The sequence below is a fragment of the Bos indicus x Bos taurus genome, chromosome 3, assembly GCF_003369695.1.
Source record: "Bos indicus x Bos taurus breed Angus x Brahman F1 hybrid chromosome 3, Bos_hybrid_MaternalHap_v2.0, whole genome shotgun sequence".
Lineage (NCBI taxonomy): Eukaryota > Metazoa > Chordata > Mammalia > Artiodactyla > Bovidae > Bos > Bos indicus x Bos taurus.
In genome coordinates, this window is record NC_040078.1 from 22,564,477 (window position 1) to 22,635,968 (window position 71,492).

Genomic DNA, 71,492 nt, shown 5'->3' on the forward strand with positions numbered 1-71,492 from the left:
GTGGTCTGGTATTCCCATCTCTTTCAGAATTTTCCACAGTTTATTGTGGTCCTCACACACAAAGCACTTTGAGATGTAACCCTAAATCTGTATGTTTATACACATGAAATATACATATGCTTTTGTCTCTGTACTATTTCTATTCACTGTTTTACAACTTATTTATTCCTTAAAAACTTGTGCATCAGCATAACACACGATCCCTAAATTTCTCTCCTCGGTGTGCAATCCAGCACGAAAGGTCAGACTCTGAAGAGGCTGGCAAATCCGTCTGTATCTCCATGTACATGTATGGCTGAGTCCCTTCGCTATTCACCTGGAACTACCACAACATTGTTAACTGGCTATACCCAAAGAAAAAGTAAAAATTTTAAAGTGAAAAGAAATAAAACCCGTCTATGTCAAGGCTGTATATTGTCACCCTGCTTATTTAACTTCTATGCAGAGTACATCATGAGAAACACTGGACTGGAAGAAACACAAGCTGGAATCAAGATTGCGGGGAGAAATATCAATAACCTCAGATATGCAGATGACACCACCATTATGGCAGAAAGTGAAGAGGAACTCAAAAGCCTCTTGATGAAGGTGAAAGTGGAGAGTGAAAAAGTTGGCTTAAAGCTCAACATTGAGAAAACGAAGATCATGGCATCTGGTCCCATCACTTCATGGGAAATAGATGGGGAAACAGTGGAAACAGTGTCAGACTTTATTTTTCTGGGCTCCAAAATCACTACAGATGGTGACCGCAGCCAGAAATTAAAAGACTCTTACTCATCGAAAGGAAAGTTATGACCAACCTAGATAGCATATTCAAAAGCAGAGACATGACTTTGCCAACGAAGGTCCATCTAGTCAAGGCTATGGTTTTTCCTGTGGTCATGTATGGATGTGAGAGTTGGACTGTGAAGAAGGCTGAGCACCAAAGAATTGATGCTTTTGATCTGTGGTGTTGGAGAAGACTCTTGAGAGTCCCTTGGACTGCAAGGAGATCCAACCAGTCCATTCTGAAGGAGATCAGCCCTGGGATTTCTTTGGAAGGAATGATGCTAAAGCTGAAACTCCAGTACTTTGGCCACCTCATGAGAAGAGTTGACTCATTGGAAAAGACTCTGATGCTGGGAGGGATTGGGAGCAGGAGGAGAAGGGGAAGACAGAGGATGAGATGGCTGGATGGCATCACTGACTCGATGGATGTGAGTCTGAGTGAACTCCGGGAGTTGGTGATGGACAGGGAGGCCTGGCGTGCTGCGATTCATGGGGTCGCCAAGAGTAGGACACGACTGAGAAACTGATCTGATGTGATCTGATGTCTCACTTAAAGGGTGAAAGTTATATCGCTCAGTCGTACCCGACTCTTTGCAACCCCATGGACTGTAGCCTACCAGGATCCTCCCTATATTGGATTTTCCAGGCAACGCGTGAGTCTGAGTGAACTCGGGGAGCTGGTGATGGACAGGGAGACCTATCGTGCTGCGGTTCATGGGGTCGCAAAGAGTCGGACACGACTGAGTGACTGAACTGAACTGGAGTCGGTTTCCAATTCCTCTTCCAGGGGATCCTCCGGACCTAGGAATCGAACCCGGGTTTCCTGTATTGTAGGCAGATGCTTTACCGTCTGAGCCACCAAGGAAGTCCAAGGTCTCTTCTATGGTTGTAAGTAGGTCGATTACCAAGGTTGATGAAATCATGACGTCACTTCCTCGTCACAGGGGACTGGCCATTGGTCCTGTGGACAGGGGTGGGGCGGGGCTTGGGTTGAAGGAGAGGCGCCGCCTTAGAGGTCTTCAATGGGGTTGGCTTATGTAAATTTTGCAGCGAAGTGGTACTGTTCCCGGCGAGTCACTTCCCTCGTTATGGAAATTTTCCTGAGATTTTGTTTGATTTTTTTTAGAAGAGTTATTTGGAGGGCCTGAGGCATGGAAAAAGAGAGAGTTCAGAGGACAGTGGAAGAGTCGCGGGGAAACGGCAAAGTCAGCGTGTGTGCACAGTGAACGTGTCTAAAGGTGTGCGGGGGACCAGGGGGAAGGTCATCTCATACTTACCTGGCAGAGGAGATACCATGATCAAGAAGGTGGTTCTCCCAGGGCGAGGCTCACCTATTGCACTGCGGGTGTGCTGACCTCTGCAGTTTCCTCAAATAGAGGAAACTTGACTGTGTAATTTATGGTAGTGGGGGACTGCGTGCATGCTTTCCCCTGATAGCTAAGTAAAAACTGCAGACTTTATCTATGTTTCCTTGGTGGTAGTTAGTCACTAAGTCATATCCGCCTCTTTGACCTCATGGAGTGTAGGCTGTTAGTAGGCTCCTATGTCTATGAAATCTTTCAAGGCAAGAATACTGGGTTTCTTCTCCAAGGAATCTTAAGCCAGAAATCACACTTGGGTCTCCTCAGTATATGCCCAAGCCAGAAATCACACTTGGGTCTCCTCAGTATATGCCCAAGCTCAAGTTATTTTTCTAAGTGGGAGAGTTGGAAAAGACAGATATGCTGGGGGCAAAGTAAAAATCAGATACACATGTACAACCAAGAATGTCTTTTTTTTTTTTTTTAGGTTCTTTGTTGTAGTAGGTATGGGTTTGCAACTATTTTCTCCCCATTTACTTGGTGCCAAAAGTTGTAAGTTATCTTTAAGAAACTGAATGAAGGGGTGTGATTACTTTTGAGACACCTCAGGCAAAACTTCTATTGAGATACTTGCAGTTATTGTTCACTCACTCAATGATGTCCGATTGCTTTGCAAGATGTTTGCTAGTCGTGATACTTCGTGTGAAGTCTTTTGTTGTTGTCTGACAAATGCAGACCTCAAAAGATTTTAGTGGGAACATGTGTTCTGTCCATACCATTTCTGTCCTTTATCGAGCCCATCTTTGCATGAAATGTTCCTTTGGTATCTCTGATTTTCTCGAAGAGATCCCTAGTCTTTCCCATCCTGTTGTTTTCCTCTATTTCTTTGCATTGATCGCTGAAGAAGGCTTTCTTAGCTCTTCTTGCTATTCTTTGGAACTCTGCATTCAGATGTTTATATCTTTCCTTTTATCCTTTGGTTTTCGCTTCTCTTCTTTTCTAAGCTATTTGTAAGGCCTCCCCAGACAGCCATTTTGCTTTTTTTGCATTTCTTTTCCATGGGGATGGTCTTGATCCCTGTCTCCTGTACAATGTCACGAACCTCAGTCCATAGCTCATCAGGCACTCTATCTATCAGATCTAGGCCCTTAAATCTATTTCTCACTTCCTCTGTATAATCATAAGGGATTTGATTTAGGTCATACCTGAATGGTCTAGTGGTTTTCCCTACTTTCTTCAATTTAAGTCTGAATTTGGCAATAAGGAGTTCATGGTCTGAGCCACAGTCAGCTCCTGGTCTTGTTTTTGATGACTGTATAGAGCTTCACCATCTTTGGCTGCAAAGAATATAATCAATCTGATTTTGGTGTTGACCATCTGGTGATGTCCATGTATAGAGCCTTCTCTTGTGTTGTTGGAAGAGGGTATTTGTTATGACCAGTGCATTTTCTTGGCAAAACTCTATTAGTCTTTGCCCTGCTTCATTCCGTATTCCAAGGCCAAATTTGCCTGTTACTCCAGGTGTTTCTTGACTGCCTACTTTTGCATTCCAGTCCCCTATAATGAAAAGGACATCTTTTTGGGGTGTTAGTTCTAAAAGGTCTTGTAGGTCTTCATAGAACCGTTCAACTTCAGCTTCTTCAGCGTTACTGGTTGGGGCATAGACTTGGATTACTGTGATATTGAATGGTTTGCCTTGGAAAGGAACAGAGATCATTCTGTCGTTTTTGAGATTGTACCCAAGTACTGCATTTCGGACTCTTTTGTTGATCATGATAGCCACTCCATTTCTTCTGAGGGATTCCTGCCCGCAGTAATAGATATAATGGTCCTCTGAGTTAAATTCACCCATTCCTGTCCATTTCTGTTTGCTGTTTCCTAGAATGTCAACATTCACTCTTGCCATCTCTTGTTTGACCACTTCCAATTTGCCTTGATTCATGGACCTGACATTCCAGGTTCCTATGCAACATTGCTCTTTATAGCATCGGACCTTGCTTCTATCACCAGTCACATCCACAGCTGGGTATTGTTTTTGCGTTGGCTCCATCCCTTCATTCTTTCTGGAGTTATTTCTCCACTGATCTCCAGTAGCATATTGGGCACCTACTGACCTGGGGAGTTTCGCTTTCAGTATCCTATCATTTTGCCTTTTCATACTGTTCATGGGGTTCTCAAGGCAAGAATACTGAAGTGGTTTGTCATTCTCTTCTCCAGTGGACCACATTCTGTCAGATCTCTCCACCATGACCCATCCATCTAGGGTTGCCCCACGGGCATGGCTTGGTTTCATTGAGTTAGACAAGGCTGTGGTCCTAGTGTGATTAGATTGACTAGTCCAGAAATGGTATGGACCTAACAGAAGCAGAAGATATTAAGAAGAGGTGGCAAGAATACACAGAAGAACTGTACAAAAAAGATCTTCATGACCCAGATAATCACGATGGTGTGATCACTCACCTAGAGCCAGACATCCTGGAATGTGAAGGCAAGTGGGCCTTAGAAAGCATCACTACGAACAAAGCTATTGGAGGTGATAGAATTCCAGTTGAGCTATTCCAAATCCTGAAAGATGATGCTGTGAAAGTGCTGCACTCAATATGCCAGCACATTTGGAAAACTCAGCAGTGGCCACAGGACTGGAAAAGGTCAGTTTTCATTCCAATCCCAAAGAAAGACAATGCCAAAGAACCCTCAAACTACCTCACAACTGCACTCATCTCACACGCTAGTAAAGTAATGCTCAAAATTCTCCAAGCCAGGCTTCAGCAATATGTGAGCTATGAACTTCCTGATGTTCAAGCTGGTTTTAGAAAAGGCAGAGGAACCAGAGATCAAATTGCCAACATCCGCTGGATCATGGAAAAAGCAAGAGTTCCAGAAAAACATCTATTTTTGCTTTATTGACTATGCCAAAGCCTTTGACTGTGTGGATCACAATAAACTGTGGAAAATTCTGAAAGAGATGGGAATACCAGACCACCTGATCTGCCTCTTGAGAAATTTGTATGCTGGTCAGGAAGCAACAGTTAGAACTGGACATGGAACAACAGACTGGTTCCAAATAGGAAAAGGAGTACGTCAAGGCTGTATATTGTCACCCTGCTTATTTAACTTCTATGCAGAGTACATCATGAGAAATGCTGGACTGGAAGAAACACAAGCTGGAATCAAGATTGCCGGGAGAAATATCAATAACCTCAGACATGTAGATGACACCACCCTTATGGCAGAAAGTGAAGAGGAACTCAAAAGCCTCTTGATGAAGGTGAAAGTGGAGAGTGAAAAAGTTGGCTTAAAACTCAACATTGAGAAAACGAAGATCATGGCATCCGGTCCCATCACTTCATGGGAAATAGATGGGGAAACAGTGGAAACAGTGTCAGACTTTATTTTTCTGAGCTCCAAAGTCACTACAGATGGTGACTGCAGCCATGAAATTAAAAGACTCTTACTCATCGAAAGGAAAGTTATGACCAACCTAGATAGCATATTCAAAAGCAGAGACATTACTTTGCCAACAAAGGTCCATCTAGTCAAGGCTATGGTTTTTCCTGTGGTCATGTATGGATGTGAGAGTTGGACTGTGAAGAAGGCTGAGCACCGAAGAATTGATGCTTTTGATCTGTGGTGTTGGAGAAGACTCTTGAGAGTCCCTTGGACTGCAAGGAGATCCAACCAGTCCATTCTGAAGGAGATCAGCCCTGGGATTTCTTTGGAAGGAATGATGCTAAAGCTGAAACTCCAGTACTTTGGCCACCTCATGCAAAGAGTTGACTCATTAGAAAGGACTCTGATGCTGGGAGGGATTGGGGGCAGGAGGAGAAGGGGACGACAGAGGATGAGATGGGTGGATGGCATCACTGACTCGATGGACATGAGTCTGAGTGAACTCCGGGAGTTGGTGATGGACAGGGAGGCCTGGCGTGCTGGGATTCATGGGGTTGCAAAGGGTCGGACATGACTGAGCAACTGATCTGATCTGATCCGATCTGATTCTTGCACTTCATATGAATGAATGATGCAGTATGTTGGCTTTTTTCTCTGTTCTTTCATTCAGTTTCGAGGTTCAATCTTAACTGGTCACGTCAATAATTTGGCTTTATTTTTATGCTAAGAAATACCCGGTTTTATGGTTATAGCACAACTGGATTTTCCATTTTTCTCATGATGAACAGATCTCTTTTTGTTTATTAGGCACAAAGTAAGTATGAATAATTGTACACAAGTTATTTGGTCTAGATATCCATTTGGGTACATATACCTACGTTGAGAAGTGCTTGATCAATGAGTAGAAACTGACCCAGACTTTGCAAAGTAGTTGTGTCATTTTACATTTCCTCTCAAATATAAGCTTGATCCAGTTTCTGTACATTCCCACAAACTTAGTATTTTCAATCTTTTAAATTTTAGCCATTCTGATGTCTGTAGCAGTTTCTAATTTTGGTTTCCAAAAGTTGATTTGTCATTTGGTTATCTTCTACTATAAAGTGCCACTTCAAATATTCAGCTCATTAATAAACTATATTATTTGTAATTTTCTTTGTGATTTGTTTAATTTCTTTATATATTTTGAGAAGTCTCTTGTCAGATATACATACTGCAAGTAATACATATGGTCTATGACTTGCCTTTTCACTTTTTGGAATATGATTGCTTTACCATGTTGTATTAGATTCTGCTGTACAATGAAGGGAATTGGCTAAATGCTTCTATATACATCCTCTACCTCTTGGACTTCCCTTCAACCCCCACCCCCATCCCACCCATCTAGGTCCTCACAGAGCACAGAGCTGAGCCACTTGTGCTATACAGCAGCTTCCCACTACACTCTATTTTACACATGGTAGTGTATAGAAATAGCAAATTATGTTAAGTTTAAAGATTTAATATTTCATGAAATTCAGTTTAATTTTTTCAATCTATGGCAAGTGCCTCGGCATTAAGTAGAAGTACTTTTTGTTTTTGCCTTAGTCAAGAAAGGGCTTCCCTGATAGCTCAGCTGGTAAAGAATCCGCCTGCAATGTGGGAGACCCTGGTTCAATCCCTGGGTCAGGAAGATCCACTGGAGAAGGGACAGGCTACCCACTCCAGTATTCTTGAGCTTCCCTTGTGGCTTAGCTGGTAAAGAATCTGCCTGCAATGCGGGAGACCTGGGTTTGATCCCTGGGTCAGAAAGATCCCCTGGAGAAGGGAAAGCCTACCCACTCCAGTATTCTGGCCTGTAGAAGTCCATGGACTAGTCCATGGGGTCACAAAGAGTTGGACATGACTGAGCAACTCTCACTTTCACTTTAGTCAAGAAAACATTTCTACTATCCTTTTAAAAGCACTGTAATTTAAAAATAATGTTTCTAATTAACTTTATTAGAGAAGTGGTTTTAATATTAAATTATTTATAAATGAATAGTCATTTGTTGTAGCATATTTTGCAGAAAAATAATTCATTATTCCACTACACATATTGGTGACTTTATTTTAAAAAATCAAATAATTGGATATGTGTAAACTTTTTACTCTGTACTCTTTCACATTCATATATTTGTGTTTATTTACACTAGTATTATAGTGTTTTAATTGTTGTTCAGTCACTAAGTTGTCAGACTCTTTGCAACCTCATGTACTACAATGTGCCAGGCTTCCCTGTCCCTCACTGTCTTCTGGAGTTTGCTCATGTCTATTGAGCTGGTGATGCTATCCAACCATCTCATCCTCTGTTGCCCCCTTCTCCTCCTGCCCTCAATCTTTCCCAGAATCAGGATCTTTTCCAGTGAGTCAGCTCTTCGAATCAGTATCAGCAAAGTATTGGAGTTTCACTTTTGCATCAGTCCTTCCAATAAATATTCAAGGTTGATTTCCTTTAGGATTGATTGGTTTGATCTCCTTGCAGTCCAAGAGACTCTCACGAGTCTTCTCCAGCACCACAATTCAAAAGCATCAATTCTTTGGCACTCAACCTTCTTTATGGACCAACTCTCACATCCGTACATAAATGCTGGAAAAAACATAGCTTTGACTATACAGACCTTTGTCAGAAAAGTGGTGTCTCCACTTTTTAATACACTGTAAGGTTTGTCAAAGCTCTTCTTCCAAGAAGCAAGTGACTTTTAACTTCATGGATACAATCACCAGAGTCCCCTGTGAAGGAATCGGCAACCCACTCCAGTATTCTTGCCTGGAGAACCCCACTGACAGTATGAAAAGAGCAGCCTATTGTCTCAATGTAAACTAGGGATTTGCTTTCCCCCTTTTTTACTTTAGTTACTTGTTCCAAAATTAGGAATAAAACACCAAGTTCTGTAATTCTGAGAATAAGATCGGTATATAAATTATTTTTGATATGGAGAAAGTCTGGAAAGTAGCTTGTAAGAGAGGAAACCATTAATCATGAATCATTATGACAAGCACGAACCTGTAAGACAAATGAAACTTGCCTCCTTATCTCTCCAGCTGCCAAGACAGCATCAGTAGCTACTGATACTAGCAGTTTTCTCTAGAGACTGTGGCGGAGCTGACTGCTTTGAGCCAACACGGAGCCCAGGTGCTAGCTGTATCCTGAAAGGCTCAAATCTGGCTGAGAACCAGGATTTGGGGGCCAGGAAAGACATACCATTGTTGGGAAAATGAGAAGGGGGACCAGACCACCCACGAGGTCATGGTAGCCAGCACTGACCATCTCTTCCAGTGAACCCACCATCCACTACGCTTCTCATGATTTTGTTGTTATTAGATGGAGAACTCCATGAGATTGGGAATAATATTTCATCCATCACTGTGTGCATGACTCCTGGCATTGATTCAAACACTGATGAGGCTCTCGGAAACATTTGTTCACTGACTGGATAAACATGGTTACAAGTCTTCACTCATCTGTTACGCTCCTGTACAAGTGTGCAGTCAGGGATGCTCTGCTTTCTCCCAGGATGTAGCAATCCCCTTCCTTAGACAGAAGCCTGCCTACACTATCCTTGCCCTAGGACACTCGCCCGAGCTGACTATGAAAACGCGACTGTCCTGGGGGATTCCTCTCAACGGTTCACACTGTCATTGGGAAGAGATGTCCTTGGTGTATCCTCCCATCCTCTGGTGGCCACGATATCCCACCTGAGGAGAGCCACCACATTTGGTGGACACTATGCACTTGTATTTGTCCTCTCACTGTTTAAATTCCTCATGGATATATTATTGATATCTGAACTCCAAGTTGTTAACACAGCATAAGGCAAATTAAACATTCAACATATAGTGAACAGATGCTGTGTGTAAAGCCCCCAAACTATAAATCCAGAAGAATATTATTACCATTTTTGCTTCAGAAACAGGGTCCCATTAATCTGGCCCCTGCTGTGAATACATATCTCTAATTCTTCTCCAAACACTATTTATCCACCTTATTGCACGCTTACTTGGAGGACATCCACTGTGTGGCCACTTCCAACTTTGAGGCTAAGGGTCTAGGGCAGAGCCTCAAGGTCCCATTGTCCTCCTCCTGGAACTGGTGCTCCCAGCAGGATGAACCAACACTGACCCAGCGTGTGGATCTCCTTGGCAGATGCACAAGTTCACAGTGGACTAAGTTACTCTCCCGGTCCTTCCTGCTCAGCTCAGCCTGTTCCTTGAGGACTTGGATGGTACTGTGCATTCCTCACTTCCTCTTGAATTTTCAAAGCTCAACTTGTCCTTATCCTCACCTCCCTTGGCAAACAGCTCCTCGATCATTACCTTGCTTTTCTTTGGGGTTTCTCATCTTCCAAGACCGTTGATTTCCTTCCTTCCATCTCCTGAGTTCTGTGTTTTCAGTGTGTGGGCTCAGTTGAGGCTCCTGCAGGAGACACACAGAGAAGGGACCAAGGTCAGGTCCTGGCTGCAGGTTCCAACACACACTTAACATGCATCTCAGTCTCTCATGCACTCAGAAAAAAATCTCAGAAGGAAGGGAATTTGGAGAATTTGAATAACCTCATCTTACAGATGAAGAAACTGAGGCCCAGAGATACATGGAGATTTCCCCTAAATTCCACCACCACTTGCCACTGTAGAGCCACCACGCAAACCCTGGGCACCAGTTTTTCTGTCCAAAAGCACTAGGAATCCAAGGTTGAATTTCAGGGAGCATTAGATAGAGCATACGTACTTCCACTCTTAAAAATAGCTGAAGGATATTTTCCGAAAAAAAAAATGTTGATCTCTGTTCAATAGTCCTGTATTTATACTGTTTTCCATCTTGGCTGACACAATAGGACCAAGGAATATATGATTATTAAATACATCGCTGTCATTTGGGCTTCCCTGGGAGCTCAGCTGGTAAAGAGTCTGCCTGCAATGCAGGAGACCTCAGTTCAATTCCTGGGTCGGCAAGATCCCGTGGAGAAGGGATAGACTACCCACTCCAGTATTTATGGGCTTCCCTGGTGACTCACACCCCTGGAGAAGGGATAGGTGACCCACTCCAGTATTCATGGGCTTCTCTGGTGACTTACATGGTAAAGAACCCGCCTGCCATGGGGGAGACCTGGTTTTGATCCCTGTGCTGGGATCATATATTTAATAATATATGATTATTAAATACATCACAGTCATTATTGAAAATCCATATGTGGAGATTCCCTGGTGGCTGAGTGGTAAAGAATTCGCCTGCCAATGCAGGAGACGTGGGTTCCCCCCTGATCCGGGAAGATCCCACCTGCCACAGAGCAGCTAAGCCCGTGTGACACAACTATCAAGCCTGTGCTCTAGGGCCTGGGAGCCACGACTCCTGAGCCCACGTGCTGGGCTCGCGAGCTGCAACAAGGAAGCCACGGCAGCAAGAAGCCCCCGCACCACAACTAGAGAGTAGCCCCAGGCCTCCAAACCAGAGAAAAGCCCACAGAGCAGCAGTGACCAGCACGGCCAAAAATAAGAAATTAATAACAATAATAGATATGTGATTCACTGTGAAAGAACCGACTCCTGTGCTCAAGGCCATCTTCCTGAGAGCAGGTGCTCTGTGTACCGTGTTCACCGAGGGCCTCCTCAAGAGCCTGCCTGATACAAGAGTCAGCAAACACTTGCCAAGCAGATCAATACAAATTATCAGGGATCACTGACTCTAACTGATGTCTTCTCTTCCCTACCCTGTTTCCATCAGATCCTACCCTAGGTCTGTGCCAAAGCAATGAAAGTACAGCCCTAGGAACAGCAGTCCAAGATGCAAACACCAATTCCATCATGTACCAAGTTTGTTTCACACGGTGATTTCATTACCCTCTTTGAGCATATGGATCTCGTACATGATAGAAAAGAGTGTATCGTGTAAAATAAAGGAAGTGGTACTAACCTTGGATGATTAACTATGATATCATACAGGAGGCAGGCCCTAATCCTCAGGCACTGGCTGCACAGTATAGAAAATCTACACCAGAGACACCACAGGGCCTGTTATAAACTTGGGGGTGAGGCTTGAGAAACTGCATTTCAGACAAAAACTCCAGGGAGATTCTCATGCAACGAAAAAGCCCCAACATTAAACAAATGGCCTTGAATTGAGACACCCCCAAAACCTAGCGGCTACAAGAAAGACTCGGCTTAAGTACAGCAAGTCCCTTATCAAGAGGGACTCTCCAGGGGAAATGTCTCCCTGTCCAGGATGGGTGCATAACTCTGCCCAGCCCCACTCTCCTCCAGGACAGAACTGAGCAGCAGTGGCCAGTGGTACGTGACGAGACCTCAGGAAGGGAGCATAACTGGGGACCCATCCTCAGGCTCCTCCATGTACCAGCTTCACCCCAAACCCTCAGGTAAACACAAACCCAAGTAGGTCAGCCTGTGAAATGAAGTTTCATTTAGGACCCACCCCTTTCCTACCAGGGCAGCATTTTCCATGTCTCCTCTAGTGCCTGCTCACAGAGTGGGGATAAAGGAAACGGCCCTGGGAGTGCTGAGTCCTTCCAAGCACATCCTTCGTTCTCCCCGCCCTGGGCCTCAGGGTGGAGCAGGGGTGTGAGAGAGCAGGGCCCTCTGTGCTCTCACATTCGTGTCCTTCTCAGTCCCTGCTCCCTGGTCCCCTCACAGCCCACTCTCAGACCCTTCCAGAATACCCGGCGCCAACATTCACAGAACATCTTCCATTAGCAGGAGTTATTCCAGAAAGGCGGGTTGTTTCTACACAGATCCTCACCCCATAAACGTATCCTCTGTACAAACCCAATTCAGACTCTCCTCTGACTCCTAGCTCCCTGGTCTCCACCTGGTGGAGAGGTGCAGCCACACAGGTGAATGCTGGGATGCAGCCCAGTTCCAACAGGAGAGAACTGGGGTTCTCAGAAAAAGGCTGCGTTCAAGGCAAAATGCGGGTTTTTATGGAGTTGGTCATTAGCAACCCCCCACTTCTCTTTTGTACATCTTTTTCTTTTCTTGGAGGTGTTTTTTTCCAACTCTCTAATCAGCTGTCAGATCCCTCATTAGTGCCATACTGACAAGAATCAAGTCATACAAGAAATACTATGCAAACACAGATGCAGCCATTCATGTAGGAGATAATAGTGCTGAGATTTAAGTGGCATTTCCAAATCAGGGTTAGCTGCCATGCTGGAGGAAGAAGAGCCGGAGAAAACACGTAAATGCTGCTCGCGAATTAGCAGGAAACAGAACCACCCATGACACCCTCTGAGATGGGATGTTCACTTGAGTTACCAGCTTGAAGGGTCAAAACCGACAAGTATTCAAAACTTTAGCAACCAAAGGCAATGGCCCTTATGAGGCAATGGAACGGGTAGTTGAGACTTTAACAAGCAGACAGTAACACCATCACGTCTTCTCTGAAAGAAGACCATACCCCAGATCCCTCTGAAAACAGGGGCGCTTTCTTCCTTTCCTATTAAAAGTGATTTAAGGGAAGCACTGAATACCAGTCACTAACCACTTAGGATGAATTCACCTGATGTATGCACTTTTACCTCAGGCCTTCACACCAAGTGTGGAGGAAGGGCTTTGTCCCTTGCTAAGGAAAGTTCAGCCAAGCCTTAGCAAGAGGAAAAGTGTTAGGTCAGAGTGAGATCTTCCCTGTGACACTCAAAGTCAATGTAGGAAATAGCCACACCTGTCTAGGTGTTAAGCCAAAGACCACAGACTTCAGTTATTTTTCTAAGCCATGTAAAATCTTTTACACTTACTAGTTGCCATGGTAACTGTATATATATATATATATATATATATATATATATATATATATATTTACAACTATTTATATATTTACAACTATATATATATGTTTTTTTACAAATATATATATATTTTTACAACTATATATATATATTTACAACTGCCTTACACATACCCCAGTATGGCAGGAGGACACTGGGGCTTGCTTAGCATCACCTGTCCTGTTTTTGAAGCCAATTCACTCTTCAAACAAGTTCACCTAAACTCCTGATGCCTATGTGAGAGATGACAGTGATATTTAGGGATCTTGCTGGCCAAGCCACACCCCCAACCCACGTGGGCCCCACTAGTGACCTAGACGTTCCATCTCCACCTCCTGCTCTCCTGCTTGGTGGCTGCAGGGGCTGACCTGCTAGAGGAGCATTTTGGTGAAATCTAGAACCTGCACCATCGCCTAGAGGAGTCAGTCTGCATTAACAACCGCCTACAGGGGGATCTGGAACACAGGCTCAGCTCCACTGCCCGTGGAAGCAGTAGGAGAGGCCCAGGGCCTCCTATTTCTGGTCCATTTAGGGAGAATCTGAAGGTTGCCCTTGAGAAGAGCTTCACAGATTTCAGAGCACAGTAGTCTGCTTTCCTCCACTGCTCCTTACAGTCAGCAAGGCTGCAGGGGGGGTGACGGGGGTAGTGGTTGGCGGGGGTGGCGGGACAGCGTGGGCAAGTCCCATTCCTTGCTCTTTGTTGCTGTATCTGAGCTCAGAGAGTAACTCTCCTCACTGCAGATCTAACCAGGTCTGGTCCCCAGAATCCTGATTTCTCATCCATCTTAAACTGCTCATTTGCTGCCTGCTGACTTCTGTGCCCTGGTCCTGTGATTGGCAAGTGGTGGAGCCAGGTCTGCAGGGCCTCCACCAGCCCTCACGAAGGCTTACCACACTCCTCCAGACTGCTGACACTGAGAAGCCGGCCCTTCCACATGTCCTTGTCCTACCCACACAGGAGCAGCAGCAGCTACTTAGGAGAAAGAGCCTCCTGAATAGCTCACTCAGGGCATATGAAATGCACACAAAGAACCCACACAGAGGAGCCACAGGAAAGCCAGGCATTCTACCCACCAGGCCTTATGCCCAGGACATGAGTCCTCAGGGTTTTCTGCTGGGTTGGGACAGTGTCTTTGGAGACAGAGAAAGAGTAACACAGAGAGCCTCTGTTACTCAAAGGTGTAACTTACCTGCTTGCACTTCCCAGGACAGGCTCCACCTCGAACTTCTATAGTCCAGGCCCGGAGTCCACACCTCAGCTCTGCACTGAGAACAGAGTCCGTAGGGAAGAAAACCAGAGGCTTCAGGCTAAGCTCAGTTACGCTTCCAGGGGTGATAAGTCACTCATAGGCCCCTTTTTTCCCTAGCCACACCAATCTCCAATTTTAGAAGCAAAGAAAGAAGGTGGAGAGAACAGATCTATACAGACCCACAGACCCAAACTTCTGTAGCTATTCTCAGTCTGGAAAACATCCTCTCCTTCCTACAGAAGACCATGTCTGTATGCACATGTTTCATACTAAGCACTTCTTTTCCTAAGAAATCACAAAAGCCATCCTTTTGCTCCCAAGTGAATTGGAGAGTGAACTGACCCTTGAAGGGGAAGTGGTAGGTCTGGCTACCTGGTGTGCAGTGGCTAAAAATTGTGGTTCTTAAATTGAGAGTGCCTTAGAATCAGCTGTGGAGATAGAAGCTACTTCCTGGGTTTCAGTTCCCAGAGATTTAGTTGGTATGGAGTCCTAGAGTCTGAATTTTTCACACAAGCATAACCATATGTTTCTGAAGCAGGTGAGCTGCATATCACAGCATAAAACCTATTGCTCTCTAACACTAATTCAACCCTATAAATAAGTTTGTTTTCCTTTGAGAATCTTTAATTGAAAAGTGGATAAGTCACACCACAAATTAACATAAAGACCTTAAATCATTCCCTAGAAAAAGTTCCTAGTTACATTCTCTCATCTTCCAGAATTAAAATCAAGCACTCAATCCACAATTACTTCCTAGTAACAGCTGAAAAAGTAAAACAACCAACAAACAAAAATTCTACCACCACCATCAATAACAAAAAGTTCCATCAAAACACTCATGCCTGAGACTCCCCTGTGGTCCAGTGGCTCAGACTCTGCGCTCCCGATGCAGGGGGCCTGGGTTCCATCCCTGGTCAGGAAACTAGACCCCACATGTCACAACTAAGACCCAGCACAGCCAAATAAATAAATAAATATTTTTTAAAAAGACTCATGCATGAGGTAGACCATGCCCCAGGTTTATAGTGGATGAAGTGATATCAACTTCTGTTACACTTGTTCAAGTATTTTCCATAAGTGCTTTTGGCCATCACCACTGAGGAACTCATCGGCAGAAGCAGCAAAATGGGTGAGAAGGCAGCTAAACTATGAAGGAATTAGTTAAAGACAAAGTAGGAAAATTTGAGGATCTCTATCCCTGTGGTGATTCAACCATCCCAGCAATTCTTCCTTCATCCCTGTGCTGCCACGGCTGCTAGGAATTGATAATATAATCAGTAATCAATGGCGAACTCAAGTAACACTTTTAAGAACTTCATTTGATGGACATAACGTTTATGAAAACAACAGCATATGAATCAAGTAAATCTCAGACTGGTCGAAATCCAGTCACAAATTACTTTTAGGGAAAGTTCCTAAAAGCTTTTTTTGTGTTTCACACTTTGAAAAGTAGTTTTTCGCTGTAAGAAATGCCAAAAAAAAAAAAAAAGTATCTTTGGAATGGAGGATTCTGCAATATTTAACTTTTCATGAAGTATATTCTTTCCTTCTACGTGTTGGAATCCATTCTTAAAGGCGAATGAGATCAATATGTGTCACCATCACTGTCTTCCAGTTTGCTGTAATTCAAATGAGAAACCTGCTGCGTATACTAGGGAAAAAAATGAAAAGTAAAAAGACACCTAATGTAATGCTTCAAACATGGAACAATATCTCTTGACCTTCAACCCAAGACAGATAGAGAACCTAAAGATTCATACAGGGTTCATTATATCCCCCATCTTATTACTGCTAAAGTGAATATGCTAGACACATCGAATTGGGGCTCTATGTCTGTTGTAACAAGTGACCATGAGTTTAGCATCTTAAAAGAACACACCTTTATTATCTTACAGTTCTGTAGGTTAGGGGTCCAACAAAGATCTCACTGGACTAAAATCAAAATGTTGACAGGACTGCCTTATCTTCTGGAGGCTCCAAGAGATAATCTGTTAACTTGCCTTGTCTAAAAAGATTTTAGAGCCCTCCCGCATTCCTTGGCTCCTGCCCTCTTCATCCATCTTCTAAACTAGGTGCTCAAAGTGAGGTAGAGTCCTCACTTTGCATCGTTCTGACCTGAAGGCCCTGTGTAATTACTGGGTATCCATCTGAATGGTCCAGGGTCATCTCCTCGTCTCAAAGTCTGTGTCCTAAACACAAGTGCAAAGTTTCTTTTTCTAATATATTCACAGGTTTTGAGAATTTCAGCAGGGACAACCTAGGGGGGCAGTATTCTGCCACTGACAATGGTAGTAACTAAGGTGCTAGTGAAGTGAGTAAAGTCGCTCGGTCGTGTCCGACTCTTTGTGACCCATGGACTGTAGCCTACCAGGCTCCTGCAGCCGTGGGATTCTCCAGGCGAGAGTACTGGAGTGGGTTGCTGTTTCCTTCTCCAGGAGATCTTCCCAACCCAGGGATCGAACCCGGGTCTCCCGCATTGCGGGCAGATGCTTTACCATCTAAGTCAAGGTGCTAACTAGTATTGAAACTAAGAATAAAAATTGTTTACTTTCGACAAAGTTTAGTAAAATTAAGACGATATATGAAGGTGCAATGCCGAACAGCAAAGCAAGACAAAGTCAAATCAGAACCCTAGAAGTGCTCCACTGATGACCATTATATTACACAAGGACTAGCCAGTTTAGGTTCCTTTTCTCAGATGTTGATTACCCCGCCTCCCAGATTGAGTTTGAGGATAGAAATTTCATCTGAGCCTAAGAGCCTGTGATGGAGAAAGTGAAGGTGGTGATGGAGTCGCTGAACCTAGAACCCTGTCTCCAAGGAACAGATGGGACCATTTTCTCAGACTTACCCTTGTATGAACAAGGGGTCCTTGTGCACCTTCACCAGGAGGAGGCGCCATGGACCCTCCCTTGGAACTTGGCCTCATGAAGAAGCGGGCACCAAGAAGCTAACCTGTCTGGGACTTTAGGAACAAGATGTTCAGGGTCCCAGTGGAGAGGTTCCTGACTTTTAGTCACGCAACTGGGGGGTGGGCCTAAGGCCCGTGCGTCCTCGGTTGACTGGGGAGGGGGAGCTCCTCAGGCTGAGCCATCTTGTGCTGTCTCCTCCAAACCAATTTCTGACCAGAGACAAATGTAGCCATGCTTCTTAGGCTGGTGGAAAACACTCCCTCATTTTCCTCTCAGACTAGGGCAGCGCCTTCATATGTTGGCCTGCTTTGTGGTGTGGGGGAGGGGTGGGGAGGATGGGAGCAGGAGGAGCAGGGACAAGGAGGAGTGGGAACGAAAAAAGCCTGGGAAGATACAGGGCAGGAGGAGAAGGAAGCAGAGACAGAAGCTGAGGAAGAATGAGGAGGAGGATGACCAGAGCCTGAATGGCAAGAAGGTCCTAGTCTCTGGTCCCAGAATGGCAGCTGCCTTCTCTTGAACTTCCCCTGACCTCATGTTGGACACACACCCTAGCCTCCTCTCTCATCCACCAACTTCATTTAGTCCCACAAGAGCAGACTCCCATTGCCCCCACCCCCAACCTCCTTACATGCCTTGATTCTGGGGATTTTTTTTCTCCTTTTCCCTTAGGTCTCTCCAGAGCTACCACAGTTTCCTCCTCACCAGCAAACAAACCCTTGTCTGTGGTTCTGGAGAGTCCAAACCACAGAAATCTCCCAGGAAATGCAAGTCACATGGGCTCATGGCTTCACCCTGAAGAATCTCAATTCAGCCATCCAAGACATGCTAGGTTGATATTTGGGAAGATGCCAAACTTTTCTTGGCTTCCTCGATGGTTCAGAGGTAAAGAACCCAACAACAATGCAGGAGACTCTGGTCGATCCGTGGGTTAGCATGACCCCCTAGAGGAGGAAATGGCAACTCTTTCCAGTATTCTTGCCTGAAAAATCCCGTGGACAGAGGAGCCTGGCGAGTTGCAGTCCAAAGGGTCGCAAAGAGTTGGACATGACAGAGCACACACCCACAAACTTGGTTTTAAAAAGGAAAGCAAACTCTAAGAGACCCTTGGTGCAAGTCACTGTTACATGGAATAACTTACACTATGAAATCCTAAACCAGGTGATCAAACATCATTCTAAAGTCACAGATCATCCTTAGCAAGAGAAAGCGGGCTATAAGTACTCTGTACAGGAACAAAACTGGGACAGATCCCACCAAGGCCCAGGTAGGAGAATATGCTTAGGCCAATGGCTAAGTAACCTCCTGTATTAGTCAGCTTGGGCAGCCATACAAAATTACCGTCGATTGGCTGGCTTAACCATCAACCTGTTTTCACACATTCTGGAGGCTGGATGTGCAAATCAAGATTGATGTTTGTGCCAATTCAGTTTCTGGTGCAAGCACTCTTCCTGGCTCGCAGATAGCAGATGCCTCGATGGGTCCTCACTAGGCCTTTTCTTATTGCTTGAGCTGGGGTAGGGCACCTCTTGATAAAGGTGAAAGAGGAGAGTGTAAAAGCTGGCTTAAAACTCAACATTCAGAAAACTAAGATCACGGTCCCATCACTTCATGGTAAATAGATGGGGAAACAATGGAAACAGTGACAGACTTTATTTTCTTGGTCTCCAAAATCACTGCAGATGGTGACTGCAGCAATGAAATTCGAAGATGCTTGCTCCTTGGAAGAAAAGCAATGGACAAACCTAGACAGCGTATTGAAAAGCAGACATTACTTTGCTGACAAAGGTCTGTCTAGTCAAAGCTGTGGTTTTTCAAGTAGTCATGTATGGATATGAGAGCTGGACAATAAAAAAGGCTGAGTGTCGAAGGACTGATGCCTTCAAACTGTGGTTCTGGAGAGACTCTTGAGAGTCTCTTGGACTGCAAGGAGATCAAACCAGTCAATCCTAAAGGAAATCAGTCCTGAATATTCATTGGAAGGACTGATGCTGAAGTTGAAGCTCCAATAATTTGGCCACCTGATGTGAAGAGCTGACTCATTGGAAAAGACCCTGATGCTGGGAAAGATTGAAGGCGGGAGGAGAAAGGGATGACAGAGGATGAGACGGTTGGATGGCATCACCGACTGTATGGAGATGAGTTTGAGTAAACTCTGGGAGATGGTGATGGCCAGGGAAGCCTGACATGCTGCTGCAATCCATGGGGTCGCAAAGAGTCAGACGCGACTGAGTGACTGAACAACACCAACAAGGGCAGGAGCCTAAGCTCTCTGGTATCTTTTCTCATAAGGACACTAATCCTATCAGATCAGGGCCCCAAGACTATGGTCTCATTTAATCTTAATTACTTCCTTAAAATGCCTTCTCCAAATACAGCCCCACAGGGATTAGGGTTCAAGATATGAATTAGGTGTGTGTGTGGGGGTGGAGGGGCACATCCATTCAGTTCCTAACACCCTCCCCAGCCTCCTCCCCGCATGAAGGCATTTGCAGCTCTGGTCCCTGGGAACTGCCCAGGCTCTGGGTCCTCAGATTCCTCTCCCCACAGACTTTCTCCCCTCTCTGTGACTCCAGTGCCTCAACACGGGGCCCAGCTGTTGCCTGGCTGACACTCAGAAGCAGTGGACTGACTTGCTTTCACCTGGATCACGTTCAGAAGAGAGCAGCCACCCTTGACTGTTATGCCTGCACAAATGTGTTCACTGAGGAGACTGGCTGTGGTGGCAGAATAATGTTTCCCCGAAGACGTTCACATCCTGATCCCTGGAGTTTGTGATTATGTTACTTGACATAGCAGAAGAAACTTTGCTGGTGTGATTAAATTAAGGACCTTGAGATGGGGGGCTCATGAAATCACAAAGGTCCATGTAGATGGAGGAAGGACAGTTGGTATCAGAATAATGTGTTGTGAGAATAGCTTGATCAGCTGTGACTGGTTTGAAGATGGAAGGGAGCCATGAGAGTGAAATGTGGGCATCTTCTAGAGGCTGGACAAAGCAAAGAAATAGATTCTCCCCTAGAGCTTCCAGGAAGAAACTCAACCCAATTGTCACATTGATTTTAGCCCAGGGAATGCATCTTGGATTTCTGATCTCCAGAACCATAAAATCATAAATGTGTGATAAGCCACTAAGTGTGTGGTAATGTGTTACAGTAGCAATAGGAAACTCCTATAGCGGACATTGGTGGATAAAGAATATTTAAACCCAGTTCTGGTGGGAATTTGTTACCATGTCTTTAGACTAATTACTCTATCCCCAGAAATTCGAACTTTCTAACTGTTCAGTTCTCAGTGTAGATAATGTAAATAATACTGGATGAAGTACCAGCCATCCCCATATAAAAGGTTGAAACCCTCACTTGCACTCAGGGATAAACATCTAATAAGCTCCAAGACAGGGTTGTGCACACCTGGTCTATTTGAGATAGGGTTGCAGGGACTGGGGCACTGGATTTATAATGTTCTCCACTGGGCTAGCTGCAGAGGGCTGGGCTCAGGGGATTCTTCTGTCATATCCAGGTAGTCTGGTATCTGAATGCCCTTCCCTTCAATGATGAACTTCCCACATCTGCAACTGTTAAGGATCACATTCTTGCTTTCTTAGTTTCCCTAGGGGCTAAGTTGTGGGTCTGTTATCAACAACTGTCCAATCTTTAGCAGTAACAACTCCTCCAGAATTTGACAGGAGTTGAGAGACACAAGAATGTTTCCATGGTGACTCAGTAATAAAGAATCTGCCTGCAATGCAGGAGACACGAGCTAGAGAATCAGTTTCAACCTCTGGGTTGGGAAGATCCCCTGGAGGAGGAAATGGCAACCTACTCCATGGATTTCCCTACTCTTGCCTGGAAAAACCATGGACAGAGGAGCCTGATGGGCTACAGTCCATGGGGTTGCAAAAGAGTTGGCCTCAACTGAGTGACTGAGTACACATGCAGGAGACACAAGGAGTAGGCTCCGGGGAATTTCTTTTTGTCCCCTGCAGTGGAAGAATCCCCTCATCTCAAGCTCCTTAGTTTAACACAGACCAGGTGCAGCAGAAGTCATGGAGCCTCGGCTGGTGTCTAGTGTCCAGGGCCAGTAGTGTCACTCGTGGAAAGCGACAGCGTTTGCCACTCATCAAGGGGCACCAGTGCCCTTCCCATCTGGCCTGTGTGCTCATTTCCATTGGCCTTTCTTATTCCTCCCAGTTTGTACAGCCTGGTTCTCCAGTTTGCCGGACATTCTCTGAGCTATTAGTTTGGGGTGGCCTAAAATTTCCTTCAATTTTTTAAGTAAAAAATAAAAGATATATTTTTTATTTTCACAGAGAACTTAATTAAACCACATATGCACCATTTCGTTTCACAACCTTCTGTCATTCTTCAGGCAACCTCACAATTCCATCTTCCCCAGATATTTTTATCTTTTTGGCAAAGAACTGTTTCAGGTGCCTTTTATAGCCTCCCAAGAAATTGAAATTTTTTCCATTAAGAGAATTTTGTAAAGACCAAAATAAATAAAAATCCAAAGTCTGGTGAATAAGGCAGTTGAATCAGAACTCCCAGCCAAGCTGTAACCATTTTTGCCTGGTCATCAGAGAACATGTACTCTTGTGTTATCCTGATGGAACAGTATGTACTTTCTGTTGACTAATTCTGGCCACTTTTTGTTGAGTCTGACTTCCAGTTGGTCTTATTGGAAGCAGTGAAGTGAAGTGAAAGTCACTCAGTCGTGTCCAACTCTTTGCAATCCCACGGAATTCTCTAGGCCACAGTAATGGAGTGGGTAGTCTTTCCCTTCTCCAGGGGATCTTCCCAACCCACAGATCGAACCCAGGTCTTCCACATTGCAGGAGGATTGTTTACCAGCTGAGCCACAAGGGAAGCCCAATGGGAAGCAGTACCTTTGGGAATTAATCATTTGATTTTCCAGAGGGGCTCATAATAGAGGACTCCATTCTAATCCCACCCCATATACACAAAGGCACCTTTTGTAGATTAAGACAGCCTTTGGTGTGGTTGGTAGTGGTTCATTTTGCTTGGCCCACCATCCCTTCGATTCCACATTATTGTCCAGTTTACACTTTTCATCGCCCATCACCATTTGTTTTAAAAACAGAAAATTTCTGTTACATTTAAGTAGAGAATCACATGCAGAAATATGGTCAGGAAAGTTTTTTTCCACTTATGTGGAGGGGCTTCCCTGGTGGCTCAGACAGTAAAGAATCTGCCCACAATGCAGGAGACCCAGGTTCGATCCCTGAGTCAGAAAGATCCCCTGAAGAAGGAAATGGCAACACACTCCAGTATTCTTGCCTGGAAAATCCCATGGACAGAGTAGCCTGTAGGGCTACAGTCCGGGGGGGGGTGGGGTGGGGGGTGGGGTCACAAAGAGTCAGACACACCTGAGCGACTAATACTTTCCATTCCTTTTAAGTGGTCTACCTGACTGGGGAGCATCCTCCAGTGAGAAATCTCTGGCACAAAAGTTTGCAAACCACTTTGGACGTGTTCTGTGAGTCACAGCACCTTCTCCATACAATGCACAAATCTTTGTGTGTGTGTGTTTCAGTTGCATTTTGACCTTACTTAACATAATAAAGCATAATATGCTGAAAATGTTGCTTTTTTCCCTTCCATCTTCAATATTAAAATGGCTACACAAAAATTATCAACTTTGATCGCATTTTTAACTGCATGCTGATATGACAGTGTGTGACAGCTGTCACATAATAATCTAACAAACTAGTTTTGAATGATGTTAAAGACACTAAGTGCTACTAGAGCCACCTTATGGCAAAAACCAAATGAACCATTTGGCCAACCCAATAGCTCTTGAATAAAGCATATTTCAGATAAAATTAGCCACAATCTATTTCTGATGGCTGCAGAGGAAATAAAGAAAAAGGGGAAAGAAGGGAGGAAGGAAGGAAGGAAAGTTCTTTCTAGAAGTTAGCTAGCTGCTGAGTTTCTTTGTGTTTAACTCCAGGATTCTCTTCCTCCAAGCTAGTCACCTTCCCCCTTAAGCCAAAGTCACCCTCAAGGATCAAGTTACTCCATTCCTTTCTCTCTAGTCTGAAACCACAAGTTGGCTGTCTTCTCCCTCCTCCCATCTCCAGGCCCTGGAGTCTAACCGAATCATATCCAGTGAGAAAACAAACCAACTAACAAATTATCTTGAGATTGGCACCCCATGAAATCACAAAGGTCCATATAGAGGGAGGAAAGAGAGTTGGTGTCAGAATAATGTGTTGTGAGAATTACTTGATCAGTTGTAACTAGCTTTGAAGGTGAAAGTGGCCTGCTGCTGCTGCTAAGTCACTTCAGTCGTGTCTGACTCTGTGCGACCCCATAGACGGCAGCCCACCAGGCTCCCCCGTCCCTGGGATTCTCCAGGCAAGAACACTGGAATGGGTTGCCATTTCCTTCTCCAACGCATGAAAGTGAAAAGTGAAAGTGAAGTCGCTCAGTCGCGTCCGACTATGAGAGTAGAATGTGGGCATCTTCTAGAGGCTGGAGAAGGCAAACAGATTCTCCCCTAGCATCTCCAAGAAAAACCACTACAATCCAACTGTCACATTGATTTTAGCCCAGGGAGATGCATCTTGAACTTCTGATCTCCAGAATCATAAGAAATGTGTGTTGTTTTAAGCCACTAAATATGTAGGAACATGTAACAGTAGTAATAGGAAACTCCTACAGTGGACCTCGGTGAATAAAGAATGTTTAAAACCAGTTATGGTGGGAATTTGTTACCATAGCTTTAGACCAATTACTCTATCCCCAGAAATGCAAACTTTCAAACTGTTTAATTCTCAGTGTAGAAAATGTAAATAACACTGGATGAGGTACCAACCATCCCCATATAAGAGGTTGAAACCTTGCTTGCACTCAAACATCTAGTATGCTCCAAGGCAGGACTGTGCATGCCTGGTCTATTTGACACAGGGTTGCAGGGGCTGGGGCCCTGAATTTATAATGTTCTTCACTGGGCTAGCTACAGGGCAGTCCTTTGTTATATCTTGAGCAACTACTATCTGAACCCCCTCTTTCCCTTGATGAGGAATTTTCCATATTTTGCAACTTTTGAGGATCACACACTTACTTTTCCGAGGGGCTAAGATGTGGATCTATTACCAGGAACTTGCCACTCCCTATAAGTAACAACTACTCCAGCATTTAATAGGTGAGAGACACGAGGAGTAGGCCCTGGGAAAATTCTTTCTGGCCATGGCAACAGAAGAATCCCCCCACCACAAAATCTTCAGTTTAACAGCAGCCAGGTGCAGCAGAAGGCATGGACCCACGGGTGGTGTCTATGCCCAGGCCCAACAGGGTCAGCGCTGCAAAGCCATAGGGTTTGCCACTAAGCGGAAGGCACCAGTGTCCTTGCCATTTGGTTTCTGGGCTCACTTTCATCAGCCTTTTTCTTTCCTCCCACTTTGTATAAATTCATTCTCCACTTTTCTGGAGATTCTCTAAGGTATTACTAGTCCTGGATTAAAGTTTATATCAGATGAAAAGAGCCAGAGTCTATTTCTGATGACTGCAGAGAGAGAAATAGGGGGTGGGGGTGGGGAAGGGAGGAAGAAAGCAAGATTATTCCTGGAAGCTAACTGCGTGCTTAGTTCCTTTGCTGTTCGCTCCAAGATTTTCCAGAAGTCACCTTCCCCCTTAAGCCAAAGGCACCTCAAGGATCAAGTTACTCCATTTCCCCTTGCTCTCTGGTCAGAAAACACAAGCTGGCTGTCTTCTCCAGCCTCCCACTTCTCCACCCTCAGGTCTAACCCAGTCTTAAGCAGTAAGAGAAAACAAATAAACAAACCTCACTCTCCAAGCAAACAGGTCATCTTTCTTGCCCTTGTTTTAGTCATCAGTTTCTAGTTCAGAATCCTCATTTCTTGTATTCTGTATGTGGTAAGCAAAGGAAAAGCGTCGTCCTTGGGATATCGTGAGAATGAAACAGGAAGAATCTGCACAGAAAATAAGTCCACCGAGTAGCACTTTGAGAGGTAGCCCTAAATCCGTATGTTTATACACATGAAATATACACATGCTTTTATTTTGTCTCTATACTATTTCTATTCACTGTTTTACAACTTATTTATTCCTTAAAAACTTTTGCATCAGCGTAACACACGATCCCTAAATTTCTCTCCTCGGCGTGCAATCCAGCACGAAAAGTCAGACTCCGAGGAGGCTGGCAAAATCCGTCTGTATCTCCATGTATATGTATGGCTGAGTCCCTTCGCTATTCACCTGAAACTTCCACAACATTGTTAACTGGCTATACCCAAATAAAAAATAAAACTTTTTAAGTGAAAAAGAAATAAAACCCGTCTATGTCTCACTTAAAGGGTGAAAGTTACATCGCTCAGTCGTGCCCGACTCTTTGCAACCCCATGGACTGTAGCCTACCAGGATCCTCCGTATATGGGATTTTCCAGGCAAGCGTACTGGAGTGGGTTACCAATTCCTCCTCCAGGGGATCCTCCCGACCTAGGAATTGAACCCGGGTTTCTCGTATTGTAGGCAGAAGCTTTACCGTCTGCGCCACCAAGGAAGTCCAAAGTCTCTTCTATCATAAGTAGGTCGATTGCTAAGGTTGATGAAATCATGACGTCACTTTCTCGTCACAGGGGACTGGCCATTGGTCATGTCGACAGGGATGGGGCGGGGCTTGGGTTGAACGAGAGGCGCCGTCTTAGAGGTCCTGAATGGGGTTGGCTTATGTAAATTTTGCAGCGAAGTGGTACTGTTCCCGGCGAGCCCCTTCCCTCGCTACGGAAATTTTCCTAAGATTTTGTTGATTTTTTTTAGAAGAGTTATTTGGAGGGCCTGAGAGGCGTGGAAAAGGAGAGAGTGCGGTGGAGAGTGGAAGAGTTGCAGGGAAACGGCAAAGTCAGTGTGTGTACAGTGAACCTGTCTAAAGCTGTGCGGGGGGCAGGAAGAAGGTCAACTCATACTTACCTGGCAGAGGAGATACCATGATCAAGAAGGTGGTTCTCCCAGGGCGAGGCTCACCCATTGCACTCCGGGTGTGTTGACCTCTGCGATTTCCTCAAATAGGGGAAACTCGACTGCGTAATTTGTGGTAGTGGGGGACTGCGTGCGCGCTTTCCCCTGATAACTGAGTAAAAACTGCAGACTTAATCTGTGTTTTCTTGGTGGTGGTTTAGTCACTAAGTCATATCTGACTCCTTGACCACAGGAAGTAGTCTGTTCGTAGGCTCTTATGTCTATGAAATCTTTCAAGGCAAGAATACTGGATTTTTTCTTCTCCAAGGAATCTTCTTGAGCCAGAAATCACACTCGGGTCTCCTAAGTTTATGCCAAAGCTCAAGTTTGTTTTTCCAAGGTGATAGAGTTGGAAAAGACAGATAGGCTGGGGGCAAAGTAAAACTCAGACATACATATGCAACGAAGAATGTCTTTTTTCATTTTTTTTAGGTTTTTTGTTGTAGTAGGTATGGATTTGCAACTATTTTCTTCCCATTTGGTCGGTGCCAAAAAGTTGCAAGTTATCTTTAAGAAATTGAATGAAGGGGTGTGATTACTTTTGAGACACCTCAGGCAAAACTTCTATTGACATACTTGCAGTTGTTGTTCACTCACTCAATGATGTCCGATTGCTTTGCAAGATGTTTGCTAGTCATGATACTTTGTGTGAAGTCTTGTTGTCTTGACAAATGCAGACCTCAAGAGATTTTAGTGGGAACCTGTGTTCTGTACCACATATAACTCTTTAGAGTCTTAATGGTTTTCCCACAACTTGAGTTCATAGGGTCCCCACACCCATATACAATTAATAGAAACTAAATCACTGCAGTTGGTGACTGCACCCATGAAATTAAAAGACGCTTACTCCTTGGAAGGAAAGTTATGACCAACCTAGATAGCATATTAAAAAGCAGAGACATTACTTTGCCAACAAAGGTTCGTCTAGTCAAGGCTATGGTTTTTCCAGTGGTCATGTATGGATGTGAGAGTTGGACTGTGAAGAAGGCTGAGTGCCAAAGAATTGATGCTTTTGAACTGTGGTGTTGGAGAAGACTCTTGAGAGTCCCTTGGACTGCAAGGAGATGCAACCAGTCCATTCTGAAGGAGATCAGCCCTGGGATTTCTTTGGAAGGAATGACGCTAAAGCTGAAACTCCAGTACTTTGGCCACCTCATGTGAAAAGTTGACTCATTGGAAAAGAATCTGATGCTGGGAGGGACTGGGGGCAGGAGGAGAAGGGGACGACAGACGATGAGATGGCTGGATGGCATCACTGACTTGACGGACGTGAGTCTGAGTAAACTCCAGGAGTTGGTGATGGACAGGGAGGCCTGGTGTGCTGTGATTCATGGGGTCATAAAGAGTCGGACACGACTGAGCAACTGAACTGAATTGAACTGAACTTGGTGTGGTTGGTAATGGTTCATTTTGCTTACCCCACCATCCCTTCGATTCCACATTATTGTCCAGTTTACACTTTTCATCGCCCATCACCATTTGTTTTAAAAACAGAAAATTTCTGTTACATTTAAGTAGAGAATCACATGCAGAAATATGGTCAGGAAAGTTTTTTTCCACTTAAGTGGAGGGGCTTCCCTGGTGGCTCAGACAGTGAAGAATCTGCCCACAATGCAGGAGACCCAGGTTCAATCCCTGAGTCAGAAAGATCCCCTGAAGAAGGAAATGGCAACACACTCCAGTATTCTTGCCTGGAAAATCCCATGGACAGAGTAGCCTGTAGGGCTACAGTCCGGGGGGGGGGGGGTGGGGTCACAAAGAGTCAGACACACCTGAGCGACTAATACTTTCCATTCCTTTTAAGTGGTCTACCTGACTGGGGAGCATCCTCCAGTGAGAAATCTCTGGCACAAAAGTTTGCAAACCACTTTGGACGTGTTCTGTGAGTCACAGCACCTTCTCCATACAATGCACAAATCTTTGTGTGTGTGTGTTTCAGTTGCATTTTGACCTTAACATAATAAAGCATAATATACTGAAAATGTTGCTTTTTTCCCTTCCATCTTCAATATTAAAATGGCTACACAAAAATTATCAACTTTGATCACATTTTTAACTGCATGCTGATATGACAGTGTGTGACAGCTGTCACATAATAACCTAACAAACTAGTTTTGAATGATGTTAAAGACACTAAGTGCTACTAGAGCTACCTTATGGCAAAAACCAAATGAACCATTTGGCCAACCCAGTAGCTCTGGAATAAAGCATATTTCAGATAAAATTAGCCACAATCTATTTCTGATGGCTGCAGAGGAAATAAAGCAAAAGAGGAAAGAAGGGAGGAAGGAAGGGAGGAAGGAAGGAAGGAAAGTTCTTTCTAGAAGTTAGCTAGCTGCTGTGCCGGTGCCAGCCGGCAAAGTCGATCAGGTCCCGAGAACGTGCACAACGCGGCTGAGAAACAAAACTATAGCAAAAGAATTCTACAACAAAGATGGGGTCGAGAGGTTCAGACATGTCTCCACAAAGGGAAGCGGTCTGACCACGACTTTATTCAGCATCTTATATTTATACAGGAGAGCATGAGAAAAACAAGACAGTTAACTTTTTTCTTGGTTGACCTATACATCTTACAAAAAGTCACAAGAAATCTTGAGAGCATGGGAATGGCACCCTGTTATTATTTCTTACACCAGATAACATTTCCCTGTTCGTGAGAAGTTTGTCCAGAACTCCAGGTGTCTGCAGTAAATAATCGCCTAATCTCTGTGGTGGCGGGACAGAGAGCTATGTTTGCAAGCAAACCCTCAAGGACTGAGGCAGCTCCCAGAGCTGTGTCCTTCAGACAAAGGACCCCGTTCTCAGGGTGAGCTCCCCGCACTGCTGAATTTCTTTGTGTTTAACTCCAGGATTCTCTTCCTCCAAGCTAATCACCTTCCCCCTTAAGCCAAAGTCACCCTCAAAGATCAAGTTACTCCATTCCTTTCTCTCTAGTCTGAAACCACAAGTTGGCTGTCTTCTCCCTGCTCCCCTCTCCGGGCCCTGGAGTCTAACCGAATCATATCCAGTGAGAAAACAAACCAACCAACAAGTTAACCATACTCTTCAAGCAAACATGTCATCTTTCTAGCCCTTATTTTAGTCATTAACTTCTTTTTCAGAATCTTCATTTCTTGTATTCTATATGGTGAGTGAAGGAAAAGCTTGGTCCCTGGGATATCATGAGAATGAAGTAGGAAGAACCTGCGCAGTGAATACGCACACTGAGTATCACTTTGAGATGTAACTCTGAATCTGGCTGGAGAATACTTGAGAGTCCCTTGGACAGCAAGGAAATCAAATCAGTCAATCCTAAAGGAAATCAACCCTGAATATTCATTGGAAGGACTGATGCTGAAGCTGAAGTTCCAACACTTTGGCCACCTGATGTGAAGAGCTGACTCACTGGAAAAGGCCACCATGCTGGTAAAGACTGGGGGCAGGAGGAGAAGGAGACCGCACAGGTTGCCATGGTTGGATGGCATCAATGGACATGAGTTTGAGAAAACTCTGGGAGATAGTGAAGGACTGGGAAGTCTGGCCTGTTGCAGTCAATGAGGTCGCAAAGCCTCGGACACGACTGAGCAACTGAACAACAAATACACATGACACATACATATGCTTTTACTTTATACATGGTGGTGATTTGGTCACCAAGTCGTGTCTGACTTTTGCGAGTCCATGGACTGTAGCCTGCTTGGCTCCTCCGACAATGAAATTCTCCAGGCAAGAATACTGGAGTGGGTTGCCATTTCCTTCTCCAGGGGATCTTCCTGACCCAGGAATGGAACCCAGGTCTCCTGCATTGAAGCACTGAAGGCAGATTTTTTTACCGACTGAGCTACGAGGGAAGTTTTTTTTTTTTTTTTTTGAATACTTGTATATATATACGTGGATACACTGTTTTACAGCTTCTTTATTACTTAAAGTCTTTTTGCATCACCATAACACACAATCTCAGAATTCCTGTTCTCCGCGTGTGAACCAGGACAAAAAGTTAGAATTTGAAGAGACTGGCAAAATTCGCGGTATCTCACCTAAGTGACAAGATGTTTCTTAGCATGGGATTGGTAGGGTCCACAAGGCGGCGGAAATAATGATATCACTTCCCCTTCATTAGCCGACCCTCCATTGGTCATATTGGCAGTGGTGGGAGGGGAGATGAGGGCTGGGCGTGGGTTGGAGGGGAGGCGTGGCCTTAGAGGTCGTGAATGGGTTTGGATTATGTAAATCTTGCAGCGAAGTGGTACAGTGCCAGGCGAGCCACTTCCCAGTTATGGAAGTTTTTCTGTGATTTTGTTGGATTTTTTAGAAGAATTGTTTGGAGGGCCTCAGAGGCATGGAAAAGAGGTGGTGAGGAGGGTAGCGGAAGGGATGTGGGGAAATGGCAAAATGAGCATGTGTACACAGTGAACGTGTCTAAGGCTGTGTGGGGGCGGGGGTGGGGAGGCAGGCGAAAGATCAACTCATACTTATCTGGCAGAGGGGATACTATAATCCTGAAAGTGGGTCTCCCAGAGCAAGGCATATCCTTTGCACTTTGGGATTATTGACCTCTATGATTTCCTCAAATGTGGAAAACCACACTGTAGTAACTTGTGGTAGTAGGGGGCAGCATGTGCGTTCTGCTTCCGTAACTAGTGATAAAAATGCAGTTTGTGACATGATGGTAAAAACTTACTTGGCCTCTCTATTTTCCCAATTATTAACTGGTTCTTTTTCTATTTTTGGCATTCTTTGACAGTGCCAGGCCTCTGTCAGTTCAGATCAGTCGCTCAGTTGTACCGGATTCTTTGAATTAGGCCTTATCCTGCTCAATTTATCCTTCTACATACCTTCTATCAGTTCAGTTAAGTCGCTCGGTTGTGTCTGAATCTTTGCGACCCGGTGGACTGCAGCACCGTCTGCAGGATGGCTTTCCTGTCCATCACCAATTTCTGGAGCTTGCTCAAACTCATGCCCATCAAGTTGGTGATGCCATCCAACCATCTCATGCTCTGTCATCCCTTTCTCCTCCTGTCTTCAATCTTTCCCAGCGTCAGGGTCTTTCCATTGAGTCAGTTCTCTGCATCAGGTGGCCAAAGCATTGGAGCATCAGCTTCAACATCGGTCCTTCCAATGAATATTCAGGACTGATTTTCTTTAGGATGGACTGGTTTGATCTCCTTGAAGTCCCAGTGAAGTTGCTCAGTTCTCCCGCGTGGTAGGCAGAGGCTTTACTGTCTGAGCCACCAGGGAAGATCCAAAATCTAGGCCTTAGAGGGGGCACCCGGATTTGAACCAGGGACCTCTTGATCTGCAGTCAAATGCTCTACCACTGAGCTGTACCCCCGTACAGTCCAGTGAACTCTCAAAAGTCTTCTCCAGCACCAGAGTTCAAAAGCATCAATTCTTTGGTGCTCAGCTCTCTTTATAGTTCAAATGTCACATCCATACCTGACTACTGGAAAAACCATAGAGGGGCTTTTGACTAGATGGACCTTTGTTGGCAAAGTAATGTCTCTGCCTTTTATATGCTGTCTAGATTTGTTATAGTTTTTCTTCCAAGGATCATGCATCTTTGAATTTCATGGCTGCAGACACCATCTGAAGTGATTTTGGAGACCTAAAAATAAAGTCTGTCACAGTTTCCATTGTTTCTCCATCTATTTGCCATGAAGTGATGGGACCAAGTGCCATGAGCTTAGTTTTCTGAATGTTGAGTTTTAGGCCAAATTTTTCACTTTCATCAAGAGGCTCTTTAGTTCCTCTTTGCTATCTGCCCTAAGGGTGGTGTCATCTGCCTATCTGAAGTTATTGATATTTCTCCCAGCAATCTTGATTCCAGCTTGTGCTTCATCCAGCCTGTCATTTAGCACGATGTACTCTGCATATAAGTTAAATAAGCAGGGTGACAATCAGCCTTGATGTACTCCTTTCACAATTTGGAACAAGTCTGTTGTTTCAGGCACAGTTCTAACTGTTGCTTACTGACCTGCCTATAGATTTCTCAGGAGGGAGGTCAGGTTGTCTGGTATTCCCATCTCCTGAAGAATTTTCCACAGTTTGTTGTGATCCACACAGTCAAAGACTTTGGTGTAGTCAATAAAGCAGAAGTAGATGTTTTTCTGGAACTCTCTTGCTTTTTTGATGATCCAATGGATGTTGGCAATTTGATCTCTGGTTTCTCCACTTTTCTAAATCCAGCTTGAACATCTGGAATTTCACGGTTCACATTCTGTTGAAGCCTGGCTTGGAGAATTTTGAGCCTTACTTTGCTATCATGTGACATAAGTGCAATTGTGCAACAGACCAATCTAGAGAGCATATTAAAAAGCAGAGATACTACTTTGCCAACAAAGGTCTGTCTAGTCAAAGCTATGGCTTTTCCAGTAGTCATGTATGGATGTGACCATAAAGAAAGCTGAGTGCCGAAGAATTGATGCTTTTGAACTGTGGTGTTGGAGAAGACTCTTGAGAGTCCCTTGGGCTGCAAAAAGATCAAACCAGTCAATCCTAAAGGAAATCAGTCCTGAATATTCATCAGAAGGACTGATGCTGAAGCTGATGCTCCAATACTGTGGCCACCTGATGCGAAGAACTGACTCATTTGAAAAGAACCTGATGCTGGGAAAGATTGAAGGCGGAAGAAGGGGACGATAGAGGGTGAGATGGCTGGATGACATCACCGACTCTATGGATCTGAGTTTGTGCAATCTCCGGGAGTTGGTGATGGACAGGGAAGCCTTGCATGCTACAGTCCATGGGGTCGAAAAGAGTTGGACTCGAATTGACTGTACCCTGCCATTATACAGCATTCGGTTGTTGACTCTGGTAGTTATTGGAAATTTTTCTATGTATAGGAGCGCAAAGAGTGTGGAAAGTGGAGAACGTGAGCCCAAGAGAAGCTGGAGTTGTCTTGTGTAGAAGGTCAGGAGAAGGCTTGAAGGGTCGTGGGCTCCGCGTTGTTTCGTCGGACCCCAAGCTCACTAGGGCTTGGTGTCCACAGCCTGGCGTGCCCGACAACAAGACTCAATGTCTCTGGTGCCGGCGAGGCTGGACCAAGATAGAGACATTTGAATCACTTTTCCACAGCAGTTGGAAGGGACGGGGAAATACATTCGGATTCCAGGACATTACAATAAAACCTTGCAGCAGCTGGTCTCTGTGGTGCAATTGGTTAGCACGTTCAGCTGTTAACTGAAAGGTTGGTGGTTCGAGCCCACCCAGGGACGGATTGGCTTGGACTCCAGCGATGTTATTAACTATTGTTTTTATGCATCTGCAGCGCCTGAAATCTCCACCTACTTCACCTCAGCATGTTCTTTCCTCCCTTCCGGTTTTTATCTGGTGTCCCTGGTCTCTCTGGACGCCTGCCCACACGAGTTCATCTGCCTTGTACATTCCAGGGCAGCTGCCAAAGGATGAAGGCACACGCACACAGGTGGGAATTGGGCGGAATCCCTTACTCAAGATGGGACATCGCAAATTAGGCTCTATGTCACCACCTGGGCTGGCACCCCACTGCCATGGGATCTCACCGACACCTCCACCCTTTCATTTGGGACTGTCACTTTCTTTTTTCTCTTTCTTTTTTTGTTTTCTTTTCTTCCCCACCACAAGTACCATCATCCAGTTTCAGAGCACTCCTTTCATCTTCATTTCCCTTCAGTTCAGCTGTAGATAATCCCCTTTCTTTGCTCTAGCCCCAATTAATGTTAATCTGCCTTCAGCCTCCATGAATGTCTTTTCGATACTTCAGATAAATCGAATAAATCAATATATAGTGCTTTCTGACAGGTTTCTTTCACTTAGTGCAATGTTTTTGAGGTTTATCCAGGCTCTGGCTTAAGTTTGCTTCTTATTACTGAGAATTTCATTGTGTAAATATACCACATTTCATGTACCAGCTGATGGGCATTTGAACTGTTTCCACTGTTTTTTTTTTTTTTTTTTGCTATTATAAATGCTGCTACAAATATTTGTATAATCTCATCTGCACCTATTTCATTTTTTTTTCATTTCTCTTGAATAGATTTATAGAAGTGAAATTGCTGAGTTTATAGTAAGCTTGTTTGTAGTAATACTTCCTAAGGCCAACTTGACTTCACACTCCAGGATGTCTGGCTGTGGGTGAGTGAGCACACTACTGTCGTTATCTGGGTCATTAAGACATTTTTCATATAGTTCTTCTGTGAATTCTTGCCACCTTTTCTTAATCTCTTCTGCTTCTGTTAGGTTCAGGCTGTCTCTCTACTTTATTGTGCCCATCTTTGCATGAAATATTCTCTTGGTAGCTCTAATTTTCTTGAAGAGATCTCTAGTCTTTCTGATTCTATCGTTTTACTCTATTTCTTTGCACTGTTCACTTAATCATAATATTGCCTGAATTGCCTGGCCCAGTATCAATGAAGTGTAACTGTTATTATGACATTTTTAATGAAGGAATGTGATACGTATTTCTTTCTCCCACAAAATGTCAGGGCACACAGACACCAAAAATCAAATTTCTTAAATATCTTTGTTGGATCTCACATACCAGTATCATTAAGAAGGGGAGGAGGAAGATGGTGTGGGGTAAGGGGGAAGATTAACTTTTAAAAATGTTTATCTCCATTTCAAGTGGATGTGCTCTTATGCCATTCACAGACCTTTTTAAATATCAGTTTTAACTTTTTCAAAAGTCACTGTTGGTCAAAGTCAAACCAGGCTAATCAGTGTACAAATTGATTGGCAGAACATCGATTAAATATTCAATAGCCTTTATAACCACATATATGCTAATGTGTCTTCTAAAGTCACTGTTGCAGGTATCATTATCAACTCCAAAAGCCCAAAGCCATATTTCCCTGATACCTTGTGGTCACTGTCATCACCTTTAGTCAGTGTATCCTATAAACTGAAGGTCTCTGTATTATTACATGATCTTAGAGGCAGAGATGTATGTCCAATTGGTTTCAGTGCAGGAAGAGACCCTGTTTTTCTGTGAAACAATGGAGCTGAAGAGCACTCTATGTTCCCAATAAGCCATATCAAATTTTTTTTTCCTCAAGAATTGCTGATTATTCTATTGTGGTAACATTTTTATACAGACTATATACTACTTTGTGTGCATGGTAAGTCGCTTCAGTCACGTCCAACTCTTTTGATGCTATGGACTGTAGCCCACCAGGCTTCTCTGTCCATAGGATTCTCCAGTCAAGAATACTGGAATGGGTTGCCATATCCTTCTCCAGGGGATCTTCCTGACCCAGGGATTGAACCCATGTCTCCTGCATTGGCAGGTGGTTTCTTTACCACCAGTGCCACCTGGGACTATATACTACTTTGAGTCCTAGTAAGAGAATGGTTTCCATGATACAAGAAACTAGAAGCTAAAACATCACTCTGAAAACTAGCTTTTCCCCACTGAGCAAGTTCTCCCTAGGACTCCAGAAGTTTTTAATAAGCTTGGTGCTTAGTTGCTTACTGTATGGTGTATGGGATTAAGGCTATTTTTTCACAGCATTTCAGATAAATTATTGCAATGTGACTTTAAGTCACATAAACCTAACTTTTATTAGGTTTCAATTTTTGAAGTTTAGGAAGAAGTTGGATGACAATTGCTTTTCTGATGTATTCTCGAGTTTCCTCACATAGCAGTGTCATCCCTCAGTTTGTATGGGGGGTTGTGAGGGAGGTGGAGCCCCAGTGTTGAAAAGCAACCTGCACATTCCTTCCTTCACTTAGTCATGAATGCTTAGTGGAGCACTTGGTCATTGTGGCCATTTTCAACCTTGTGAAACCACCAGCCTAGCCAATCCCAGCAGAGTTATAGTGGCACACATATCAGGGGAATTTCCTATGGTTTGAACTTACAAACTGATAGGGTAGGATGTAGGTTAGAAGAAGACTGTCTTTCCCAGAGTAATCCATAAGCTCATTCACCTGTTACTTGAATCGTTGGTGGTCCGAGCCCCAAAATGATACTATCCTTGTGAGTTTTTGTTTTTTGACAGATCTCAGGTATTTTCATGTTATGTTTGTGATGCACAGTCTCTGTTAACTACTTCTCTGATCCTCAACCTCTCTCTTTCAATCAGATATGGAAAAATCTTGCTTATACTCCTAAAGGCTCATATTAATTACTAAAGGGTTTGGTGGAAAGAATTATTTTTTAGAAGGGTAAAAATAAGTTCTGGAGTTCCAAGCTCACTGACAATATAACCTTTCTGCCTGAGGCTGAGTCTCTGCAGCTGCTCATTCCTGGAAAGCTGGCGTCAATTCCCTGAAGCCAAATACCAGGGACACATCTCTCATTGAACAGCTTAGGTGTTTTGTTTTTTTTTTTTTTAATTCCTTGAAGCCAGAAGAACACACTTCATGGTCTAAGTAAGACAGTGGTAACAAGGCTCTATTATAAGATTTGGGCTTTGGCTGGGTGATAGGGGGAGGATGGGAGGAAGCAGGGTGTGTTCCATATTGAGGACTGTTAGCTCCAGCAACTCTATGATTGAACTAAAGAAGTAACATCATTTTGTTATGACGAGGATGTTTGGGATTTTGTAGTGCAAACATATCACAGTTGCTTGATGGATGCTGTTTCCTGCTGGGTTCATACATTGTTTAGGATTTTGAGAGTGAGGGATTGATTCATGGAAAAGATTTGATGTTGGGTTAATTTGACTTCCCTTGGCAAGACAGCCAGGCTGCTGCCAACTGGGAACTCACTCATCCTGAAGAGTGAGTCTCCATGATTGAGCTTGAACAAAATAAAAATTCGAAAACTGATACTTAAGTTTAAATGTTCATTCAGTTCAGTTCAGTCACTCAGTCATGTCCGACTCTTTGGAACCCTATAGAGTGCAGCACGCCATTCTTCCCTGTCCATCAACAACTCCCAGAGTTTGCTCAAACTCATGTCCATTGAGTCAGCAATGCCACCCAACCATCTAATTCTCTGTCATCCCCTTCTCCTCCTGCCTTCAATCTTTCCCAGCATCAGGGTCTTTTCCTATGAGTCAGTTCTTCACATCAGGTGGCCGAAGTATTGGAGCTTCAGCTTCAGCATCAGTCCTTCCAATGAATATTCAGGACTGATTTCCTTTAGGATTGACTGGTTTGATCTCCTTGCAGTTCATGGGACTCTCAAGAGTCTTGTCTAACACCACAGTTCAAAAGCATCAATTCTTCGGCACTCAGCTTTCTTTATGGTCCAACACTCACATCCATACATGACTACTGGAAAAGCCATAGCTTTGACTAGACAGACCTTTGTTGGCAAAGTAATATCTCTGCTTTTTAATATGCTGTCTGGGTTTGTTATAGCTTTTCTTCAAGGAGCAAGTGTCTTTTAATTTCATGGCTGCAGTCACCATCTGCAGTGATTTTGGAGCCCAAGAAAATAAAGTCTGTCACTGTTTCCATTGTTTCCCCATCTATTTGCCATCAAGTGATGGGACTGGATGCCATGATCTTTGTTTTTTTAATGTTGAGTTTTAAGTCAGCTTTTTCACTCTCCTCTTTCACTTTCATCAAGAGGTTTTTTAGTTCCTCTTCACTTTCTGCCATAAGGCCACGTGGTGTCATCTGCATATCTGAGGTTATTGATATTTTTCCTAGCAATCTTGATTCCAGCTTGTGCTTCATCCAGCCCATCATTTAGCATGATGTACTCTGCATGTAAGTTAAATAAGCAGGGTGACAATATACAGCCTTGACATACTCCTTTCCCAATTTGGAACCAGTCCTTTGTTCCATTTCCAGTTCTAACTGTTGCTTCTTGACCTGCATACAGATTTCTCAAGAGGCAGGTCAGGTGGTCTGGTATTCCCATCTCTTTCAGAATTTCCACAGTTTGTTGTGATCCACACAAAGGCTTTAGCATAGTCCATGAAGCAGAAGTAGATAATTTTCTAGAATCTCTGGCTTTTTCTATGATCCAACAGATGTTGGCTAATTGATATCTGGTTCCTCTGCCTTTTCTAAATCCAGCTTGAACAAATGGAAGTTCTCGGTTCGCGTACTGTTGAAGCCTGGCTTGGAGAGTTTTGAGCATTACTTTACTAGCGTGTGAGATGAGTGCAATTGTGCGGTAGTTTGAGCATTCTTTGGCATTGCCTTTCTTAGGGATTGGGATGAAAACTGACCTTTTCCAGTCCTGTGGCCACTGCTGAGTTTTCCAAATTTGCTGGCATATTGAATGCAGCACTTTCACAGCATCAACTTTTCAGATATGAAATAGCTCAGCTGGAATTCCATCACTTCCACCAGCTTTGTTTTTAATGATGCTTCTCAAGGCCCACTTGACTTTGCACTCCAGGATGTCTGGCTCTAGGTGAGTGATCACACTATCGTGGTTATCTAGGTCATTAAGATCTTTTTTTTGTATAGTTCTTCTGTGTATTCTTAGGACTTTAAATATTAGATTTTTTCTTCATTTGCAGTCAAAATAAAAGGAGAGGCTGTATTCAAAGGACTTAGTGACTTAGTTTGAGGAACTTAATAACACTAGCTGATCTACTGGTCTCCTCAAATTGCTTCACCGATGCTGGTAGAGGTTGTTTGGTAATATTAAAGACACATTCCTCCACACCAGAAATGCCCTTCATAGTGTCCTTCATGTTGTGTGTATTAGTGGCTCAGTCATGTCTGACTCTTTGCAATTCCATGGACTGTAACTTGCCAGGCTCCTCTGTCCATGGGATCCTCCAGGCAATAATACTGGAGTGGGTTGCCATTCCCTTCTCCAGAGGATCTTCCTTATCCAGGAATCAAACCTGGGTCTCCCACATTGCAGGCAGATTCTTTACTGACTAAGCTACCAGGGAAGTCCTCAACTGGTACTTTGCATAAACCTTGTCTGGAGAGCCCAGGAGAACAAGGATTTAAAAACAGATCTGCCACAGGAAACAGATATATGATAAATTCATGGATAAAATTATGTGCAGTTAAGTATTGTTCCCTCTTTATTCTTTTAGAGGTTGTTTGGTAACAGAGACATACCTCCACACGAGAATGCTCTTCATAGTGTCCTTCATGTTATAAGAGCTTAAAAACAGTAACATGAAGGTGAGCCCCAAATTTTTACTGTGACTCTTTTATTTTTTTGCATACAACATTAGTGTATCTTTTTTCTGAAAAGTCAGAAAATCAGGTGAGTAGAAATAAGCATCTGAATTAGTTCCCTATTACTTCCTATTAACAGGTTACAAAAACAATAGTTTTAAACCACCAGGCTCCTCTGTCCATGAAATTCTCCAGGCAAGGATACTGGAGTGGATAGAGATTCCCTTCTCTTGGGGAACTTCCCGACCCAGGGATCAAACCCTGGTCTCCTGCATTGCAGATGGATCCCTTACCATCTGAGCTACCAGTGAAGCCCAATATATTCATTATCAGAGTTTTGCTGATCAGAAGTTTGGAAAGATGTGACTGGCTTCTCTGCTCACAAAAGTGATCAGCATGTCCTCCCCACCTGAATAGGGTGATATTAACCACGTTGTGCTTCTGACCATTTCTGATGATGTGCTGCCCTCATGGTCTCATGCTCCTCTGGGATCATATTTATTGACCTGAATTCTATAACTCCTGATTTCTTTCAGCCCACCTGAAAGAAAGTAGCTTAGGATAAAGTCTAGAACTGTGGAGCCCTTGAACTGATCTCTGCCATATCTTTCTCCAAGAGGAGAATAGAATAGCAGAGGTCTTCATAAAGATATGACCCACATAAGGGCTGAGATGCTCCAGTGATTGGAGAAGAGGAGAAAACTTAAAAGACAATGGAGGCACTAAAAGCCCAGACTGGGAAAGCAAGGTCCTCTTTGTGTCCCACCTCAGGTGGGTACTTTTCTGGAAAAGAGGCATTTCCCCTGGCACAGCACCATGGACAACAAACTTGATCTAATACACTGACTTGTTCTTGTTTCTGCTAGGCTTTGGGGGTCTCCATTCTAGGGTGTTTGTTTAAAGGTAGGGCTTTTTCCTTGCATGAGAATCTTCTTGGAATTTTTATGAAATGCAGTTTCTTGGGCCTTCTCTCCAGATGTTTTTAACAAGCAGCACAATGACCGTAATGTAGGCATTCTTTAGCTGTGCAGCTAGTGCCCAGGGAATGGAACCCTATCTGCTGCATAGTATCTATCACACTTACTCATCCAAGTTTAATGCTGCCGTATCTGTTTTACATGATACATTCTTCTCTATTATACATAAGATCCATATGCTCAAAGAAGGTAATGAGATCACCATGTAAAGCAACTTGGTACACAGTGGAATGGGTATTTGCATCTCTGACGGCTGTTCCTAGGGCTGTGCTTTCATTGCGTTAGCACAGACCTAGGGTAGGATTTGATGGAAACACGGTAGGGAGTAGAGGACATCGGCAAGAGTTAGTGATTCCTGGTAACTAGTATTGATCTATTCGACAAGTATTTACTGAATGTTGTATCTGTCAGGCTCTTGAAGAGCCACTGGGTGAACGAGGCACACAGAGCACCTGCTCTCAGGAAGATGACCTCTAGCACAAGAGCCAGAAGTCTTACAGAGAATCACATATATTTTTTAATGATGACTGTGATGTATTTAATACATCTATGTTCCTTGCTCCCATTTTGTCAGCAGGGATTGAAAACTGAGTGTATATAAATAATCATACTCTGGAACTCTGATAAAAGAATTGTCACAGAAAAGGTATTCTAGATATTTTTAATAGTAGAAATACTGGTGTTGGATGTAATGTCCTCTGAAATTCAGCTGTAGTTGAAACTCAGCTGGACAGTGTATTTCATGCTTTGAACAGAGCAGCTTGTGTCGAAAACATGTGTGGTAGCTCCACAGTCAGTAAGTGACTCCTGAATTTTTAAAAATTTCCTATGCTCTTTGGGAGTCAGTTTCCTCATCAGTAAGGAATTGTTGTTATTCAAATTCTCCAAAGTCCCTTCCTGTTGAGATTTCTCTGAATGCATGAGAGACTGAGATGCATATTAAGTATGACCTGAGAACTACAGCCAAGACCAGGTCTTGTATCTTCTCTGTGTGTCTCCTGTAGGAGCCTAAGTTGAGCCCAAACACTGAAAACACATAAATGAGAGGGGAGATGGAAGAAAGGAAAGCAACAGGTTGGAAGAATGAGAATAACACAAAGAAGGGTATGGAAATGGTGGAGCAGTTGGATGCCAGGAGAGATGAAAAGAAGTACAAGTTGAGTTGAGAAAAATCAAGGGAAAGTGAACAATGTACACAGCATTATCCAAGTCCTCAAGGAGAATCCTGAGCTGAGCAGGGAGGACCGGGAGAGTAACTTCCTCCACAGTGAACTTGTGCACCTAGCGAGGAGATCCACAGATGGATCAGGATTCACTTACACTACTAGGAAGCACCGATTGCAAGAGAAGGAGGCATAGACCTTGAGGCTCTGTCCTGAACCCTGCTGCTTACACCTGGAACTGCCCCCACACTGGATGCCCAGGTAAGTGTGAGCTTAAATGGATAAAGAATATTTGGAAAAGGGCTGGAGATGCCCATTCTTTTCTTAACCAGTTCTTCCCTGAGGTATGGAGGGGCCAGGATAAGGAGACCCTTCCATCTGAAGCATGCTGCTGCTGCTGCTAAGTCACTTCAGTCGTGTCCGACTCTGTGTGAACCCATAGACGGCAGCCTACCAGGCTCCCCCATCCCTGGGATTCTCCAGGCAAGAACATGGAGTGGGTTGCCATTTCCTTCTCCAGTGCATGAAAGTGAAAAGTGAAAGTGAAGTCGCTTAGTCGTGTCCGACTCTTCGAAACCCCTTGGACTGTAGCCCACCAGGCTCCTCCGCCCATGGGATTTTCCAGGTAAGAGTACTGGAGTGGGGTGCCATTGCCTTCTCCGCATCTGAAGCATAGATACTAATAATATTCTGCATGCATACTTTGAAAGGTTTTACACACAATATTTCTTAAATATTTATAAGAACCTATTTTTCCTTACGCTTTGTTAACAACTTGGAGTTCAGATTATCAATAAGGTTTATCTGAAGATATCAAAGTAGTGGGAAGAAGAATACAAGTGGAGCATTTCCACGTAATGTGGGGCTCTTCTCAATTATGGTGTTGAGGCAGCCCACAGGGTAGGAGGGTAAGCTAAGGACATCTCTTCCTAATGGCCTACTTATGACCTTCCTAATGAACCACTGAGAGGAATCACTGAGGAGAGCAGGGTCTTCATCAGAGTCATCAAAGTTCAGTGTCAAAAGGGAGCAGATGATGTAGGGTAGGCACCTCTTTAAGGAAGAAAATTTGCTGCATCCTGGGAGAAAACAGAGCATCTCTGATAGGATATTTGGATAAGTACGTAGCTGAAATGACTAAAGATTCTAAAGACCTATATACAGAAATACAACCACTTTTATTCAGTTAGTGAACAACCACCACTGAGACCCCCTCAGCGCTTGATTAAGTGCCTGGAGTCATGAATACAGAGATGATTAATAATAGTATTTCAACTTTCCTGGAGCTCTCAGTCCAGTAACCAAGAAGTCATGAGAAGTGTAATGGTGGTGGATTCACTGGGGGAAGTGGTCAGGGCTGCCTAGGGATGACGTCAGTGTTTGTCCAGTTCACCCTTCTTTCTTTTCCAACAACTGGTGACCTACCGTGGCTCAACAACCCTGGTTCTCACCCAGGTTTCAGCCTCAGGATAACTAACACCTGGGATCCATGTTGGTTCAAAGTAGTCAGTCTTGCCAAGGTCTCCAGAGAAAATGCTGACATCTGTCTCTACTGTCTGTGTCTTGGTCAGCAAGAGAAATTAAGAGGCAACTTTAATAAGTCTTATAGATTTATCATTGTCATAACAATCAGGAACAATTTGTCTTCTCTCTGAAAAGGTAATGCCTTTTGGACTTAAAATTCTCACCCCGTTTCAAAGACAATGTAAATATCAGTCATAGTCCTAGAATTGTAGGACTTGGTATTTTATCCTTAAATTTTAGATCAAATAAGTAAAGTTAAAAAAGAGTAAAGCAACTTCACGTTTTTCAGTAAGAATGTATGGAGGTCTGGCACTTTGGTTGATATGTCTTTAGTGTTGTTAGAAACAGAATAGCCTAATGCTCCTTGATTCCCTCCTCTATCCCATCATGTTCTATAAAATATAATATCTCTGCTCATCTAGACAATATGAATCCTAAATTAGCTGAGTTCCATGAAGGCATTTATGGAACCCTGTGGGTAAAGCGTTCTGCAGTTTCCATGGCGGGATACAGAATGAGGATACACATTCCTTACTGAAGGCAGTTCAAGGAGGACTGTTCCCAGTTCAGCCTGGATATCTGTCTGTAGATAGAAAGGGAAGATAAGGATGGGGAACAATAACTTAGCTCAGTGTCCTCAACTCAACGAGGCCCACTGGGCTTCTTTTCAGTTGCCTCTCCCCAGCCACGCTTAGAAACTCTCCAAGTGGTGAACTGGAGCAACTGCAGGGCTTATCTGCTTGTTTTTCATTTCTCAGGTCTCACTCCCTGACCTTTACTGCCTGATGCCCAGTCTCTTGAAAATCTTTGTCTCATCTATTTTGTTCAGTTTGTTGCTGTTTTTTTGTTTTGCTGTTTCAGGTGGGAGAGTCAATCCAGTTTCTGTTAGTTTGTGTTTGTGTGGCATCCCTTTTATAAAATCAGTTGGAAAATATCTATCAAGATCCTGAAAAGACACTTTTACAAAATAAAGAACACAGTCACAAACATGGTGAAACTGTGAACTAAGGACCCTTAGTTCCTTAAGGAACTGTGAACCCTTAACACTTGACCAATAGGGTGTTAATATACAAATATATAAGCAGTTCATACAACTCAACATCAAAAACCCCCAAGCAACCCAATTTAAAAATGGGCAAAAGAACTGAACAGACATTTTCCCAAAGAGAACATGCAGATGGCCAATGGAAAGGAAGCTCAACATCATCTATCATCAGGGAAATGCTAATCAAAACCACAATGAGATATCACCTCATGCTACAGAATGGTTATCATCAAAAAGAACACAAATTACAAATGCTGGTGAGGATGTGGAGAAAAGGGAACCATGGTCACTGTTAGTGGGAACTACCATGCTGCTGCTGCTGCTGCTGCTGCTGCTGCTGCGTCGCTTGAGTCATGTCCGACTCTGTGCGACCTGAGACAGCAGCCCACCAGGCTCCCCCGTCCTTGGGATTCTTAGGCAAGAACACTGGAGTGGGTTGCCATTTCCTTCTCCAATGCATGAAAGTGAAAAGTGAAAGTGAAGTCGCTCAGTCGTGTCCGACTCTTAGCGACCCCATGGCTCCTCAGTCCATGGGATTTTCCAGGCAAGAGTACTGGAGTGGAGTGCCATTGCCTTCTCCAGGGAACTACCATATAACTCAACAATCCCACTGCTGGGTATGTATTTGGAAAAAAAGTCAAAAAACCAAACAGAAACACTAATTTTAAAAGATACATGCAACCCAATGTTCATAGCAACATTATTTACAATTGTCAAGATATGGAGGCAATCTATGTCCATCAACAGAGGAATGGATAAAGAAGATGAGGTATATATAATAAATGGAATAGTTCTCAGCCATAAAAACAATGAAGTTTTGATGTTTCCAACAACATGGATGGACTTGGAGAGTATTATGCTAAGTGAAGTGAGTCAGACATCACTTATATGTGGAATCTACAAAAATATAACAAACTAGTGAATGAAACTAAAAAGAAACAGACTCACAGATATGGAGGACAAACTAGTGCTTCCCAGTGAGGAGAGGGAAGGGGGAGGGGCAAAATAGGGGTAGAGATTAAGAGGTACAAACTACTATGTATAAAATAAGCAACAAGGATATATAAAACAACACTGAAATTATACTCAATATTTTATAATAAGTGGAATATACCCTTTAAATTCTGAATCACTATATTGTACATGTGTATGCTATGCTATGCTAAGTCACTTCAGTCGTGTCTGACTCTGTGCGACCCCATAGACGGCAGCCCACCAGGCTCCCCCGTCCCTGGGATTCTCCAGGCAAGAACACTGGAGTGGGTTGCCATTGCCGTCTCCAATGCATGAAAGTGAAAAGTGAAAGTGAGGTCGCTCTTCGAGACCCCATGGACTGCAGCCTACCAGGCTCCTCCGTCCATGGGATTTTCCAGGCAAGAGTACTGGAGTGGGGTGCCACTGCCTTCTCCATACATGTGTAAATTATGTAATAATTTACATCAACTATACTTAAAAAAATACTTTTATTTTAAATGCACCGTACCAGTCCTAAGGACAATGTTTGCTTAACTATATGTTGGGGAATGCAGTCCTCACAGCCCCTTGCCCAAAGGCTGAGGGGATGTTCCTCTGAGGTTTGTTGTGAAAACTATTCCTTTGTGAGTCAACATGCCTCTTTATTTTTTAAAATTAATTTTTATTGGTGTATAGTTGCTTTAATGTGGTTTCTGCTGTATAGGAAAGTCAAATAGTTATACATATATCTCCTCTTTCGTGGACTTCCTTCCTATTTAGGTCACCATAGAGCACTGAGTAGAGTTCTCTGTGCTACATAGTAGGTTCTCTTAGTTATCATTAGTTATGAATTCTCATTAATTATCAGTTATTTTATACATAGTAGTTATATAGGACATGCCTCTTTAAAAGCATGTCACCCTTGATTATTTCTAATCTCCAAAAGGTCCTTCAAAGGAAAGGGTGAACATGACTACAAAGTGGCCCGATGGAAAGTTCCAGCTTTGAAGCTTTTGTGGAGAGTCTCTCAGGAAACACTGCCCCCAGGCTGACTTATGTTCCCTGGAGAGCCAGAGAGAGAAGCCAGACATTTCAAATCCTTAGGTTACAAACCAGGCTCTGAAGGAGGAATAGAGATTCCCAAACCCTCTCTCAGGAACCTCATCTGTTGCTCCAAAAGAGATCCCAGAAATTCCTCCTCTTGGTGGTCTAAAATGATCCTGTGACTTAGTTACTAAGCAGGGGACACAGCACTAGATACCACCATTTGTTGGTTGGGAGTATGGCCATGCCAGTTATAGAGAGAAAAGAAAGTAGGGAAAGTCAGGTGAGATGTTAGAAATATCTGTCCTCCCCAGGATGGAAGAGGCACAGGTCATACAGGTCTCCCTGAGTTCAAAATCTCTGGTGTTTCTGCAGTAAAGGAATAATGTGATCCACTCCCTTTCCAGGGGAAAATGGGAAATGCAACTGCTCTGAAATAAAGTATTCTGGTTGGCTGATTAGGGCCTTAATCCTCATGAACTATGATGGCTGTCAATTCACAGTCTGGCACTGGAAAGGAATACAGCATTTTTATTTCCCAAAGCAACGTAGAAGGGGAGCAGGAACGTTTGTCTTCCAGGAAAATTAATCTAGGAAATGCCCCCAAAAGTACACACAGACTACTGTATATATATTTAAATGGTCTGTTATTAACCATTAGGGCTTCCCAGGTGGCTTAGTCGATAAAGAATCTGCCTGCAATCCAGGAGACCCAGGTTCAATCCCTGGTTCCGGAAAATCACCTGGAGAAAGAAAAGGCAATGCACTCCAGTATTCTTGGCTGGGAAATCCCACAGACAGAGGAGGCTGATGGGCTATAGTCCATGGGCCTGCAAGAGACGGACACAACTTAGCAAAACTAAACTACCACAATTAACCATTAACTGTCAGGGGAGAGTACAAACTCAGTCCCCCATTACCACAAATTGTGCGTTGGAGTTTCCCAAATTTGGGGAAATCAAAGCGTTCGGCACATCTGGAGCGCAATAGATAAAACTTCACTTTTTGGAAAACCACTTTCCTGATCATGAGATCTTTGACCACCCCCCGCCCCCCTATCCACCCGCCTCCCCTCCCCGCCATGACACTAATGCAAGAAATTGGGTTAGGAACAACAGAGTATGTGTGAAAACTCTCTACTATGTGCTCAATTTACCTGTAAACCTAAAGCTGTCCTGAAAAGTAATGTCATTAATTTTTAAAAAATGTAAGGATGCAACACCTCAAATCAAAGTGTTGATGGCATCCTGTAAGGGCATACTTAATACTAGCTGTTGATGTGCACCAACCTGGAGACTGACCGTGGTAAGTCCCATGCCTGTGCCTTCAGCCTCTGCAGCCTGGTAGTTCTCTGGAATCGGTGTGGAATCATGCAGGTCAGGGTAGTTGCAGGGCTGCAGATAGTGCAGAGACCAGTTGCACCTGATGAGGGCGGGGAGAAACCATCCTGGGGCCAAATAGTGAAGATCCAGGAACTACTGAGTTTCAGCAGCTGCCCGCCTGTGTCTACAGAGCAAAGGACAGTGAGAACGGGAACTGAGAGCTACCTCTTGAGGTTGCTGCCTGGAGCATACAGGCAGCAGGGGAGGCTTTGGTCAGTTTTGAGACTTGGAAGCAGGAAAATGAGTTGAAGTAAGACTAGAACGTTCCGTGGTGGCTTCAACCACCAGTTTTCCCAATTAACAGTCATGCTCGTGTACGGTACTCACAGAGCAGGATTATAAAATCTTATGCTGTTAACATGGGGTGAGAACGAGCTCCCCAAGCCCTCCCTCCTGTGCTGAAAACACAAACAACACAGCGCTGAGTCTTAACAAGCGGATGTCTGGGCGCTGACACCAGCGAGCAGCCCTCGACGTCCCAAAGCCGGGCGCACGGCCCTGGCTGCCTGCTTCTCGCCCAGGTGACAGGCGACGACACAGCCTCTCTGGCTGGAGTCAGCTACGTGCCCCTCTTACTCGTGCATCCCCCTCTGCAGAATGGGAGGATGTGAAAGGCTTTCAAGCGTGGCCGCTGTTCAAAACTTCAAAACTGGCCGCTGAAGCATATAAACGTCGGGAGAATGGAAACGTCTAGAGGGCAGCCCGTGGGCGCTGAGCTCCCCTTTCAAAACCGAGAGGGTGCCGCCGTCTTGGGGACGCGGGTGGGCGGGGATGGGGTGAACCCTGAAAGCTGAGGAGAAGGAAGGTTAGGAAGGAAACAGCCCAGAAGAAACACTGTCAGCTGCTCACATCCGACCACACCCCACTGGGCGCCAGCGGCGTGGGTGCTCGCGGTGAGATGTGCGGGGCCGCTGTCGCTTTGGCTTCGATCGGGTTCCCAACACAGAGAGGACGTTCTGTCCCCGAACGAAGCTGGCAGTGCCCCCCGATTTTACTACCCTTGGACCTGGGGTCCCAGGAAGCGGACATCCCACGAAGTCCGAAGGGCTCTTCTGGGGATGTTTAGCGCTCCTAGGGCAGCGGGAAGAGGACAACTGCAAAAAGAAAAGGAACTTTTTTTCTGGCGAGAATTTTACTTCTGGATAGAAAACTCTAGAAATGCCGGCAGAGGAGGCCCAAAAAGCCCTTCCCTGTTGTTCCCCTCGAATAGGTTTCGTCTCATTCCACGAAGTCCAAACCTGAAGGGACGGCTGCGGGCCGGCGAGGCAGGCGCCCCCTGGCGTTGTGGAGGAAGCTGCTCGGGGCGGGGTGATGAGAGCGCCGGGCGGGAGGCGGGTCCTGGGCCGGCGCGGCTGCGCCAGGCCTGGCTCAGCGGCGGGAATACAGGGCCGCTGGCGGTTCCATGGTGTAATGGTGAGCACTCTGGACTCTGAATCCAGCGATCCGAGTTCGAATCTCGGTGGGACCTTTCTCTTTAGGCTGAGCTAAGTGTCTTTTACGCGCTTAGCCCGAACTCAGTCTCCTAGTGAAAGCGAACTCGCGCCTCAGATGCGCGCTGAGTGAGTGGACCTACTCTCCCGCCCCAGCGTCCCCCTCCCTCCTGCTCTCGGGACCAGAACTTCTGGGTCCAGCGAAAGAGGCCACGTGTCCCCCGTGCTCTGCAGCCTCCCCCTCAGCAGCCGAGGTCCCGGAAACCTATTATTCGAGCTGTGTAGGTCCGTGATCCTCGGAGAGGTGGCGGGCAGGTGGGGGTTGAGCCCGGGGCGTTCCCGATGGACCTAAACGCTCTGCTCATCGCTGGCCATCGGAGGCCCGGCCCCGCCAAGAGGCGCAACGACCGAGCCATTGCCACCTCCACCCCATCGGGTCACCTTGGGTCTCCGGGGTGAAAGGCAGAAGCTGAGCCCACTTAAGGGGGCTTCTCACCGCACGTCTTGTCCCTGTGAATAAATGGTCGCGGGGGCTATGTCTTTGATCAGCCAGGTTGACAGCTTTCCGGTGAGAAGAACTGTATTTTAATCCATGTGCCCAATTCTATTTCGCGTTTTAATTGATCCTATAAGACTCTGATGCTGGGAGGGATTGGGGGCAAGAGGAGAAGGGGACGACAGAGGATGAGATGGCTGGATGGCATCATTGACTCGATGGACGTGAGTCTGAGTGAACTCCGGGAGTTGGTGATGGACAGGGAGGCCTGGCGTGCTGCGATTCACGGGGTCGCAAGGAGTCGGACACGACTGAGCGACTGATCTGATCTGATCTGATCTGATTTCAATTTATTTCGATTTATTCGATTTTTTTTTTCAGAATTTCTCTCCCCTAAGTCTCCGCTGGACACGAAAAGCCGCTGCCAGGCTAAGATTTGAACTGACTCCAGGAAATCTAGTCCTTTCCTCCCAAGTTCAGGCAGAAAGAAGAGCCAGGGCCGCGGATCCAGCGTCTCTGGAGACCAAGGGTCCCTTATCCAACTTCATCCTGGCCTTTATAGTCAAGGCTAGATTATAGTGAATATACCTTATTTAGTTAGATTTAAGTTGGAAGCTACATCCAATTATAGTTATAAAATTAAAATAAAGCAACAACTTATGTATACCTCAGGACAACAAACCCCAAAATTGCTTTCCCCAGTATCGTTGTTGAGGACGACAGAGGATGAGATGGTTGGATGGCATCACCGACTCGGTGGACATGAGTTTGAGCAAGCTCCGGGAGTTGGTGATGGACAGGGAAGCCTGGGGAGCTGCAGTTCATGGGGTCGCAAAGAGATACGACTGAGTGACTGACCGACAGGACTGAGCGGTATTCAGCGAATGAATACCGTTGATAGCGGTATTTTTGCTATTATGTATTGTTTTGTCTATGCAATGTGAAAAAAAGTGAAGGACTTTCTGGAATATCCTATTTCTATTACTCCCAGTAGTACCCTTAAAAACAAAAATACTTGGTGTTAGAGAAAGAGATTCACTTAAAAGATAGATATTCAATAAAAACCCTGTAGTTCCGAATTGGAATTGGGTGTTTGTGAATCTTTGTGAATTCATAAATACATACAAATACATTCAATACATACAAACACATTCCTTGGGGCTAGAGGAAAGAGCGGGAATTGTCTGCAGCGGGGCTGGAGAGAATGGAAGATGACAGTAGTGTTCTGAAACTGGATTATGGTACCTGCGATGGGGCAAGAAAAGAAAGAGAAGGAAGGAAGAAAGTGATAGTTCCACAAGAAAGGGTGGAGGCATCGTGAGACCTAGCATTGCTGTGCCCCTGCAGGTGGTGACATAGCGCCTAATCTGCGAAGTCATAGCTTGAGTAAGGTGTTCCCCCTCCCCCCACCCCCCAACCCCTGGTGCGTGTGTCTTCATCCACTGGCAACTGTCCTGGCAGGTTCAAGGCAGATGGCCTTAGTGAGGGCAGGCCTCAGGGTGGTGCAGAGAGATCAACGGCACCAGGTAAAAACCAGGAGGAAGGAGCACAAGAGGAAATCTACAGCCTGGGGATTGCAGGTGCTGGGGGACGAAGTCAAAGAGCAGATGCATAAAACTAACGGCTGAGACATCGCTAGATTCAAAGCCGAGTTCGTCCCTGGGTGGGCTCGAACCACCAACCTTTCGGTTAACAGCCGAACGCGCTAACCGATTGCGCCACAGAGACCAACTGCTACAAGGATCTCCTGTAACATCCTGCAATGAGAATGGATTTCCCCGGTCCCTTCCAACCGCCGCGAAAAAAAGATTCAAACGTCTCTATTTTGGCCCAACCTCGCCGGCACCAGAGACACTGAGTCTGGGCGCCGAGCATGCCAGGCGGCGGACCCGGAACCCGAGTGAGCTGGGGCTCGGACGAAACAACGCGGAGCCCACAGCCGTCCTCGCCTCCTCCTGGCCGCCTCCAAAGCTGCCCGCTACCCGATACAACTGGAGCTTCTCTCGGGCTCAAGTCCTCCACTTCCCACTCGTGATCGGCCTCACCGGTCGCACTCACGGCACTTGCCCCAGGGCCCTGGAGGTCGCAAGGGGCAAGAACAGCAACTGGCTGTGTCCCCACTGCACTGCCCCTTCTCGGCGCCTCCAGAGAATAAACCACGGGGCACGACCTGGAATTGGCTCACCATGCCCGGAACGGGGCCTGGCACCCAGCAGTCGCCCAAGAAATGCTGGGCGGTGGATGCATTCCGTCTCAGCGGCTGGGAGCGGTCGGTAGACCGAGAATTCTTATGACTCCTGCAAGTTTTCAGTACTAGAGAAACCTAGATTTTTCAGGTCAGTCGTTTTCAAAACCTTCTTTCTAGCACGTGATTTTAGGAACAGATTAAAGTTCTAGAAAGTCCAAGATGGCACCACCTGGACCGGCTCTGAGCTCCCCACCCAAGACGGTTCCGCGCCTCGTTGCTTGGGTCTGAATTCGTATCCTAACAAAGAACGGGCTTCTCTTGCCTGATCACCGCCAGCAACATCGTGTGGGTCCACCTTTTGGACTTGGTGACTTGTCCCTTACTGCCCACCTAACAGGTGGGATGGCGAGGCGGACATCGCGCCAGAGAACTCAAGCTCTGAAGCAGCCCAGACCCCGCCCGAAGCCCCAAGACCTGGTCAGCTTACCCTTCAGCTTCGGCCTCGCTAGGGCTGCAGGTGCCCCCCGGAGGAGGATGCCTGCTGCTGCTGCTAAGTCGCTTCAGTCGTGTCCGACTCTGTGAGACCACATAGACGGCAGCCCATCAGGCTCCCCCGTCCCTGGGATTCTTCAGGCAAGAACACTGGAGTGGGTTGCCATTTCCTTCTCCAATGCATGAGAGTGAAAAGTGAAAGTGAAGTCGCTCAGTCGTGTCCGACTCTTCGCGACCCCAGGGACTGCAGCCTACCAGGCTCCTCCGCCCTTGGGATATTTCCAGGCAAGAATACTGGAGTGGGTTGTCATTTCCTTCTTCAATGCATGACAGTGAAAAGTGAAAGTGAAGTCGCTCAGTCGTGTCCGACTCTTCGCGACCCCATGGACTGCAGCCTACCAGGCTTCTCCGCCCATGGGATTCTCCAGGCAAGAGTACTGGAGTGGGGTGCCATTGCCTTCGCCTGCCGCACCGTAAATAACCTCCGCTGTCTAATGAGGGCATTTGGCTGAGCTGATAGGAATCCGCCCTTTTCTGGCCTCAAGGGTCCTGGAGGGGTCGCCCTAATCCTGCCGATTGAATTTGCTTGCAAAGAGAGAGGCTCCCCGCCTATCTCCATTTCTCTGGCCTAGGCTGTGCATACTGGTCCAAGACTCAGGGGTTACTGGTAACCCAAAACAGGTAACCTCCTGTCTGTCTTTCTCTTTGCAGATGGGTGCTCCTGTACATATAAAATTCCCCAATAACCCTGCACACAAGGAAACTACCACAGTCAACAACTGAATTCTGCATAATGGGTACACTACAGGCAAAAATCAGCTGTGTTTCTATGCAATAGGAGTGAACAATCTGGAAAGGAAATTAAGAAAACAATTCCACTTATAATATCACTTAATTATTTATTAAGGGAAGTGAAAGACTTGAACGCTGAAAACTGCGAAACATAGCTGCAAGAAATTAAAGAACCCCTAAGGAAATGGAAAGACAGCCTCCATGGATTGGAAGATTCAGTGTAGTTGAGATGCCAGTACTACTCGAAGTGATCTGCAGAGTCAGTGCAATTCCAATCAAAAATAATCCTCAAATGGGACCTAATTAAACTTAAAAGCTTCTGCACATCAAAGGAAACTATTAGCAAGGTGAAAAGACAGCCTTCAGAATGGGAGAAAATAGTAGCAAATGAAGCAACCGACAAACAACTAATCTCAAAAATATACAAGCAACTCCTACAGCTCAACTCCAGAAAAATAAATGACCCAATCAAAAAATGGGCCAAAGATCTAAATAGACATTTCTCCAAAGAAGACATACAGATGGCTAACAAACACATGAAAAGATGCTCAGCATCACTCATTATCAGAGAAATGCAAATCAAAACCACTATGAGATACCATTTCACACCAGTCAGAATGGCTGCGATCCAAAAGTCTACAAATAATAAATGCTGGAGAGGGTGTGGAGAAAAGGGAACCCTCTTACACTGTTAGTGGGAATGCAAACTAGTACAGCCACTATGGAGAACAGTGTGGAGATTCCTTAAAAAACTGGAAATAGAACTGCCTTATGATCCAGCAATCCCACTGCTGGGCATACACACTGAGGAAACCAGAAGGGAAAGAGACACATGTACCCTGTTTATAATAGCCAGGACATGGAAGCAACCTAGATGTCCATCAGCAGATGAATGGATAAGAAAGCTGTGGTACATATACACAATGGAGTATTACTCAGCCATTAAAAAGAATACATTTGAATCAGTTCTAATGAGGTGGATGAAACTGGAGCCTATTATACAGAGTGAAGTAAGCCAGAAGGACAAACACCAATACAGTATACTAACGCATATATATGGAATTTAGAAAGATGGTAACGATAACCCTGTATACGAGACAGCAAAAGAGACACTGAAGTATAGAACAGGCTTATGGACTCTGTGGGAGAGGGAGAGGGTGGGAGGATTTGGGAGGATGGCATTGAAGCATGTGAAATGTCATGTGTGAGGCGAGATGCCAGTCCGGGTTCGATGCGCGGTGCTGGATGCTTGGGGCTGGTGCACTGGGACGGCCCGGAGGGGTGGTGTGGGGAGGGAGGAGGGAGGAGGGTTCAGGATGGGTTCTTAAATTTGTAAGGAATATATTAAATTTAAAAAAAAAAAATCCTCTGCATTTTCTAAATGGTCCTTGATGGGCTCGATAAAGGACAGAAATGGTATGGACCTAACAGAAGCAGAAGATATTAAGAAGAGGTGGCAAGAATGCACAGAAGAACTGTACAAAACAGATCTTCATGACCCAGATAATCATAATGGTGTGATCGCTCACCTAGAGCCAGACATCCTGGAATGTGAAGTCAAGTGGGCCTTAGAAAGCATCACTACGAACAAAGCCAGTGGAGGTGATGGAATTCCAGTGGAGCTCTTTCAAATCCTGAAAGATGATGCTGTGAAAGTGCTGCACTCAATATGCCAGCAAATTTGGAAAACTCAGCAGTGGCCACAGGACTGGAAAAGGTCAGCTTTCATTCCAATCCCAAAGAAAGGCAATGCCAAAGAATGTTCAAACTACCGTGCAATTGTACTCATCTCACACAGTAGTAAAGTAATGCTCAAAATTCTCCAAGCCAGGCTTCAGCAATACGTGAACCATGAACTTCCAGATGTTCAAACTGGTTTTAGAAAAGGCAGAGGAACCAGAGATCAACCTGCCAACATCCGCTGGATCATGGAAAAAGCAAGAGAGTTCCAGAAAAACGTCTATTTCTGCTTTATTGACTATGCCAAAGCCTTTGACTGTGTGGATCACAATAAACTGTGGAAAATTCTGAAAGAGATGGGAATACCAGACCACCTGATCTGCCTCTTGAGAAATCTGTATGCAGGTCAGGAAGCAACAGTTAGAACTGGACATGGAACAACAGACTGGTTCCAAATAGGAAAAGGAGTACGTCAAGACTGTATATTGTCACTCTGCTTATTCAACTTCTATGCAGAGTACACCATGAGAAACGCTGGACTGGAAGAAGTACAAGCTGGAATCAAGATTGCCGGGAGAAATATCAATAACCTCAGACATGTAGATGACACCACCCTTATGGCAGAAAGTGAAGAGGAACTCAAAAGCCTCTTGATGAAAGTGAAAGAGAGTGAAAAAGTTGGCTTAAAGCTCAACATTCAGAAAACGAAGATCATGGCATCACTTCATGGGAAATAGATGGGGAAACAGTGGAAACAGTGTCAGACTCTATTTTTGGGGGCTCCAAAATCACTGCAGATGGTAACTGCAGCCATAAAATTAAAAGACACTTACTTCTTGGAAGGAAAGTTATGACTAACCTAGATAGCATATTGAAAAGCAGAGACATTACTTTGCCAACAAAGGTCCGTCTAGTCAAGGCTATGGTTTTTCCAGTGGTCATGTATGGGTGTGAGAGTTGGACTGTGAAGAAGGCTGAGTGCCGAAAAATTGATGGGTTTGAACTGTGGTGTTGGAGAAGACTCTTGAGAGTCCCTTGGACTGCAGGGAGGTCCAACCAGTCCATCCTAAAGGAGATCAGTCCTGGGTATTCTTTGGAAGGAATGATGCTAAAGCTGAAACTCCAATACTTTGGCTACCTCATGTGAAGAGTTGACTCATTGGAAAAGACTCTGATGCTGGGAGGGATTGGGGGCAGGAGGAGAAGGGGACGACAGAAGATGAGATGGCTGGATGGCATCACCGACTCGATGGACGTGAGTCTGAGTGAACTCTGGGAGGTGGTGATGGACAGGGAGGCCTGGCATGCTACAATTCATGGGATCGCAAAGAGGTGGACACGACTGAGTGACTGAACTGAAGTGAATCCCCTGCAATACAGTTCATTTCAGACATTGTCGATTTCATCTCTTAAAGTTAGACTGGGTCTTTGTTTATGTTTGCATGTGTCTACTTAACTGTTTGAACTTATGTAATGTTGTTGTTGTTCAGTCCCTCAGGCATTGCCGACTCTTGGTGACCCCATGGGCTTCAGCTCATCAGGCTTCCCTACCCTTCATTAACTCCTGGAGTTTGCGCAAACTCATGTCCATTGAGTCAGTGATACCATCTCATCCTCTGTCGCCCCCTTCTCCTCCTGCTCTTAATCCTTCCCAGCATCAGGGTCTTTTCTAATGAGTCTGCTCTTCACATTAGGTGACCAAAATATTGCAACTTCAGCTTCAGCATCAGTCCTTCCAATGAATGTTCAGGGTTGATTTCCTTTAGGACTGACTGGTTTGATCTCCTTACAGTCCAAGGGATTCTCAAGAGTCTTCTCCAGCACTACAGTTCAAAAGCATCTTCAGCTCTCAATCTTCTTTATGGTCCAACCCTCACATCTGTATTTGACTACTGGAAAAAACAGGCTTCCCTGGTGGCTCAGATGGTAAAAAATCCACCTGCAACGTGGGAGACGTGGGTTCGATCCCTGAGTTGGGAAGATTTCCTGAAGGAGGGCATGGCAACCCACTCCAGTTTTCTTGCCTGGAGAATCCCCACGGACAGAAGAGCCTGGAGGACTATGCACAGTCCATGGGGTCTGTAGAGTCGGGGACAACTAAGCGCACAGCACAGGAAAAAACATAACTTTGACTAGAATATAGTTGGAATAAAAGTTTAAATGTCCTTCCCTGGTTATTCTGACATCTGTGTCAGCTCTTGGTCACTCATAAATGATCAATGTGTCCCTGCATTGTGAGTCATTTCCCTTCCTCTTTGGATATCTAAAAATCTGATGGAATGTCAGACATTGTAAATGTTATCTTGTTGGGTGCTGGATAGTTTTGTGTTCCTATAAATGTTGAGTCTTGTTCAGGGTTGCTCTTAAGTTATTTGCAAACAGTTTGATGGTTTCAGGTCTTGCTTTTATGATTTGCTAAATGGTCTGGAGCAGCTGAACACTCAGTCTAAGGCTAACAAGTTCCTGCTACTGAGGTAAGACTTCCTTGAGTACTCCACTCCACGATTTCCTTAATTACAGGAGTATTATTATTATTTTCTAGTCTACCTGTGAGGCCAAGCATGACTGTGAGTGCCAGGCTCTCTGTTTTCTCTGACCCTATCAAAGATTTCCCCCTGACTTTGGGGAATTTTGTCCCAGGGCTGCACTGATCAGTACTTTGCTGCCCATTGGAGGAGTCTCCTTTGCAGGGCTCCCCTGCTTACCTTCAGCATCTCTCTCCTCCCTGGGAGTTTGTCCTATGCACTCTAGCTCCTTTGGCATCCAGGAACTTGTGTCCTGAGCTCAGCAAGGTCCTCTGAGCTAATTTTCAGTTTGCTCCTGGTGCCTCGCTTGGGAACTCTCCATGCAATAAGTTGGAGCCATTGTTTCCCATCTCTCAGGGATCACTCCCTGTCCTTCACCTGATGCCAAGTCTCCTGAAAAATCTTTGTTTAATGTCCCCAGTCTGACTTTGTTGTTTCAGCAGTTAAGTAAACTTAGTTTCTATTAATTGTATATGGGTGTGGGGACCCTATGAACTCAAGATGTGAGAAAACCATTAAGATTCTAAAAAGAGTTAGTTATACATGGTACAGAACACAGGTTCCCACTAAAATCTTTTGAGATCTGCTGCTGCTGCTAAGCTACTTCAGTCGTGTCCGACTCTGCGCGACCCCATAAACGGCAGCCCACCAGCCTCCCCCGTCCCTGGGATTCTCCAGGCAAGAATACTGGAGTGGGTTGCCATTTCCTTCTCCAATGCAGGAGAGTGAAAAGTGAAAGTGAAGTCGCTCAGTCGTGTCTGACTCCTAGCGACCCCATGGACTGCAGCCTCCCAGGCTCCTCTGTTCATGGGATTTTCCAGGCAAGAGTACTGTAATGGGGTGCCATTGCCTTCTCCTTTGAGGTCTGCATTGGTCAAACAACAAAAGACTTCACACAAAGGATCACGACTAGCAAACATCTTGCAAAGCAATCGGACATCATTGAGTGAGTGAACAATAACTCCAAGTATCTCAATAGAAGTTTTGTCTGAGGTGTCTCAAAAGTAATCACACACCTTCATCCAATTTCTTAAAGATAACTTACAACTTTTGGCACCAATGGGGAGAAAAATAGTTGCAATCTTACCTACTACAACAGAGAACCTATTTTTTTTTTTAAACACACATTTTTGGAGTTTAATTTTATTCCCACCCTAGCCTACCCGTCTTTTCCAACTCTGCTGCTGCTAGCTCACTTCACTTGTGTCCGACCACCGCGATCCCACAGATGTCAGCTCAACAAGTTCCCCCGTTTTTGCGGTTGCATATACTGAGGAAACCCGTGTGTGGTTTCTGGATCAAGAAGATTCTTCAGAAAAGAAAATAACCTATTTCAGGGTCCAGTATGATTTAGTAACTAAACCACCAACAAGAAAAGATAGTTAAGTCTGCAGTTTTTACTTAGTTATCAGGGGAAAGCGCGCACGCAGTCCCCCACTACCACAAATTACGCAGTCGAGTTTCCCCTATTTGAGGAAATCGCAGAGGTCAACACACCCGGAGTGCAATGGGTGAGCCTCGCCCTGGGAGAACCACCTTCTTGATCATGGTATCTCCTCTGCCAGGTAAGTATGAGTTGGTTTTCCCACTGCTCCCCGCACAGCCTTAGACAGCTTCACTGTACACACACGCTGACTTTGCCGTTTTCCCGCAATTCTTCCATTATCCTCCGCACCCTCTCTTTTCCACACCTCTCAGGCCCTCCAAATAACTCTTGTAAAATAAATCCAACAAAATCTCAGGAAAATTTCCGTAACCGGGGAAGTGGCTCGCCTGGAACAGTACCACTTCGCTGCAAAATTTACATAAACCAACCCCATTCAAGACTTCTAAGGCGGCGCCTCTCCTTCAACCCAAGCCCCGCCTCACCCTGTCGCGATGACCAATGGCGAGTCCCCTGTGACGAGGAAGTGACGTCATGAGTTCATCTACCTTAGCAATCCACCTACTTAGAACGATAGACGAGACCTCGGACTTTGGTGGTTCAGACTGTAAAACGTCTGCCCACAGTACGGGAAACCCAAGTTCGATTCCTGGGTCGGGAAGATCCCCTGAAGAAGGAAATAATAACCCCCTCCAGTACGCTTGCTTGGAAAATCCTATGGACGGAGGGTCCTGGTAGGCTACAGTCCATGGGGTTGCAAAGAGTCGGGCACGACAGAGCGGTGTAAATTTCACCCTTTAAGTGAGACACAGACGGGTTTTATTTCTTTTCACTTTAAATTTTTTATTTTTTATTTGGGTATAGCCAGTTAACAATGTTGTAATAGTTTCAGGTGAATAGCGCAGGGACTCAGCCATACATGTACATGGAGATACAGACGGATTTTGCCAGCCTCCTCGGAGTCTGACTTTTCGTGCTGGATTGCACGCCGAGGAGAGAAATTTAGGGATCGTGTGTTACGCTGATGCAAAAGTTTTTAAGGAATAAATAAGTTGTAAAACAGTGAATAGAAATAGTATGCTATGCTATGCTAAGTCACTTCAGTCGTGTCCGACTCTGTGCGACCCCATAGAGGGCAGCCCACCAGGCTCCCCCGTCCCTGGGATTCTCCAGGCAAGAACACTGGAGTGGGTTGCCATTTCCTTCTCCAGTGCAGGAAAGTGAAAAGTGAAAGTGAAGTCGCTCAGTCGTGTCGGACTCTTCGCGACCCCATGGATTGCAGCCTAACAGGCTCCTCTGTCCATGGGATTTTCCAAGCAAGAGTACTGGAGTGGAGTGCCATTTCCTTCTCCGAGAAATAGTATAGAGACAAAATAAAAGCATATATATATTTCATGTGTATAAACATACGGATTTAGGGTTACATCTCAAAGTGCTACTCAGTGAACTTATTTTCTGTGCAGATGCTTCCTGTTTCATTCTCACGATATCCCAAGGACCATGCTTTCCTTTGCTTACCATACAGAATACAAGAAATGAGGATTCTGAAATAGAAACTGATGACTAAAATAAGGGCAAGAAAGATGGCCTGTTTGCTTGGAGAGTGAGGTTTGTTTATTTGTTTTCTCTTACTGCATAAGACTGGGTTAGACCTGAGGGCGGAGAAGTGGGAGGCTGGAGAAGACAGCCAGCTTGTGTTTTCTGACCAGAGAGCAAGGGGAAATGGAGTAACTTGATCCTTGAGGTGCCTTTGGCTTAAGGGGGAAGGTGACTTCTGGAAAATCTTGGAGCAAACAGCAAAGGAACTCAGCACGAAGTTAGCTTCCAGGAAGAATCTTGCTTTCTTCCTCCCTTCCCCACCCCCACCCCCACCCCCCATTTCTCTCTCTGCAACCATCAGAAATAGACTCTGGCTCTTTTCATCTGACATAAGTTTTAATCCAGGGCTAGTAATACCTTAGAGAATCTCCAGAAAAGTGGAGAATGAATTTATACAAAGTGGGAGGAATAAAAAAGGCTGATGAAAGCGAGCCCACAAACCAAATGGAAAGGACACTGGTGCCTTCCGCTGAGTGGCAAACCCTATGGCTTTGCAGCGCTGACCCTGTTGGGCCTGGGCATAGACACCACCCGTGGGTCCATGCCTTCTGCTGCACCTGGCTGCTGTTAAACTGAAGATTTTGTGGTGGGGGGATTCTTCTGTGGCCGTGGCCAGAAAGAATTTTCCCAGGGCCTACTCCTTGTGTCTCTCACCTGTTAAATGCTGGAGTAGTTGTTACTTATAGGGAGTGGCCAGTTCCTGGTAATAGATCCACATCTTAGCCCCTCGGAAAACTAAGTAAGTGTGTGATCCTCAGAAGTTGCAGAATATGGAAAATTCCTCATCAAGGGAAAGGGGAGTTCAGATAGTAGTTGCTCAAGATATAACAAAGATATAGCCCTGTAGCTAGCCCAGTGAAGAACATTATAAATTCAGTGCCCCAGCCCCTGCAACCCTGTGTCAAATAGACCAGGCATGCACCATCCTGTCTTGGAGCATGCTAGACGTTTATCCCTGAGTGCAAGCGAGGTTTCAGCCTCTTATATGGGGATGGTTGGTACCTCATCCAGTATTATTTACATTTTCCACACTGAGAATTAAGCAGTTTGACAGTTTGCATTTCTGGGGATAGAGTACTTGGTCTAAAGCTATGGTAACAAATTCCCACCATAACTGGTTTTAAATATTCTTTATTCACCGAGGTCCACTGTAGGAGTTTCCTATTGCTACTGTGAGTTGTTCCTACATATTTAGTGGCTTAAAACAGCACATATTTCTTATCTTACGATTCTGGAGATCAGAAGTTCAAGGTGCATCTCCCTGGGCTACAATCAACGTGACAGTTGGGTTGTGGTTCTTCTTGGAGATGCTAGGGGAGAATCTGTTTGCCTTGTCCAGCCTCTAGAAGATGCCCACATTCTACTCTCATAGGCCACTTTCATCTTCAAAGCTAGTTACAACTGATCAAGTTATTCTCACAACACATTATTCTGACACCAGCTCTCTTTCCTCCCTCTATAGGGACCTTTGTGATTCCATGGGGTGCCCATCTCAAGATCTTTAATTTAATCACACTGCAAAGTCTCTTTTGCCATGTGAAGTAACATAATCACAGATTCCAGGGACCCAGATGTGACATCTTTGGGGAAGCATTAGCCTGCCACCACAGCCAGCCTCCTCAGTGACCACATTTCTGCTCCCTTCTGAAAGTCATCCAGGTGAAAGCAAGTCAGTCCACTGCTTCTTAGTGTCAGCCAGTCAACAGCTGTGCCCTGAGCTCAGGCACTAGAGTCAGAGAGAGAGAGAGAAGGAGAAAGTCTATGGGGAGAGGAATCTGAGTAGCCAGTGCCTGGGAAGTTCCTAGGGACTAGAGCTGGGAGCTGCAAATGCCTTCATGGGAGGAGAAGGCTGGGGAGGGTGTTAGGAACTGAATGTATATCACCACCACCCCCACCCCCACCTAATTCATATGTTGAACCCTAATCCCTGTGGGGCTGTATTTGGAGAAAGCATTTTAAGGAAGATGTTGTTCAGTCATGTCCAACTCTTTGAGACCCACCGTGGTCTTCAGCATGCCATGCTTCCCTGTCCTTCACATCTCCTGGAGATTGCTCAAACTCATGTCCATTGAGTTGGTGATGCCAACCGACCATCTTGTCCTCTGTTGTCCCCTTCTCCTCCTGCCTTCTGTCTTTAAGGAAGGAAGGAAGATTAAATGAGGCCATAGCCTTGGGGTTCTGATCTGATAGGATTAGTGTCCTTGTGAGAAAAGAAACCAGAGAGCTTGGGCTCCTACCTTACCCCAGCTCAACCACAGAGAAGAAGGCTGGAGAGGACCCAGTGAGAAATCTTCTATAACATTGGCAAGCCAGGAAGAGTGTTCGCATCATAAATTGAATTGACATGACATGACATGAACATGACAAGAATCTTTATCTTGGACAACCAGCCTCCAGAATGTGTGAAAACAGACTGATGGTTAAGCCACTTGATCTATGGTAATTTTGTATGGCTTGCCTGAGCTGACTAATCCAGGAGGTTACTTAGCCGTTGGCCTAAGCATCTTCTCCTACCTGGGCCTTTGTGGGATCTGCCCCAGTTTTGTTCATTTCCTGTAATTAGTACTCACAGCCTGCTTTAGAATGAGAATTGATCAACTGGTTTAGGATTTTACAGTGTAAGTTATTCCATGTAACAATAACCTGCACAAAGGAGTTGGTTTTTTGGTTTTGTTTCTTTTTTTTTTTGTAAACAGTTTTTGCTATGCTATGCTATGCTAAGTCACTTCAGTCGTGTCCGACTCTCTTCGACCCCTTAGACGGCAGCCCACCAGGCTCCCCCGTCCCTGGGATACTCCAGGCAAGAACACTGGTGTGGATTGCCATTTCCTTCTCCAATGCATGAAAGTGAAAAGTGAAAGTGAAGTTGCTCAGTTGTGTCCGACTCTTAGCGACCCCATGGACTGCAGCCTACCAGACTCCTCCATCCATGGGATTTTTCAGGCAAGAGTACTGGAGTGGGGTGCCATTGCCTTCTCCGTTTTTACATCTTCCCAAATATCAACCTGGCGTGTCTTGAGCAGCCAGATTGAGATTTTTGCAGAGTGACCCCATGAGCCCATGTGGCCTGTGTTTCCTCTTCTCCTGGGAGATTTCTGTGGTGTGGACTCTCCAGAGCCACAGACCAGGGTTTGGGTGCTGGTGAGGAATCTGTGGCTAGCTCTAGAGAGACCTAGGCAAAAAAGAAAGAACCCCTAGAATCAGAGCATGTAAGGGGGCTGGGAGGGCGATGTGATAAGAGGCTGCTCTTATGGGAATCAAGGGGGTTGGAGGATGAAAGAAGTGGATGGGCCTGTGTAACTGTCCACCATGAGGTCAGAAGAAGTTCAAGAGAGAGCAGCTGCCATTCTGGGACCAGAGACTAGAACCTTCTTTGCCATTCAACCTCTGGTCATCCTCCTCCTTACTCTGCCTCTGTTTTCCCCTCCTCCTACTTTAGACAAGGAAACATATTATCCCTTAGAGCCTTCAGAAGGTAAGGCAGTCCTGTCTACATTTTGATTTTAGTCTAATGAGAACTTTGTTGGCCTCCAACAAAGTTGGAGATAATAAAAGTGTGTTCTTTTAAGATAATAAAAGTGTGTTCTTTTAAGAGGCTAAACTCATGGTCACTTATTACAGCAGACATAGAACATCAATTCAATGTGTGTGTTACATTCACTTTAGAAGTTATAAGATGGGGACATAATGAACTGTATGGATCTGCAGGTTGTCTGCTGACAGGTCCAGCAATACTGGTACATGTTTGAAGCATTTCATTAGGTGTCTTTTTTCCTTTCCATTTTTTTCCCCTCAAGGACTCTCACCCTATTTCCTGCACAGTTGTACCCAACATGGTTCTCATTTACAGCCAGTTGGAAGACATTGGTGATGACACAGGTGGATTTCATTTGTTTTAGAATGGGTTCTAACATGTAGAGGGAAATAATATAGTTTATGAAAAGTTAAATATTGTAGAATACTCCAACTTAAAGATACACTTTTTTTGCAACTTTTTTTTTTTTAATTAGGATGAAGAACTACGTTTCAAAGGGTGAAGCACAAAATAGCTTTTAGGAATTTTCCCCAAAAGTAATTTGTGATTTGATCCTGAACAGGTCTGAAATTTACATGATTCATATGCTGTTGTTTTCATAAAGGCTTTGTCTACAAAATGAGGATTTTCAAAAGCATTACTTGAGTCCTCCATTAATTACTGATTATATGATGAATTCCTAGAAGCCCCAGCAACACTGGGATGAAGGAAAAATTTCCGGGATGCTTGAATCACCACACAGCAAAAGATACTCAGATTTTACTACTTTATCTTAAAGTAATAGTTCATAGCTTGGCTCACTTTTCACCCATTCTGCTGATTCTGCCAGTGAGTTCCTCTATAGTGACAGCCAGAGGTGCTGATGGAAAATATGTAACTAGCCAAGTATAAAAAGCAGAAGTTGAGGTCATTCCATCTATCAAAAAGGGGGCATGTCTCTCTACCTCAGGGCTGAGTCTTTTGAAGGATCGTTTTGTAATTGGTGGTAGTGGTGGTGAGTCTTTTTGTTCATGTTGTTGCTTGTTTTTTTTTCAACTGTTACTAGGTAATAATTGTGGAATGAGAGCTTGATTTTAATTCTCGAAGGCAAAAGAATGTAACTAAGGACATTTTCCAAGGAATGTTTGAAGACCTTCATGTTAATCTGTGGTTCAACTAATCTACTTTTTAATGAAAGATTTTTAATTAAAAGAGAACAAATATATACATACATATATATATATATATATATATATATATATATATGCTTGAATCAGTGTTATAGAACAATGAGTCTTAAACTGTGATCTACAGCTTATCCACATCAGATATATGGTTGTGCTTATGTGAAAAAGTCAGACTCGAGGACTCCACACCAACTAAATCTCTGGGAAATGGAGGCCAGGAAGTAGCTTTTTAAATCACAATAGCTCATTCTAAGATTCTTTAAATTTAAGAACCACTTTTTAATATTTTAAAATAGGAGATAAAAAGGCAAGACAGTAAATCATTCTTTTAAACTTATATGTTAAGTGTTAGTGAGGTGAGCTCTTGGTGACAATTTGTCTTCCCTATTCTTCCCCACTCAGCCCTGGGACTGGTGCTGAAATTAGAAATGAAGTAGGGGAAGAAAACTTATTTCTTTATATATATATTTTGCTTTAATGGCCATCAAAAAGACTATTTCATTTCCTCTCACCAACCCTGTCCACCAGTTATGTTAGTCTTCAACATACCCTTAGAGCAATGTGTATGAGTAAATATCCTACATTTGTTTACATATGCACACTTTCTAAAGCACTGTGAAGACACAAGGCTTTAACACAGCTGGGGGCTGCTTACATATCACTTTAAATGATCACAGGTTTGCTTTACACAGGACTTTCAATAGGCTTGCTGTGGCCTGTAGTTCCCAAATCCCAAAGTGAAGTTAGGACGACCAAATAGGAAAGCATATTTAAGAGTGATGTCAGTACACTTTTTGGAGATCTTAATAGACATAGAAATAGGAGGAGAAGGGGATGAAAGAGGACGAAATGGTTGGATAGCATCACCAACTCAATGGACATGAGTTTGAGCAAGCTCCAGGAGATGGCGAAGGACAGGGAAGCCTGGTGTGCTGCAGTCCATGGGGTCACAAAGAGTTGGACACGACTGAGTGACTGAACAACAATAGAAACAGGAGGTCTAGGCTAAATGTGAGATGACATCTGGGAGTCACCACTCCCACCACATGAATTCAAAGAACTCAGGTGCTGCAGTGTAGACTGATGCCCAGCCTGACGGTGAGCCAGCTGTGTCGACTCAAAGTCAGGCAGTCAGGCCCCCATGCCCACACTGACCTGCAGGGCACTGCTGCTTAGTCTTGTGCTCTTAGGTCTGCCAAGGAGCGCCAATGTGGGGACCACATACTGCATTGTGGGGAAGCAGGTCCTGCTTCCCCTGAGCTGACCCTCTGAGGACACGTGATGAGGCAAGAAACGTCTGTTGCTGGCTCCCACGACCCAGCGTGTTCAGAAGCAGTGTCACAAGGTCCTCTACAAACTAGGCATGTTTTCCTTAGTGCTGAGCCACGGGCACCCTGTCTTGTTATTCCTCAACTGCAGGAAAGGCCCTCTGCCTTTCACCCTGCCCACGAGGCCATCTCTCTGACTCCTTCCAGACCCTCCAGTAGGTGTGGAGGAGGGCCCAGATCCTCCTCAGCCAACAGGGAGCTGTGAAGAAGGGGCACAGGCCCATCCTTCCTGCTGTTTTAAGGACCTCTGGTGGCTTCACTTCTTGCATGTCTCCTTGAAGGCAAGGGTCACAGGACTGGAGTGCATGGCAGGGCCCTTAGGGATTTCACCTGGAGACCAAAGTAACACAGAGTCCATTATCAGGCCCTGCTGGTGGCTAACAGGCTGGAGAGGGCTGAGTGGTGATAGAATCCAGGATCGTGGTGAGAGCCTATCAAGAGGATGAGCTGAAGGGAGGCACTGAGGTCTGGAGGAGCAGCGGGTGCCACCAGATTAGAGTGAAACCTTCCCACACCACCTGTGGTCAGATCTCTGCTCACAGCCACTGCACACCAGGTGGCCAGACCCTACGGCTCCCTCTTCAGGGGCCAGCTCACTCTCCAGTTCACTTGAGAACAAGAGGATGGCTTTTGTCCTTCCCTAGGGAAAAGTGCTTAGTATGAAACATGTGCATCCAGACACGATCTTCCGTAGGAAGTAGAGGATGTTTTCTAGACTGAGAATAGCTATAGAAGTTTGGGTTGGTGGGTCTGATTAGCTCTGTTCTCTCCACCTTCTCTCTTTGCTTCTCTAATTGGTGAATGGTGTGGTCAGGGAGGAAAGGGGCCTGGGAGTGCCCTCCCACCCCTGGAAATGTGACTGAACTGAGCCTGAAGCCTCTGGTGTTCTTCTCTAAGAAGAACTTGGTTGTCATTGCAGAGCTGAGGTGTGGACTCCAGGCCCGGACTGTAGAAGTAAAAGGTGGAGCCTGTCCTGGGAAATGCAGGCAGGCAAGTCACACATTTGAGTAACAGAGGCTCTCTGCTCATTCTGATTCTCCAAACATCTTGTCCAACCCAGCAGAAGACCATGAGGAGCTCAACTCCTGAATGTAGAGCCTTGTGGGCCCTGTGTCTTCTCCGTGTGGGTTCTTTGTGTGCATTTCGCATGCCCTGGGTGAGTTGTTCAGGAGGCTCTATTCCCGAAATAGCTGCTGCTGCTGTGGTGTGGGTAGGACAAGGGCGTGGGGAAGGCTGACCCCCTAGTGTCAGCAGCCTGGGGGAGAGTGTGGGCAGGAAGGCCACCACGGTGAGTGGCTGGGAGTGGCCCTACAGACCTGGCTCTACCACTTGCCAATCACAGGACCAGGGCACAGAAGTTAGCAGGCAGCAAATGAGCAGATTTAGGATGGATGAGAAGTCAGGATTCTGGGGACCAGACCTGATTAGATCTGCAGTGCGGAGAGTTACTCTCCGAGTTCAGATACAGCAACAAAGAGAGGGGAATGGTCCTTGCTCCCTGCCTTGCTGACTGTAAAAAGCCAGTAGCGGAAAGCCTACCACAGTGTTTTGAAATCTGCAAAGTTCTTCCCAAGGACAACCTTCAGATTCTCCCTAAATAGGCCAGAAATAGAAGGCTCTGGGCCTCTCCTACTGCTTCAGTGGACGGAGCCTGTGTTCCAGCTGCTCCTGCAGGCGATCGTTAATGCAGATGGACTCCTCCAGGTGCTGGCGCAGGTTACAGATTTCACCAAGATGCTCCTCTAGCAGGTCAGCCCCTGTAGCCACCTAGCAGGACAGGAGGAGGTGGGGATGGAGCACTCTGGTCACTAATGGGGCCCACATTGGGGGTGGGGCTCGGCCAGCCAAATCCCTAACTATCACCATCCTCTCTCCCACAGATATCCAGAAGTTTACCTGAGCTTGCCTGAAGAGCATACTGGCTTCAAACACAGGACCGGTGATGCTAAGCAAGCCCCAGTGGCCTCCTCCCATACAGGGGTCTGTGTCAGGGAGTTGGAATACATGTACAGTGACCTGGGCAACTGGTAGGTGTAAGGGCTTTCCCATTGTCTAGAAAAATAACTGAAGCTTGTGGAACTCAGTCTAGACTAGACAGGTGTGACCTTTGCCTGAGTTGACTTGAGGGTACTAGGGAGGAGCTCAATTAACCTTAACACCTCTCCTTGCACTGACCCTTGACTGAACATTGCTTAGCAAGGAACACTGCCCTTCCTCCACCCTTAGAGAGAAGGCCCAAAGTAAAAGTGGGTATCTCATGGACTTCCCTGGTGACCCAGTGATTAAGAACATGACTGCCAATGCAGGGGACAGGAGTTTGATACCGAGACCAGGAAGATTCCACAGGCTGCAGGGCAACAAAGCCCGTGCGTTCACCACAGCTAGTGACGCTCGTGTGCTCTAGGGTCCTGGCTCCGTAACGAAAGAGGCCCCACAGTGAGAAGCCTGCACACGGTAACCAGAGGGGAACCTCCACGTGCTGCAACTAGAGAAAGATCCTGCACAGCAGTGAAGACCCAGTACAGCCAAAAATAAAAAATAAATAAATACATTTTAAAAAGTTAGTACCTCATGTCAACTCATCCTGTGTGGTTCATGACTGGTACTCAACAATTCCCTCAAATCACTTTTATTATGGAAGGAAGAAAGCTCACTCAACTTTTCCAAAGAGATCTGTGATGTGGTCTTTGTTTGAGAGGAGCAAAAATGATTGTACTCATGTCTGCTGTTTAATGTTTCAACTAACCATCCCTTGCCTCATCAAGGCCATTGCCTTTGGTTGCTAAAGTTTTGAATAGTTTCCATCTCCAGTCCTTCCAGCAGGTAATCCAGGTGAATCTGCTTTTCCAAAGGAGATTGGCCTAGTCTATGTCCTGTTATTTGCAAACAGACCTTAAAATGCCTCTTCTTAGCTCTTCTTCCCCCAACATCCTAACTTACCCTGATTTGGAAATGCCAGTTCAGTCTCAGTCACAGTTACCTACTACTCCATAAATGGCTGCCCCTGGGTTTGCATAAAAACATCTCTAGTGTGACATTATCTTTGTCTGTATGGCACTGAAGTAGGAATCCGACAGCTGATTAGAGAGTTGGAAAAAGCACCCCAAAGAAAAGGAAAACAGATGCAGGAAAGAGCAGTGGGTGGGGTGCTGATGACCGACTCCGTCAAATGCCTCATTTTGCCTGGACACAGCCTTCTGAGAATCCCAGTTCTCTCCTGTTGGAACTGGGCTGCATCCCAGCATTCACCTGTGTGGCTGCACCTCTCCACCAGGTGGAGACCAGGGAGCTAGGAGTGTGAGTTGGGTTTGTACTCAGGGCACATTTAAAGGGTGAGGATCTGTGTAGCGACAACCCCACTTTCTGTAATTACTCTGGATGATGGAAGAATGTTCTGCAAATGTTGGCACCTGGCATTCGGGAAGGCTCTGAGAGTGGGCTGTGAGGGGACCAGGGAGCAGGGACTGAGAAGGATGTGACTGTGAGAGCACAGAGGCAGTCACTGACTCTCACAGCCCTGCTCCGCCCCGAGGCCCAGGGTGGGGAGGATGAGGCGTGCACTCGGAAGGACTTGGCACTGCCGGGGGCTTCGCTTTACCTCACTCTGTGAGCAGGGGCTAGAGGAGAAATGGAAGAGGAGGCCCTGGTAGAAAAGAGGGGGGTCCTAAATGAGACTTCATTTCACAGGCTGACCTACTCGGCTTTGTGTTTACCTGTGGGTTTGGAGTGAAGCTGGCACATGGAGGAGCCTGAGGATAGGTCTCCAGTTATGCTCACTTCCTGAGGTCTCATCACATACCACTGGCCACTGCTGCCCAGTTCTGTCCTGGAAGAGAGTGGGGCTGGGCAGGGTTGGGCACCATACTGCAAAGGAGACATTTCCCTTGAGAAGCCACCTTGACAAGGGACTTGCTTTACTTAAGTGGAGTCATGCTTGTTGCTGCTAGGATTTCAAGGTCTTCATTCTAGGCCCTTTGTTTAATGTTGGGGCTTTTTCCTTCATGAAAATCTCCCTGGAATTTTTGTCTTAAATGCAGTTTCTTGAGTCTTATCCCCAAGTTTATAACAGGCCCTGTTGTGTCTCTGGTGTAGATTTTCTATACTGTGCAGCCAGCACCCAGGGATTGGGGCCTGTCTCCGGTATGATATCACAGTCAATCATCCAAGGTTAGTACTATTTCTCTATTTTACACGCTACATTCTTCTCCACTATACACGAGATCCATGTGCTCAAAGAGGGCAATGAAATCACCATGGAAAGCAGACTTGATATTTTGGTGGAGTTGAAATGTGCATCTTGGACTTCTGTCACCAGGGCTGTGCTTTCATTGTTTTCACATGGACACAGGGTAGGATCGATGGAGACAGGGTAAGGAGTAGAAGACTTCAGTAAGAGCCAGTGATTCCTGGTAACCAGTGTTGATCTGCTTGACAAGTACTTACTGAGTGTTCCCTGTGGCAGGCTTTGAAGAGGCTCTGGGGAGGAGGGCTGACTAAGGCACAGAGGGCACCTGGCTCTCAGGAATATGGCCTCTAGGACAGGAGCCAGATGTTTTACAGAGAATCACATCTAATTTGTAAATAAAGACTGTGATGTATTTAACATTCATGCATTTCTTGGTCCCATTGTGTCCACCAAGGGGGAAAACAGAGTATAAATATAGGACTATTGGAAAGAGATTGGGCTTCCCTGGTGACTCAGATGGTAAAGAATCCACCTGCCATGCAGGAGACCTGAGTTCAGTCCCTGGGTCAGGAAGATACGCTGGAGAAGGGAATGCCGAGTCTAAATATAGGACTATTGACAGAGATAAAATTTGGGGCGGGGGAGATGTCTGTCATGTGTTTTTATTTTAGGAAGGGAAATAAGAAGTAAGTTTGATCAAATGTCCCCTGAAATTTAGCCGTGGGTTCCTGGTGCTTCTGGATACAAACGCTTGTAGTCAAGGTTTGTGTGGCAGCTCTGCTGCATAAGGGCGTGGGAATTTCGGCGAAATCTCCATGTCTCTCTGGGCCTCAGTTTCCTCATCTGTAAGATAAGGTTATTCAAAATCTCCAAATTCCTTTCCTGCTGACTTTTTCCTCAGTGCATCAGAGACTGAGATGCAAGTTAAATGTGCACTGGGATCTGCAGCCAAGACCTCACCTTGGTTCCTTCTCTGTGTGTCTCCCATAGGAGCCTCAACTGGGCCCACACACTGGAAACACAGAAAGGAGAGAGGGGATGGAAGAAAGGAAATCAGCAGGTTCGGAGGATGAGAAAACCCAAAGAAAAGCGAGGTAATGGTCGAGAAGCTGTTTGCCAAGGGAGGTGAGGACAAGGACAAGTGGAGCTTGGAAAGTTCAGTAGGAAGTGAGGAACGCACAGCATCA

General features: G+C 45.1%; 1 long non-coding RNA gene and 9 other non-coding genes across 10 annotated transcripts; 5 read left to right on the top strand and 5 right to left on the bottom strand.

Annotated features, from left to right (window-relative positions):
- Window positions 1–2,037: 2,037 nt before the first annotated feature.
- Window positions 2,038–2,201, top strand: LOC113890640. Its single transcript, XR_003510595.1, has one exon. It is a non-coding gene; the product is annotated as a U1 spliceosomal RNA (small nuclear RNA).
- A 24,153-nt stretch (window positions 2,202–26,354) lies between these two features.
- Window positions 26,355–26,518, top strand: LOC113890635. The gene has a single exon (XR_003510590.1). It is a non-coding gene; the product is annotated as a U1 spliceosomal RNA (small nuclear RNA).
- Window positions 26,519–30,857: 4,339 nt separating this feature from the next.
- LOC113890644 lies at window positions 30,858–31,024 on the top strand. Its single transcript, XR_003510599.1, has one exon. It is a non-coding gene; the product is annotated as a U1 spliceosomal RNA (small nuclear RNA).
- Window positions 31,025–31,649: 625 nt separating this feature from the next.
- TRNAC-GCA lies at window positions 31,650–31,721 on the bottom strand. Its single transcript has one exon. It is a non-coding gene; the product is annotated as a tRNA-Cys (tRNA).
- Window positions 31,722–33,529: 1,808 nt separating this feature from the next.
- On the top strand, window positions 33,530–33,603 carry TRNAN-GUU. Its single transcript has one exon. It is a non-coding gene; the product is annotated as a tRNA-Asn (tRNA).
- Window positions 33,604–46,911: 13,308 nt separating this feature from the next.
- On the bottom strand, window positions 46,912–48,754 carry LOC113890464. Its single transcript, XR_003510498.1, has 3 exons — window positions 48,354–48,754; window positions 47,412–47,628; window positions 46,912–46,952 (listed from the first exon to the last, which is right to left on the bottom strand). It is a non-coding gene; the product is annotated as an uncharacterized LOC113890464 (long non-coding RNA).
- On the bottom strand, window positions 47,011–47,167 carry LOC113890645. The gene has a single exon (XR_003510600.1). It is a non-coding gene; the product is annotated as a U1 spliceosomal RNA (small nuclear RNA).
- A 146-nt stretch (window positions 48,755–48,900) lies between the features above and the next one.
- TRNAQ-CUG lies at window positions 48,901–48,972 on the top strand. The gene has a single exon. It is a non-coding gene; the product is annotated as a tRNA-Gln (tRNA).
- A 2,112-nt stretch (window positions 48,973–51,084) lies between these two features.
- On the bottom strand, window positions 51,085–51,158 carry TRNAN-GUU. Its single transcript has one exon. It is a non-coding gene; the product is annotated as a tRNA-Asn (tRNA).
- A 7,358-nt stretch (window positions 51,159–58,516) lies between these two features.
- Window positions 58,517–58,680, bottom strand: LOC113890636. Its single transcript, XR_003510591.1, has one exon. It is a non-coding gene; the product is annotated as a U1 spliceosomal RNA (small nuclear RNA).
- Window positions 58,681–71,492: the final 12,812 nt, after the last annotated feature.